The sequence below is a fragment of the Lolium rigidum genome, chromosome 3 (assembly GCF_022539505.1).
Source record: "Lolium rigidum isolate FL_2022 chromosome 3, APGP_CSIRO_Lrig_0.1, whole genome shotgun sequence".
NCBI lineage: Eukaryota > Viridiplantae > Streptophyta > Magnoliopsida > Poales > Poaceae > Lolium > Lolium rigidum.
The window spans coordinates 59,281,810-59,353,898 of NC_061510.1; the positions used below are offsets into that span (position 1 = coordinate 59,281,810).

At 43.4% G+C, this 72,089-nt stretch overlaps 2 protein-coding genes across 3 annotated transcripts; one reads left to right on the top strand and one right to left on the bottom strand.

The window, feature by feature from the left end:
* The first annotated feature begins 33,071 nt into the window (after positions 1-33,071).
* On the top strand, positions 33,072-37,908 carry LOC124701653 (transmembrane protein 131). Its single transcript, XM_047233747.1, has 4 exons — positions 33,072-33,228; positions 33,503-35,213; positions 35,827-36,911; positions 36,998-37,908. The coding sequence occupies exons 1-4, from the start codon at positions 33,092-33,094 to the stop codon at positions 37,890-37,892; spliced, it is 3,828 nt and encodes a 1,275-aa protein (XP_047089703.1). The 5' UTR covers positions 33,072-33,091; the 3' UTR covers positions 37,893-37,908.
* An 881-nt stretch (positions 37,909-38,789) lies between these two features.
* Positions 38,790-52,671, bottom strand: LOC124701654 (MADS-box transcription factor 47-like). Of its 2 annotated transcripts, none has more exons than XM_047233748.1 (9): positions 52,534-52,671; positions 52,222-52,450; positions 40,198-40,279; positions 40,052-40,110; positions 39,802-39,901; positions 39,677-39,718; positions 39,500-39,541; positions 39,277-39,425; positions 38,790-39,154 (listed from the first exon to the last, which is right to left on the bottom strand). In XM_047233748.1, the coding sequence occupies exons 2-9, from the start codon at positions 52,407-52,409 to the stop codon at positions 39,130-39,132; spliced, it is 687 nt and encodes a 228-aa protein (XP_047089704.1). In that variant the 5' UTR covers positions 52,410-52,450; positions 52,534-52,671; the 3' UTR covers positions 38,790-39,129. The 2 variants fall into 2 exon arrangements, with proteins under 2 accessions (XP_047089704.1, XP_047089705.1); XM_047233749.1 differs by having other exon boundaries at positions 39,277-39,419; positions 52,534-52,667.
* Positions 52,672-72,089: the final 19,418 nt, after the last annotated feature.

Sequence of the window (72,089 nt, forward strand, 5' to 3'; positions counted from 1 at the left end):
AGTGGGAGGAGATTTCCTTCATTGCAATGGGGATCAAGCTTTTAATGCCATAAATAAGTTGGTTGCATCACATGATTCGGCTAATAACTTTGATTCAGCCCTTATTAGCATTTATAATAGATTAAACACTCTTGAGACAAGTGCATCTCGCTTGAATGAAAATTATAGATATGTTCGTAACCGTCTTGATCAAGTTTTAGTGAACTCTGAACCTTCATTATGGGATCCTACTATTAAAATTGTTATCGGTGACCAAACTCTTCATGCCAATTGTGATATTATGTCTGAATTTTGCCTAATGCCTAAGAGTATTCATGAATCTTTGAAACTTTGGGGATTCGTTGAAGGGGAGAAGGAATAACTCTTATTGATAACTTCTGTTATAATTCCTAAAGGAATAGCTGCGGGTGTGCATACAACCATTCTTGGGAGAACAATATCCATTGATTATCTTGTTATTGAATGTGCGGGAACGGGACAAATCACACTCGGAAGATCCCTGCTTGAAACTATTGGGAGCAGTCATAGATATGGGAGAAGGCACCCTAAAATTCACCTCTACACCGGGGGGTAGACATATATTCCCTAAATCAAAGAGTAAGAAAAAGAACAAGAAAGGTAAGGGTAAAGCCCAAGGTAATGTTGATACTTCGTCTCTTGATAACACTTGATATACACTTTCTGCGCCTAGCTGAAAGGCGTTAAAGAAAAGCGCTTATGGGAGACAACCCATGTTTTTACTACAGTACTTTTATTTTATATTTGAGTATTGGAAGTTGTTACTACTGTAGCAACCTCTCCTTATCTTTATTTTATTGCATTGTTGTGCCAAGTAAAGTCGTTGATAGTAAGGTTCATACTAGCTTTGGATTACTGCGCAGAAACAGATTTCTTTGCTGTCACGAATCTGGGCCCTAATTCTCTGTAGGTAACTCAGAAAATTATGCCAATTTACGTGAGTGATCCTCAGATATGTACGCAACTTTCATTCAATTTGAGCATTTTCATCTGAGCAAGTCTGGTGCCTCAATAAAATTCGTCTTTACGAACTGTTATGTTTTGACAGATTCTGCCTTTTATTTCGCATTGCCTGTTTTGATATGCTTGATGGATTTTTCTATTCCATTAACTTTCAGTAGCTTTGTGCAATGTCCAGAAGTGTTAAGAATGATTATGTCACCTCTGAACATGTAAATTTTAATTGTGCACTAACCCTCTAATGAGTTGTTTTGAGTTTGGTGTGGAGAAAGTTTTCAAGGATCAAGAGAGGGAGATGATACAATATGATCAAGGAGAGTGAAAGCTCTAAGCTTGGGGATGCCCCGGTGGTTCACCCCTGCATATTTTAAGAAGACTCAAGCGTCTAAGCTTGGGGATGCCCAAGGCATCCCCTTCTTCATCGACAACATTATCGAGGTTCCTCTAGTGAAACTATATTTTTATTCCATCACATCTTATGTGCTTTGCTTGGAGCGTCGGTTTGTTTTTGTTTTTGTTTTTGTTTGAATAAAATGGATCCTAGCATTCATTGTGTGGGAGAGAGACACGCTCCGCTGTTGCATATGGACAAATATGTCCTTAGGCTTTACTCATAGTATTCATGGCGAAGGTTGAATCTTCTTCGTTAAATTGTTATATGGTTGGAATCGGGAAATGCTACATGTAGTAATTCTAAAATGTCTTGAATAATTTGATACTTGGAAATTTTTGTGCTCATGTTTAAGCTCTTGCATCATATACTTTTCACCCATTAATGAAGAAATACATATAGCTTGCTAAAATTTGGTTTGCATAATTGGTCTCTCTAAAGTCTAGATAATTTCTAGTATTGAGTTTGAACAACAAGGAAGACGGTGTAGAGTCTTATAATGTTTACAATATGTCTTTTATGTGAGTTTTGCTGCACCGGTTCATCCTTGTGTTTGTTTCAAATAACATTGCTAGCCTAAAACTTGTATCGAGAGGGAATACTTCTCATGCATCCAAAATCCTTGAGCCAACCACTATGCCATTTGTGTCCACCATACCTACCCACTACATGGTATTTCTCCGCCATTCCAAAGTAAATTGCTTGAGTGCTACCTTTAAAATTTCTATTCTTTACCTTTGCAATATATAGCTCATGGGACAAATAGCCTAAAAACTATTGTGGTATTGAATATGTACTTATGCACTTTATCTCTTATTAAGTTGCTTGTTGTGCGATAACCATGTTCACTGGGGACGCCATCAACTACTCTTTGTTGAATATCATGTGAGTTGTTATGCATGTCCGTCTTGTACTGAAGTAAGGGAGATTTACCACTCGTTTAATGGTTAGAGCATGCATAATGTTAGAGAAGAACATTGGGCCGCTAACTAAAGCCATGATCCATGGTGGAAGTTTCAGTTTTGGACATATATCCTCAATCTCATATGAGAACATTAATTGTTGCTACATGCTTATGCATTAAAGAGGAGTCCATTATCATGTTGTCTATGTTGTCCCGGTATGGATGTCTAAGTTGAGAATAATCAAAAGCGAGAAATCCAAATGCGAGCTTTCTCCTTAGACCTTTGTACGGGCGGCATAGAGGTACCCCTTTGTGACACTTGGTTAAAACATGTGTATTGCGATGACAATCCCGGTAATCCGAGCTAATTAGGACAAGGTGCGGGCACTATTAGTATACTATGCATGAGACTTGCAACTTGTAAGATATAATTTACATGACACATATGCTTTATTACTACCGTTGACAAAATTGTTTCTTGTTTTAAAAACCAAAGCTCTAGCACAAATATAGCAATCAATGCTTCCCTCTGCGAATGGCCTTTCTTTTACTTTTATGTTGAGTCAGTTCACCTATTTCTCTCCACCTCAAGAAGCAAACACTTGTGTGAGCTGTGCATTGATTCCTACATACTTGCATATTGCACTTGTTATATTACTTTACATTGACAATATCCATGAGATATACATGTTATAAGTTGAAAGCAACCGCTGAAACTTCAATCTTCCTTTGTGTTGCTTCAATACCTTTACTTTGATTTATTGCTTTATGAGTTAACTCTTATGCAAGACTTATTGATGCTTGTCTTGAAAGTACTATTCATGAAAAGTCTTTGCTTTATGATTCATTTGTTTACTCATATCATTACCATTGTTTTGATCGCTGCATTCATTACATATGCTTACAATAGTATGATCAAGGTTATGATGACATGTCACTCCAGAAATTATCTTTGTTATCGTTTACCTGCTCGGGACGAGCAGGAACTAAGCTTGGGGATGTTGATATGTCTCCGACGTATCGATAATTTCTTATGTTCCATGCCACATTATTGATGATATCTACATGTTTTATGCATACTTTATGTCGTATTTATGCATTTTCCGGCACTAACCTATTAACGAGATGCCGAAGAGCCGGTTCTTTGTTTTACTGCTGTTTTTGGTTTCAGAAATCCTAGTAAGGAAATATTCTCGGAATTGGACGAAATCAACGCCCAGGGGCCTATTTTTCCACGAAGCTTCCAGAAGACCGGAGGACTTACGAAGTGGGGCCACGAGGTGGCGCCACACTAGGGCGGCGCGGCCTGGGCCTTGGCCGCGCCGACCTGTTGTGTGGGGCCCTCGTGTGGCCCCCTGACTTGCCCTTCCGCCTACATATAGTCTTCGTCGCGAAACCCCCGATGCCGAGAGCCACGATACGGAAAACCTTCCGGAGACGCCACCGCCGCCAATCCCATCTCGGGGGATTCGGGAGATCGCCTCCGGCACCTGCCGGAGAGGGGAATCATCTCCCGGAGGACTCTTCACCGCCATGGTCGCCTCCGGAGTGATGAGTGAGTAGTTCACCCCTGGACTATGGGTCCATAGCAGTAGCTAGATGGTCGTCTTCTCCTTATGTGCTTCATTGTCGGATCTTGTGAGCTGCCTAACATGATCAAGATCATCTATACGTAATGCTATATGTTGTGTTTGTTGGGATCCGATGGATAGAGAATATTATGTTATGTTGATTATCAATCTATTACCTATGTCTTGTTTATGATCTTGCATGCTCTCCGTTATTAGTAGAGGCTGCGGCCAAGTTTTTACTCTTAACTCCAAGAGGGAGTATTTATGCTCGATAGTGGGTTCATGCCTCCATTAAATGCAGGACGGTGACGGAAAGTTCTAAGGTTGTGGATGTCTTGTTGCCACTAGGGATAAAACATTGATGCTATGTCCGAGGATGTAGTTATTGATTACATTACGCACCATACTTAGTGCAATTGTACATTGTTTGCAACTTAATACTGGAAGGGGTTCGTATGATAACCTGAAGGTGGACTTTTTAGGCATAGATGCATGCTGGATAGCGGTCTATGTACTTTGACGTAATGCCCAATTAAATCTCACTATACTCATCATATCATGTATGTGCATGGTCATGCCCTCTCTATTTGTCAATTGCCCAAGCTGTAATTTGTTCACCCAACATGCTATTTATCTTATGGGAGAGACACCTCTAGTGAGCTGTGGACCCCGGTCCTATTCTTTACATCGAATACAATCTACTGCAATACTTGTTCTACTTGTTTTACGCAAACAATCATCATCCACACTATACATCTAATCCTTTGTTACGGCAAGCCGGTGAGATTGACAACCTCACTCGTTACGTTGGGGCAAAGTACTTTGGTTGTGTTGTGCGGGTTCCACGTTGGCGCCGGAATCCCTGGCGTTGCGCCGCACTACATCCCGCCGCCATCAACCTTCGACGTGCTTCTTGGCTCCTCCTGGTTCGATAAACCTTGGTTTCTTTCTGAGGGAAAACTTGCTACTGTACGCATCACACCTTTCTCTTGGGGTTCCCAATGGACGTGTCGACTGCACGCATCATGGCGCGCTACATCAGCGCCCAGGTGTAGTGGAAAATGAGCAATGGTCTACGCATTTGACTCGAAGAGTGCGAAGGGTAAGGAAGCTAGCCGAGCCTAGGAGGTTTCGCTTAGGTAGCTGGAATGTAGGGTCCTTGACAGGTAAGCCTTGGGAGCTAGTTGATACAACGGTGATGAGAGGTGTTGATATCCTTTGCGTCCAGGAGACCAAGTGGAGGGGACATAAGGAGAAGGAAGTAGAGGATACCGGCTTCAAGATATGGTATACGGGAACAACTCCAAACAGAAATGCAGTAGGCATGTTGATCAACAAGAGCCTCAAATCTGGAGTGGTAGACGTCTAGAGATGAGGGGGGACTGATGTCTACGCACGCTTCTATTCCTGTAGACAGTGTTGGGCCTCCAAGAGCAGAGGTTTGTAGAACAGCAGCAAGTTTCCCTTAAGTGAATCACCCAAGGTTTATCGAACTCGGGGAGGAAGAGGTCAAAGATATCCCTCTCAAGCAACCCTGCAATCACGATACAAGAAGTCTCTTGTGTCCCCAACACACCTAATACACTTGTCGGATGTATAGGTGCACTAGTTCGGCGAAGAGATAGTGAAATACAAGTGGTATGAATGAATATGAGCAGTAGTAATGGCGCCGAGAAAATAGCTTGCTGGTGTGCGATTGATGGTAGTAATATTGCAGGAAGTAAAGATGCGAGTAAAACAGTAAATAAGCGATGATTGCGGTATTTGGAAACAAGGCCTAGGGATCATACTTTCACTAGTGGACACTCTCAACATTGATCACATAATAAAACCACTCTACACTCTCTTGTTGGATGATGAACACCATTAATTGTGTAGGGCTACAAGAGCACCTCAATGCCGGAGTTAACAAGCTCCACAACATTCGATGTTCATATTTAAATAACCTTAGAGTGCATGATAGACCATTGCAATTATACCGAGTACTAACATAGCATGCACACTGTCACCTTCAAGCTATGAAAGGGGGAATAGATCACATCTTACTACCATAGTAATAGTTAACTTCATAATCTACAAGAGATCACAATCATAAACTACGCCAAGTACTACATGATGCACACACTATCACCATTACATCATGGAGGAGGAATAGACTACTTTAATAACATCACTAGAGTAGCACATAGATTAATAGTGATATAAAGCTCATCATATGAATCTCAATCATGTAAGGCAGCTCATGAGATCATTGTATTGAAGTACATGAAAGAGAGATTAACCACATAGCTACCGGTACAGCCCTTAGCCTCGAGGGAGAACTACTCCCTCCTCATGGGAGACATCAGCGGTGATGAAGATGGCGGTGGTGTCGATGGAGAGGCCTTCCGGGGGCACTTCCCCGTCCCGGCGGCGTGCCGGAACAGAGACTTCTGTCCCCCGAATCTTGGCTTCGCGATGGCGGCGGCTCTAGAAGGTTTCTCGTACCGTGGCTTTTTCGTATCGAAGATTTAGGTCAGGGAGGCTTAAATAGGCGAAGAGGCGGAGTCGGAAGGGTTACGGAGCCGCCACACAACAGGGGGCGCGCCCCACCCCTTGGGCCGCGCCGGCCACCTGTGTGGGCCCCCCAGGGCTCCCCTCTGGTGCCTCTACGGTGTTCTGGAAGCTTCGTGGAATTATAAGATGTTGGGCGTTGATTTCGTCCAATTCCGAGAATATTTCCTTACTAGGATTTCTGAAACCAAAAACAGCATAAAACAGGAACTGGCACTTCGGCATCTCATCAATAGGTTAGTTTCGGAAAATGCATAAAATCATCATAAAGTGTGAACAAAACATGTAGGTATTATCATAAAACAAGCATGGAACATAAGAAATTATAGATACATTTGAGACGTATCAAGCATCCCCAAGCTTAGTTCCTACTCGCCCTCGAGTAGGTAAACGATAACAAGGATAATTTCTTAAGTGACATGCTATCATAATCTTGATCAATACTATTGTAAAGCATATGAGATGAATGCAGCGATTCGAAGCAATGGTGAAGATAATGAGTAAACAAATGAATCATATAGCAAAGACTTTTCATGAATAGTACTTTCAAGACAAGCATCAATAAGACTTGCATAAGAGTTACTCATAAAGCAATAAATTCTTAGTAGAAAGCTTTGAAGCAACACAAAGGAGGATATAAGTTTCAGCGGTTGCTTTCAACTTCAACATATTTATCTCACGGATAATTGTCAACACAAAGTAATATAACAAGTGCAATAGGTAAACATGTAAGAATCAATGCACACAATTGATACAAGTGTTTGCTTCTAAGATAGAAGGAAGTAGGTAAACTGACTCAACAATAAAGTAGAAGATTGGCCCTTCGTGAGGGGAAGCATTGATTACTATTTTTGTGCTAGAGCTTTTCATTTTGAAAACATAGAAACAATTTTGTCAACGGTAGTAATAAAGCATATGTGTTATGTATACGATATCTTATAAGTTGCAAGCCTCATGCAAAGATTACCAATAGTGCTCGCACATTGTCCTAATTATCTTGGATTAACATGGATTATCATTGCATAGCATATGTTTTAACCAAGTGTCACAAAGGGGTACATCTATGCCGCCTGTACAAAGGTCTAAGGAGAAAGCTCGCATTGGATTTTTCGCTTTTGATTATTCTCAACTTAGACATCCATACCGGGACAACATAGACAACAGATAATGGACTCCTCTTTAATGCATAAGCATTCAACAACAGATAATATTCTCATAAGAGATTGAGGATTAGTTGTCCAAACTGAAACTTCCACCATGATTCATGGCTTTAGTTAGCGGCCCAATGTTCTTCTCTAACAATATGCATACTCAAACCATTTGATCATGAAAATCGCCCTTACTTCAAACAAGACGAACATGCATAGCAACTCACATGATATTCAACAAAAGTATAGTAGTTGATGGCATCCCCAGAAACATGGTTACCGCTCAACAAGCAACTTATAAGAAATAAGATACATAGCTACATATTCTTCACCACAATAGTTTTTAAGGCTATTTTCCCATGAGCTATGTATTGCAAAGACAAAGAATGAAGTTTTAAAGGTAGAACTCAAGTAATTTACTTTGGAATGGCAGAGAAATACCATGTAGCAGGTAGGTATGGTGGACACAAATGGCATAGTTTTTGGCTCAAGGATTTGGATGCACGAGAAGAATTCCTCTCAATACAAGGCTAGGCTAGCAAGGTTGTTTGAAGCAAACTCAAGTATAAAACGGTGCAGCAAAGCTCGTATATGAACATATTGTAAGTATTATAAGACTTTACATTGTCTCCTTGTTGTTCAAACACCTTAACCAGAAAATATCTAGACTCTAGAGAAACTAATCATGCAAACCAAATTTTAACAAGCTCTATGTAGTTCTTCATTAATAGGTGCAAAGTACATGATGCAAGAGCTTAAACATGATCTATATGAGCACATAAATTGCCAAGTATCAAATTATTCAAAACATTATACCAATTACCACATGCAGCATTTTCTGTTTCCAACCAAATAGCGATGAACGAAGCAGTTTCAACCTTCGCCATGAACATTAAAAGTAAAGCGAAGAACACAAGTGTTCAAATGAAAAAGCGGAGCGTGTCTCTCTCCCACACAAGCATGATGGATCAGATTTTATTCAAACAAAAACAAAAACAAAAACATACGGACGCTCCAAGTAAAGCACATAAGATGTGACGGAATAAAATTATAGTTTCACTAGAGGTGACACGATAAGTTGTCGATGAAGAAGGGATGCCTTGGGCATCCCCAAGCTTAGATGCTTGAGTCTTCTTAAAATATGTAGGGATGAACCACGGGGGCATCCCCAAGCTTAGACTTTTCACTCTTCTTGATCATATTGTATCATCCTCCTCTCTTGACCCTTGAAAACTTCCTCCACACCAAACTCAAAACAATCTCATTAGAGGTTCAATGCATAATTCATATATTCAGAGGTGACATAATCATTCTTAACACTTCTGGACATTGCACAAATCTACTGAAAGTTAATGGAACAAAGAAATCCATCAAACATAGCAAAACAGGCAATGCGAAATAAAAGGCAGAATCTGTTAAAACAGAACAGTCCGTAAAGACGAATTTTTTAGAGGCACCATACTTGCTCAGATGAAAATGCCCAAATTGAATGAAAATTGCGTACATATCTGAGGATCACGCACGTAAATTGGCAGATTTTTATAAATTTTCTACAGCAGGGGCGGCTCAATTTCGTGACAGCAAGAAATCTGTTCCTGCGCAGTAATCCAAATCTAATATTGACTTTACTATCAAAGACTTTACTTGGCACAACAATGCAATAAAATAAAGATCAGGAGAGGTTTCTACAGTAGTAACAACTTCCAAGACTCAAATATAAAACAAAAGTGCAGAAGTAAAATAATGGGTTGTCTCCCATAAGCGCTTTTCTTTAACGCCTTTCAGCTAGGCGCAGAAAGTGTGGATCAAGTATTATCGCGAGATGAAGCATCAACATCATAATTTGTTCTAATAATAGAATCATAAGGTAACTTCATTATCTTTCTAGGGAAGTGTTCCATACCTTTCTTGAGAGGAAATTGATATTTAATATTACCTTCCTTCATATCAATGGTAGCACCAACAGTTCGAAGAAAAGGTCTTCCCAATATAATGGGACAAGATGTATTGCATTCAATATCCAAGACAACAAAATCAACGGGGACAAGGTTATTGTTAACCATAATACGAACATTATCACTCCTCCCCAAAGGTTTCTTTATAGCATTATCAGCAAGATTAACATCCAAATAACAATTTCTCAACGGTGGCAAGTCAAGCATATCATAGATTTTCTTAGGCATAACAGAAATACTTGCACCAAGATCACATAAAGCATTACAATCAAAATCATTGACCCTCATCTTAATGATAGGCTCCCAACCATTGATGACCCACAAGTATAGGGGATCGCAACAGTCTTCGCGGGAAGTAAAACCCAATTTATTGATTTGACACAAGGGGAGACAAAGAATACTTGAAAGCCTTAACAGCGGAGTTGTCAATTCAGCTGCACACTGGAAACGGACTTGCTCGCAAGAGTTTATCGAGTAGTAGCAGTTTTATAGCGAGTAGCAGTAGTGAAATAACAGAGCAGAAGTAACAAAGACAGCAGTAGTGATTATAGTAAACAGCAGGATTAAAATACTGTAGGCACAAGGATGGATGAACAGGCGTTGCATGGATGAGAGAAACTCATGTAAAAATCAAAGCAGGGCATTTGCAGATAATAATAAAACGGTATCCAAGTACTAATCAATCAATATGCATGTGTTCCATATATAGTCGTACGTGCTCGCAATGAGAAACTTGCACAACATCTTTTGTCCTGCCAGCCGGTGGCAGCCGGGCCTCTAGGGAATCTACTGGAAATTAAGGCACTCCTTTTAATAGAGCACCGGAGCAAAGCATTAACACTTCGTAAACACATGTGATCCTCATATCACCGCCATCCCCTTCGGTTGTCCCAATTTCTGTCACTTTGGGGCCTCGGGTTCCGGACAGCAATACGTGTATACAACTTGCAGGTAAGATCATAAAACAATGAATATCATCATGAAACAATAACATGTTCAGATCTGAGATCATGGCACTCGGGCCCTAGTGACAAGCATTAAGCATAACAAGTTGCAACAATATCATAAAAGTACCAATTACGGACACTAGGCACTATGCCCTAACAATCTTATGCTATTACATGACCAATCTCATCCAATCCCTACCATCCCCTTCAGCCTACAGCGGGGGAATTACTCACACATGGATGGGGGAAACATGGCTGGTCGATGGAGAGGCGGAGTGCCAGAACGGAGTTTCGCGACGGTGGCGGCGTACTGGATGGTTTTTGGCGATTTCTTCTAACCCCCCGTGCGTTTTTAGGTCGAAGGCGTTAAGTAGTCCAGAGGAGGGCGTCGGACGGCCGAGGGGGCCACACGCTAGGGCCGCGCGCCCCCCTCCTGGGCCGCGCCGGCCTAGTGTGTGGGGCCTCGGGCCTCCACTTGGCTTGCCCTTCTGGCTCCGTCAATCTTCTGGAAAAATAAGACCTTTCGCATAAATTCCGAGGATTTTCCTGAAAGTTGGATTTCTGCACAAAAACGAGACACCAGAGCAATTCTGCTGAAAACAGCGTTAGTCCGTGTTAGTTGCATCCAAAATACACAAATTAGAGGCAAAACAATAGCAAAAGTGTTCGGGAAAGTATATACGCTTTGGACGTATGAACCATCTTCCAACTTTCTAGGAATAGAGGTTTCAAGTTTTAGTTTCTCTTCTCTAGCTTTTATGAGAGCATTTGTAATATGTTTTGTAAAGGCCAAATTTATAGCACTAGCATTGGGACTTTTAGCAAGTTTTTGTAAGAAATTTATAACTTCAGAGATGTGACAATCATCAAAATCTAAATCATTATGACCTACAGCAATGGAATCATTGTCCCCAATATTTTGAAAAATTTCAGCAGTTTTATCACAGACAGTTTCAGCAGTTTTAGCAGTTTCAGGCAATTTTGCACGCTTTGCACTAGGAGTAGAAACATTGCCAACACCAATTATTTTACCATTGATAGTAGGGGGTGTAGCAACATGTGAAGCATTATCATTACTAGTGGTGGTAATAGTCCAAACTTTACCTACATTATTCTCTTTAGCTAGTTTTTCATTTTCTTCTCTTTCCCACCTAGCATGCAATTCAGCCATCAATCTAATATTCTCATTAATTCGAACTTGGATGGCATTTGTTGTAGTAACAATTTTATTATCAATATCCTTATTAGGCATAACTTTCAATTTTAAAAGATCAACATCAGAGGCAAGTCTATCAACCTTAGAAGCAAGAATATCAATTTTATCAAGCTTTTTCTCAACGGATTTGTTAAAAGCAGTTTGTGTACTAATAAATTCTTTAAGCATGGCTTCAAGACCAGGGGGTACACTCCTATTATTGTTGTAAGAATTCCCATAAGAATTACCATAACCATTACCATTAGCAGAAGGATATGGCCTATAGTTGTTACCAGAATTATTCCTATATGCATTGTTGTTGAAATTATTACTTTTAATGAAATTCACATCAACATGTTCTTCTTGGGCAACCAATGAAGCTAAAGGAACATTATTAGGATCAACATTAGATCTACCATTCACAAGCATAGACATAATAGCATCAATCTTATCACTCAAGGAGGAGGTTTCTTCAACATAATTTACCTTCTTACCTTGTGGAGCTCTTTCCGTGTGCCATTCAGAGTAATGGACATAAAGGTACCTCCAGCAGCTGAATCCATTAGGTTCCGCGAAGAAAAATTCAGTCCTGCATAAAAGATTTGGATGATCATCCAAGTATTTAGTCCATGGGTTGGGCAATTCTTTACCAAAGATTTCATTCCCTCCCATGCTTGAGCAACATGTTCATTATCTAATTGCTTAAAATTCATTATGCTACTTCTCAAAGATATAATTTTAGCGGGAGGATAATATCTACCAATAAAATCATCCTTACATTTAGTCCATGAATCAATACTATTTCTAGGCAAAGATAGCAACCAATCTTTAGCTCTTCCTCTTAAGGAGAAAGGAAACAATTTCAATTTTATAATGTCACCATCTACATCCTTATACTTTTGCATTTCACATAGTTCAACAAAATTATTAAGATGGGCCGTAGCATCATCAGAACTAACACCAGAAAATTGCTCTCTCATAACAAGATTCAGTAAAGCAGGTTTAATTTCAAAGAATTCTGCTGTAGTAGCAGGTGGAGCAATAGGTGTGCATAAGAAATCATTATTATTTGTGCTAGTGAAATCACACAACTTAGTATTCTCAACAGTACCCATTTTAGCAGTAGTAAATAAAGCAAACTAAATAAAGTAAATGCAAGTAACTAATTTTTTTGTGTTTTTGATATAGAGAACAAGACAGTAAATAAAGTAAAACTAGCAACTATTTTTTTGTGTGTTTTTGATATAAGGAGCAAACAAAGCAGTAAATAAAATAAAGTAAAGCAAGACAAAAACAAAGTAAAGAGATTGGATGTGGGAGACTCCCCTTGCAGCGTGTCTTGATCTCCCCGGCAACGGCGCCAGAAATTTATTTGCTGGCGTACAGTTGACGTGGGAGTTAGAAATCTCTATGGTGTAATTTTTCTTCACGTCCCCGGCAACGGCGCCAGAAAATAGCTTGATGTCTACGCACGCTTCTATTCCTGTAGACAGTGTTGGGCCTCCAAGAGCAGAGGTTTGTAGAACAGCAGCAAGTTTCCCTTAAGTGAATCACCCAAGGTTTATCGAACTCGGGGAGGAAGAGGTCAAAGATATCCCTCTCAAGCAACCCTGCAATCACGATACAAGAAGTCTCTTGTGTCCCCAACACACCTAATACACTTGTCGGATGTATAGGTGCACTAGTTCGGCGAAGAGATAGTGAAATACAAGTGGTATGAATGAATATGAGCAAGTAGTAATGGCGCCGGAAAATAGCTTGCTGGCGTGCAGTTGATGGTAGTAATATTGCAGGAAGTAAAGATGCGAGTAAAACAAGTAAATAAGCGATGATTGCGGTATTTGGAAACAAGGCCTAGGGATCATACTTTCACTAGTGGACACTCTCAACATTGATCACATAATAAAACCACTCTACACTCTCTTGTTGGATGATGAACACCATTAATTGTGTAGGGCTACAAGAGCACCTCAATGCCGGAGTTAACAAGCTCCACAACATTCGATGTTCATATTTAAATAACCTTAGAGTGCATGATAGACCATTGCAACTATACCGAGTACTAACATAGCATGCACACTGTCACCTTCAAGCTATGAAAGGGGGAATAGATCATATTGCAGTAGATTGTATTTCATATGTAAAGAATTGGACCGGGATCCACAGTTCACTAGTGGTGTCTCTCCCATAAGATAAACAGATGTTGGGTGAACAAATTATAGTTGGGCAATTGACAAATAAAGAAGGCATAACAATGCACATACATATATCATGATGAGTACTATGAGATTTAATCGGGGCATTACGACAAAGTACATAGACCGCTATCCAGCATGCATCTATGCCTAAAAAGTCCACCTTCAGGTTATCATCCGAACCCCCTCCAGTATTAAGTTGCAAACAACAGACAATTGCATTATAAGTATGGTGCGTAATGTAATCAACACAAATATCCTTAGACAAATCATCGATGTTTTATCCCTAGTGGCAACAGCACATCCACAATCTTAGAACTTTCTGTCACTGGAGGCATGAACCCACTATCGAGCATAAATACTCCCTCTTGGAGTGATACGTCCAATTTGCATCACTATTTTATATCATAATTTGCTGTTGTTCATTGATATATTTCATATTGGGACACAATACTTATGTTATTTCATCTATTTTGCATGTTTCATGATTATTTGGAGATCGAGCGCCGGAGCCAGGATTCTGCTGGAAAAAGCACCGTCAGGATGCGATATTTCGGAAGATCAACTGTGGAAGGAAGTTTTACCAAAAATCCTATTTTTCCGGATGACGGAGGAAGCCAGAAGGGGAGCCAGCTGGACCCAGGGTGGGCCCACACCATAGGGTGGCGCGGCCCATGGCCTGGCCGCGCCACCATGTGGTGTGGGGCCCCCTCGGCCTCTTTCGCCTCCTTTTCTTCGCGAAACCCTTCGTCCCGAAGACCTAAGCCACGAGAGGAATCCTCACGAAGGGTTACGGCCGCCTGCGGGGCGGAGAACACCGGAGAGAAAAGAGCTCTCCGGCGGGCAGGAATCCGCCGGGAAATTCCCTCCGGGAGGGGAAATCGACGCCATCGTCACCGCCATCGAGCTGGACATCATCTCCATCACCATCATCATCATCTCCACCATCATCACCGCCATCTCCACCGCTGGACATCGTCACCGCTGTAGCAATTTGGGTTTGATCTTGATTGTTTGATAGGGGAAACTCTCCCGATACTCGATTTCTACTTGTTGTTAATGCTATTGAGTGAAACCATTGAACCAAGGTCTATGTTCAGATTGTTATTCATCATCATATCACCTCTGATCATGTTCCATATGATGTCTCGTGAGTAGTTCGTTTAGTTCTTGAGGACATGGATGAAGTCTAATTGTTAGTAGTGAACTATGGTTGAGTAATATTCAATGTTATGATATTTAAGTTGTGGTGTTATTCTTCTAGTGGTGTCGTGTGAACGTCGACTACACGACACTTCACCATTTATGGGCCTAGGGGAGTGCATCTTGTACTCGTTTGCCAATTGCGGGGTTGCCGGAGTGACGAAACCTAAACCCCCGTTGGTATATCGATGCGGGAGGGATCGCGGGATCTCGAGTTTAAGGCTGTGGTTAGATTTATCTTAATTACTTTCTTGTAGTTGTGGATGCTTGCAAGGGGTATAATCACAAGTATGTATTAGTCCTAGGAAGGGCGGTACATTAGCATAGGTTCACCCACACAAAACTTATCAAAACAATGAAGATTAATCAGCTGTATGTAGCGAAAGCACTAGACTAAAATCCCGTGTGTCCTCGAGAACGTTTGGTCATTATAAGTAAACAAACCGGCTTGTCCTTTGTGCTAAAAAGGATTGGGCCACTCGCTGCAATTATTTCTCTCGCATTTTACTTACTTTTACTTTATTCATCCGTTACATCAAAACCCCCGAATACTTGTACGTGAGCATTTACGGTGAATCCTTCATCAAAACTGCATGTCAATACCTTCGCTCCTCGTTGGGATCGACATTCTTACTTATCGAAGATACTACGATACACCCCCTATACTTGTGGGTCATCAAGACTATTTTACGGCGCCGTTGCCGGGAGTGAAGCGCTATTGGTAAGCGGAATTGGTAAGGAAAACCTATACTGTTTGTGCTGATTTTATTTCTGCCTGCTGCTATAAGTCATTATGGAGAGATCTTCTTTTCAATTTCTATTTGGGAAATCTACTACTACTGCAACGGTAGTGAATGAGGCGCCAGGTGAGGAAGTGATACCATATAAAATACCTACGAAAATTATTGAACATGTTATGGATAACCGCTATGAAGGGGATGGAACTGTCCATCCTGGTGATCATTTACTGTTTTTGCATGAATTATGCGGATTATTCAAATGTGCAGGTATTGCTATGAATGAAGTTAGGAAGAAGCTATTCTCTATATCGCTGTCTGGTAAAGCGGCGCATTGGTATAAATTGCTGAAGAATGGTGATTCTCTTGATCGGGAGGACATTGTGCCTTTATTCTATTCAAAATTTTATCCTCCAAGTGAAATTCACAAAGATCGGAACCGCATATATAATTTCCGGCCTCATGATGGAGAGAGTATTGCCCAAGCTTGGGGAGATTGAAGTCTTTAATGCTCAAATGCCCCATTCATGAGCTTCCCGGTAATGTTATTATTGATAATTTCTATGCAAGACTTTCTTTTCAAGACAAGACCTTGCTGGATACTTCTTGTTCTGGATCATTTACACGCAACAAAGAAGAGTTTAAAAGGGACCTTCTTGATCGGATCCAAGAAAACACTGAAGGTTGGGAGAACGACAAGGATAGAGAATCAGGTATAATTTATGATTATAAATGCATTGAAGCTTTTATGGATACTGATACATTTCGTAATATGAGTGCTACATATGGTCTTGATTCTCAAGTTGATGCAAACCTTTATAAAGCTTTTGCCTCTCATTATGAATTGCCTAAGAAGAATTTTGATAAGTATCATGAACCGTATAAAGATAAAATTGATTCATCTATTAATAAGTGTGTTGTAGTTGAAGCTGCTGATCGTGTTATTCCTGAAGCTTATATTGAAAAAACTCCTTTTCCTGCTAAAATGAGGGAGTACTCGTTATAAATAGTGCGGTTCATAAAAGTGAAAAGAAACCTATAGAACCTGAAGAACAAATAAAAGTTGAACTTCTTTGTTGCCATAGTTAAAGATCTTGTGACTCGAAAATGTAGAGGATGGTCATATTATTTTACGTGAAGATGCTTCTAATATTGTTTCACATCCTAATAAACCCAAACAAGCTAGTGTTCCTATGCTATCTCGTTAGAATTGGTGATCATTGCTATTATGGTTTATGTGATATTGGTGCAAGTGTTAGTGCTATACCTTATGAGCTTTACACGGAGATTATGCACGAAATTGATTCTTGTGAACTTGAAGATATTGATGTGGTTATTCAGCTGGCTAATAGAGAAACTATTTCTCCAATTGGTATTGTCCGAGATGTGGAAGTTCTATGTGGTAAGATTAAATATCCTGCTGACTTTTTGGTACTTGGTTCTGCTGCTAGTGATTATTGTCCTATCATTTTTGGTAGACCTTTTCTAAATACTTGTGGAGCTATTATAGATTGCAAGAAAGAGAAAATTTTGACTAAATTTGCTGGTGAATCTTATGAGTTTAACTTCTCTAAATTTACTAAAACTCCTTATAAAGCTGATTTGCCTAGTAATGATTTTAAAATGGAGCAGTGTGCATCTATTGTTCTTGTTCCTAATAATCCCTTGCAGCAACATTTGGAGGATAGCGAGAGTGAAGTTTTTAGGAAAGAAAGAGATGAGCTTGAGGAGATTTTTCTTCGCCAACCTATTCTCAAGCATGATTTACCGGTGGAAGACTTGGGTACAACACAGCCACCAAAGGAAGATCCTGTTTTTGATTTAAAGCATTTGCCTGATAATCTTAAATATGCTCATATTGATGATAAGAAAATATATCCTGTTATTATTAGTTCTAAGCTTACAGAGTTTGAAGAAGAAAGATTATTGCAAATATTGAAGAAACACCGGGGTGCTATTGGCTATACTCTTGATGACTTGAAGGGGATTTCTCCCTCTATTTGCCAACATGCCATTAATATGGAAGATGATGCGAAGCCTGTTGTTGAACCTCAGCGTCGTCTAATTCCTAAGATGAAGGATGTGGTAAGAAATGAGGTATTACGACTTCTTGAAGCTGGTATTATATATCCTATTGCTGATAGTAGATGGGTTAGTCCTGTGCATTGCGTTCCTAAGAAAGGAGGAATGACTGTTGTGCCTAATGATAATGATGAGCTCATACCTCAAAGAGTAGTTGTAGGGTATAGAATGTGCATTGATTATCGAAAATTTAGTAAAGTTACTAAGAAAGATCATTACCCTTTACCATTTATTGATCAAATGCTAGAAAGGTTATCTAAAAATACTCATTTTTGCTTTCTTGATGGTTATTACGGGTTTTCACAAATTGCTTGTTAAAGCTAAAGATCAAGAGAAAACCACTTTTACTTGTCCCTATGGAACTTATGCTTATAGGCGTATGCCTTTTGGTTTATGTAATGCTCCTGCTACCTTTCAAAGATGCATGTCTGCTATTTTTCATGGTTTTTGTGAGAGTATTGTGGAAGTATTCATGGATGATTTTTCTGTCTACGGGAATTCTTTTGATAGTTCCTTGCGAAACCTTGATAAAGTTTTGCAGAGATGTGAAGAAACTAACCTTGTTCTTAATTGGGAGAAATGCCACTTTATGGTTAATGAAGGAATTGTATTGGGACATAAAATTTCCGAGAGAGGTATCAAAGTTGATAGAGCTAAAGTTGAAGCTATTGAGAAGATGCCCTATCCGAGGGATGTTAAAGGTATTCGTAGTGTTCTTGGACATGCTGGGTTTTATAGGAGATTTATTAAAGATTTCTCCAAGATTTCAAAGCCTCTTACTAATCTTCTTCAAAAAGATGTACCTTTTGTTTTTGATGATGATTGTAAGGAAGCTTTTGAAACTCTAAAGAAAGCCTTAACAACTGCTCCTATAGTTGAACCCCCTGATTGGAATTTACCTTTTGAAATTATGTGTGATGCTAGTGATTTTGCTGTAGGCGATGTTCTTGGACAGCGAGTAGATAAAAAATTAAATGTTATTCATTATGCTAGCAAGACTCTTGACGCTGCTCAAAGAAATTATGCTACTACTGAAAAAGAATTGTTAGTCTGTAGTCTTTGCTTGTGATAAATTTAGATCTTATATTGTTGATTCAAAAGTTACAATTCATACCGATCATGCTTGCAATTAGATACCTTATGACAAAGAAAGATGCTAAGCCGAGGCTTATTAGATGGGTACTTCTTTTGCAAGAATTTGATTTACATATTGTAGATAGGAAAGGTGTCGATAATCCTGTTGTCGATAATTTGTCTAGATTGGAAAATATTGCTTATGATCTTGTTCCCGTTAATGATAGTTTTCCAAATGAACAATTGGCTGTAATAAAGGTGAGCTCGCGAGACAGTCCTTGGTATGCTTGATTATGCTAATTTTATTGTTTCCAAGTACTTGCCTCCAACCTTTTCGGTTCAACAGAGGAGGAAATTCTTTTATGACTTGAGGCATTATTTCGGGATGACCCACACTTATATAAAGAAGGAGTGGATGGTATTATGCGAAGGTGTGTTCCCGAATATGAACAACAAGAGATATTGAGTAAATGTCATGGTAGTGCTTATGGAGGACATCACGCCGGAGATAGAACCGCGCAAAAGGTTCTACAATCAGGTTTTTATTGGCCAACTCTCTTCAAAGATGCAAGGAAGTTTATTTTATCTTGTGATGAATGTCAAAGAGTTGGTAATATCTCCAGACGCAATGAAATGACTATGAATTATACTCTTGTTATTGAACCGTTTGATTGTTGGGGATTTGACTTCATGGGACCTTTTCCCTCTTCAAAAGGTAACACTCATATACTTGTTGATGTTGATTATGTTACTAAATGGGTGGAAGCCATACCTACAAAAAGTGTTGATGGTGAGACCTCTTTAAAAATGCTTTTAGATATTATTTTTCCTAGATTTGGAGTACCTAGATATATTATGACTGATGGAGGTTCTCATTTTATTCATGGAGGTTTTAGAAAAACTCTTGCTAAGTATGGTATTAATCATAGAATTGCTTCCGCTTATCACCCTCAAAGTAGTGGTCAAGTAGAACTATCAAATAGAGAAATTAAATCTATCTTGCAGAAAACCGTTAATAAATCTAGAAAGAATTGGGCTAGTAAATTGAAAGACGCACTATGGGCTTATAGAACTACTTATAAAAACCCCATGGGAATGTCACCTTATAAAATGGTTTACGAAAAAGCTTGTCATTTACCTTTAGAACTAGAACACAAAGCTTATCGGACTGTTAGAGAATTAAATAAAGATCCTAAACTTGCCGGTGATAAGAGGTTGCTACAATTAAGTTCTCTAGATGAATGGAGAAGTGAAGCTTATGAAAATGCTAAACTCTTTAAAGAAAAAGTTAAAAAATGGCATGATAGAAGGATCATCAAAAGAGAGTTTAATATTGGGGATAAAGTCCTATTGTATCGGTCTCGTCTCGGATTCTTTGCGGGGAAATTACTCTCGAAATGGGAAGGACCATATGTTGTTGAGGAGGTGTATCGTTCAGGAGCAATTAAAATTAGCTCTCTCCAAGGCAATGCTACGCAAGTGGTGAATGGACAAAGACTCAAGCATTATATCTCGGGTGATTCTTATAATGTTGATGTTGATATTATTCAAGTGGAAACACCGGAGGCTTTCATCAAAGGACAAATTGACGGTCCGCGGAACTCGACTTTGAATAGGTAACGATGATCGGTAATGAAAAGTTCGCGATTTACTTTCCGAACATTATTTTTGCTGTTTTTGGAAAATATGAAAAATTACGAGATCGAAACGGAGTGGAAAAGACGCACGAGGGGGTGCCACCACAGGCCGGCGCGGCCTGACCTGGGCCCGCGCCGACCTATGGTCTGGCCGCCTCATCGCCCCTTTCCGACTCTAGTTCGATCTGGTACTTTCCGTTTGTTCCGAAAATTTTTAATATAAAATCCCCCGGACCCCTGGAGGTCCGTATATCGTTTTCTCGACGTGTTTTGTTTCGAGCTGTTTCTGCCAGGATCTGTTTTCAGTTTAGGAGCACCATGGCCTCCGACAACAAGGGCAAAGGGCCTTCGAAGGAAGAAGTGAAAAGGGGGTCGTCAAAACAAGAGCAACAAGCTGTGGGGAGTAAGCAAGTCTTGGTGGGATCTGTTGATACTCGACGTTCTTTCTCTCATAACTTGCAGGGACCTTTACCCCCTGCTCCTGGCCTCGACTCTTTCCCTGTGCTGGAAGAAGCTCTACGGACTACCGATGAGTTTTGTGGTCAATACCGGGCTCTAAGAAGAGAAGTGGAGATACTCAGGGAGGAGAATTACCGACTCCGTAGAATGCTTGGGATATTACTTGATGCCCGTCACGGGTTCGCCATCGCCGACTTCGGATAACAATGAATCTCTTCGAGACTTAGTGCGGATTTGCCAAGCTGAGAAGTCGAAGCTGAAGGAGATCTGTAAGAAGCGCATGAGGGATTCATCACCACCATCACCAAAGGAGTAATCCATCATCGGTATTGGCATCCCCTTGGTTTGTTCCAAGCTTGGGGGAGTGCCGCGGTATCACATTATCACTACCTTTAACTTTTTTTTTACTATCAAGTAGTGCCATATCATGAGTAGGGAAGTTATCGTATGAGATGGGTTGCAGTGTGGAAGTATCTCTCCTTTAGTTTGTCTATGTATCCCTTGGTGTGAGTTATCGTTATGGAATATTAATGAGAAGTCTTATCATTTACATATTGCACACCTTATTTTAGTTTGCAATTTCTACTATATGATTGATCTTGATTTTAGTATTGGTACCACTTTGGGAGCATTGAGTTAATCTATTTGGTTTTGGCAAACTTAGCAATGGTCAATAGCAACAACACTTTGAGTTTAAGAAGAATAGAGGAAACAAATGTAGAAGATGTTATTATCTTTCTTATCGGTTCTTAGCTTAGTATTCTAAAGTTAAAACTGTTTGTGCTTACAAGTAAGATGCATGATTGTTTCTATCACATGTATATTTGGTTGTTTCCCTCAACTCCTATGCTTGCTATTTAACCTTGCTAGCCAAAGACTCGTATCGAGAGGGAATACTTCTCGTGCATCCAAACTTGAACCCAAACCTATGCCATTTGTGTCCACCATATCTACCTACTTGCATGGTATTGTATGCCATTCCAAGTAAATACTTCATGTGCTACCTTTAAACAATTCAAAACTTATTACTTCTTATTTGTGTCAATGTTTTATAGCTCATGAGGAAGTATGTGGTGTTTTATCTTTCAGTCTTGTTAGGCAGCCTCCACTAAAGGACTAGTGGCTTCATCCACTTATCCTATAATTTTGCAATAAGAGCCGGCAACGGGGTTCCCAGCCCCAATTAATCAACTTTCATTAATGATTCTCTTCACATGTTTTGCCCTGATTCATCAGTAAGCAACTTAATTTTGCAATAGACACTCCTCCATGGTATGAGATTGTTGGAAGGCACCCGAGGATTCGGTTAGCCATGGCTTGTGTAAGCAAAGGTTGGGGGAGTGTCATCCTTAAAATAAACTAAAGTACATGTGTAAACAAAAGGGAAGAGGGATGATCTACCTTGCTGGTAGAGGTAACGTCCTTCATGGGAGCCGCTCTTTGGGGGTTTGTTTGGCAAGGGGGTTAGAGTACCCGCTACCAGTCGTTGACAACAACAAACACCTCTCAAAACTTTAGTTTTATTCTCTTTATATGATTTCAAAACTGAAAAAAGCTCTAGCACATGATTTAATCTCTGCTTCCCTCTGCGAAGGGCCTCGTCTTTTACTTTATGTTGAGTCGGTAAACCTATTTCCCTCCATCTCAAGCAAGCATTTGAGTTGTTGTGATCAAACTATTATATTGTGATTTGCTTCATCATGTTTTTATTCTTTCTTGTTTAGTACAAGTTTTACTCGAATGAATATAGCCTTGAAAGTCATCAATGATTAATATGATTGAGTATGCAAGTTTACCATAAGCTTTAATATGAGAGCGCTGCTCAATAGATAAGTATAATCACGTTAACTGTTCTCTGACCAAGAACAAAGTTTGCCATCACCAATTATGATTTCTTATGCACCTTTATTTGTGATTACCTTATACTTGTTTCAAGATTGAGTTATATGAGGAAGTTGTTTACTATAATGTCTTGTGTGAATGAATATGATGCTTCTTGCCCGTATTTTATTTATCGACTCTTCACTCCATAAACATGTGGACCTGTTTATAGAGTTCAGTTTTGCTTGGGGACAAGCGAAGTCTAAGCTTGGGGGGAGTTGATACGTCCAATTTGCATCACTATTTTATATCATAATTTGCTGTTATTCATTGATATATTTCATATTGGGACACAATACTTATGTTATTTCATCTATTTTGCATGTTTCATGATTATTTGGAGATCGAGCGCCGGAGCCAGGATTCTGCTGGAAAAAGCACCGTCAGGATGCGATATTTCGGAAGATCAACTGTGGAAGGAAGTTTTACCAAAAATCCTATTTTTCCAGATGACGGAGGAAGCCAGAAGGGGGAGCCAGCTGGACCCAGGGTGGGCCCACACCATAGGGTGGCGCGGCCCATGGCTTGGCCGCGCCACCATGTGGTGTGGGGCCCCCTCGGCCTCTTTCGCCTCCTTTTCTTCGCGAAACCCTTCGTCCGGAAGACCTAAGCCACAGAGGAATCCTCACGAAGGGTTACAGCCGCCTCGCGGGGCGGAGAACACCGGAGAGAAAAGAGCTCTCCGGCGGGCGGGAATCCGCGGGGAAATTCCCTCCCGGGGGGGAAATCGACGCCATCGTCACCGCCATCGAGCTAGACATCATCTCCATCACCATCATCATCATCTCCACCATCATCACCGCCATCTCCACCGCTGGACATCGTCACCGCTGTAGCAATTTGGGTTTGATCTTGATTGTTTGATAGGGGAAACTCTCCCGATACTGATTTCTACTTGTTGTTAATGCTATTGAGTGAAACCATTGAACCAAGGTCTATGTTCAGATTGTTATTCATCATCATATCACCTCTGATCATGTTCCATATGATGTCTCGTGAGTAGTTCGTTTAGTTCTTGAGGACATGGGTGAAGTCTAATTGTTAGTAGTGAACTATGGTTGAGTAATATTCAATGTTATGATATTTAAGTTGTGGTGTTATTCTTCTAGTGGTGTCGTGTGAACGTCGACTACACGACACTTCACCATTTATGGGCCTAGGGGAGTGCATCTTGTACTCGTTTGCCAATTGCGGGGTTGCCGGAGTGACGAAACCTAAACCCCCGTTGGTATATCGATGCGGGAGGGATCGCGAGGATCTCGAGTTTAAGGTCTGTGGTTAGATTTATCTTAATTACTTTCTTGTAGTTGCGGATGCTTGCAAGGGGTATAATCACAAGTATGTATTAGTCCTAGGAAGGGCGGTACATTAGCATAGGTTCACCCACACAACACTTATCAAAACAATGAAGATTAATCAGTTCGTATGTAGCGAAAGCACTAGACTAAAATCCCGTGTGTCCTCGAGAACGTTTGGTCATTATAAGTAAACAAACCGGCTTGTCCTTTGTGCTAAAAAGGATTGGGCCACTCGCTGCAATTATTTCTCTCGCATTTTACTTACTTGTACTTTATTCATCCGTTACATCAAAACCCCCGAATACTTGTCTGTGAGCATTTACAGTGAATCCTTCATCAAAACTGCCTGTCAACACCTTCTGCTCCTCGTTGGGATCGACATTCTTACTTATCGAAGATACTACGATACACCCCCTATACTTGTGGGTCATCATGGAGTCACAAGTATCAACTTGGCCAGAGCCTCTACTAGCAACGGAGAGCATGCAAAAACATAAACAACATATATGATAGATTGATAATCAACTTGACATAGTATTCAATATTCACCGGATCCCAACAAACACAACATGTAGCATTACAAATAGATGATCTTGATCATGATAGGAAGCTCACAAGATCTAACATGATAGCACAATGAGGAGAAGACAACCATCTAGCTACTGCTATGGACCCATAGTCTAGGGGTGGACTACTCACACATCGATCCGGAGGCGATCATGGCGATGAAGAGACCTCCGGGAGATGATTCCCCTCTCCGGCAGGGTGCCGGAGGCGATCTCCTGAATCCCCCGAGATGGGATTGGCGGCGGCGGCGTCTCTGGAAGGTTTATCGTACCGTGGCTTTTTCGTATCGAAGATTTAGGTCAGGGAGGCTTAAATAGGCGAAGAGGCGGAGTCGGAAGGGTTACAGAGCCGCCACACAACAGGGGGGCGCGCCCCCCCTTGGGCCGCGCCGGCCACCTGTGTGGGCCCCCCAGGGCTCCCCTCTGGTGCCTCTCCGGTGTTCTGGAAGCTTCGTGGAATTATAAGTGTTGGGCGTTGATTTCGTCCAATTCCGAGAATATTTCCTTACTAGGATTTCTGAAACCAAAAACAACAGAAAACAGGAACTGGCACTTCGGCATCTCGTCAATAGGTTAGTTTCGGAAAATGCATAAAATCATCATAAAGAGTGAACAAAACATGTAGGTATTATCATAAAACAAGCATGGAACATAAGAAATTATAGATACGTTTGAGACGTATCAGGGACCGGATTATCCTGGTCAAGCTGGTAATTGGGGACTTAGTTCTCAATGTTATTAGTGCTTATGCCCCACAAATAGGCCACAATGAGAACACCAAGAGACAGTTTCGGGAAGGCCTAGAGGACTTGGTTAGGGGTGTACCCAGTGGCGAAAAGCTCTTCATAGGAGGATACCTTAATGACCACGTGGGTACATCTAACATAGGTTTTGAAGGGGTGTATGGGGGCTTTGGCTATGGCATCAGGAATCAAGAAGGGGAAGATGTCCTAAGATTTGCTTTAGCGTATGACATGATCGTAGCTAACACCCTCTTTAAAAAGAGAGAATCACATCTAGTGACTTTTAGTAGTGTCCACCACAGTAGCCAGATTGACTTCATCCTCTCAAGGAGAGAAGACTGGAGTGCGTGGCTGTGTGCCTAGATTGTAAGGTGATACCTAGAGAGAGTGTTTTCCATCAGCATAAGCTTGTTGTGGCTGACTTCCTCTTTCGACTTCGTGTCCAGCGGGATAAGCGTGCAAAAGTCTCTAGAACGAAGTGGTGGAAGCTCAAGGGGGAGGTAGCTCAGACGTTCAAGGAGAGGGTCATTAAGGAGGGCCCTTGGGAGGAAGGAGGTGATGCGGACAACATGTGGATGAAGATGGCGACCTGTATCCGTAAGGTGGCCTCAGAGGAGTTTGGAGTGTCCAGGGGAAGTAGAAGCGAAGTTAGGGATAGCTGGTGGTGGAACACTGATGTCTAGAAGGCGATTAAGGAGAAGAAATATTGTTTCAGACGCCTGTACCTGGATAGGAGTGCAGACAACATGGCGAAGAACAAGATGGCAAATAAGGCCGCAAGGCGAGCTGTGAGTGAAGCAAGGGGTCAGGCGTATGAGGACCTCTACCAGCGGTTAGGCACGAAGGAAGGAGAAAAGGATATCTATAGGATGGCTAAGATCCGAGAGAGGAAGACAAGGGATGTTGACCAAGTCAAATGCATCAAGGACGGAGTAGACCATCTCCTGGTGAAGGACAAGGAGATTAAGCATAGATGGTGGGCGTAGTTCGACAGGTTGTTCAATGGGGAGACTAAGAGCTCTACCATTGAACTGGACAACTCCTTTGATGATACTAGTAGGCGTTTTGTGCGGCGAATCCAGGAGTTTGAGGTCAAGGAGGCATTAAGAAGGATGAAGGGAGGCAATGCAATGGGCCGTGGTTGTATACCCGTTGAGGTGTGGAGAGGCCTTGGAGACATAGCGATAGTATGCTAACTAAGCTCTTCAACTCCATTTTTTGGACAAACAAGATGCCAGAAGAATGGAGACGCGGTATATTAGTATCAATCTTCAAGAATAAAGGGGATGTTCAGAGTTGTACTAACTACCCTGGAATTAAGCTGATGAGCCATACAATGAAGCTATGGGAGGGAGTTATTGAGCACCGTTTAAGACGAATGACAAGCGTGACCAAAAATCAGTTTGGTTTCATGACTGGGAGGTCAACCATGGAAGCCATCTTCTTGGTATGATAACTCATGGAGAGATACAATGAGCAAAAGAAGGACCTGCATATGGTGTTCATAGACTTGGAGAAGGCCTACGATGAGATACCGCGACACGTCATGTGGTGGGCCTTGGAGAAACACAAACTCCCAGCAAAGTACATTACCCTCATCAAGGACATGTACGATAATGTTGTGACAAGTTTTCGAACAAGAGATGGCAATATTGATGACTTCCCTATTAAAATAGGACTACACCAAGGGTCAACTTTGATACCTTATCTATTTGATTTGGTGATTGATGAGGTCCCAAGGGATATACAAGGAGATATCCCATGGTGTATACTCTTTACGGATGATGTGGTTCTAGTTGATGATAGTTGAACGGGGGTCAATAGGAAGTTAGAACTATGGAGACAAACCTTGGAATCGAAAGGTTTTAGACTTAGTAGAACTAAAACTGAGTACATGATGTGCGGTTTTAGTACTACTAGGCACGAGGAGGAGGAGGTTAGCCTGGATGGGCAGGTGGTGCCTCAGAAGGGCACCTTTCGATACTTGGGGTCAATCCTGCACAAGGATGGGGATATTGATGAAGATGTGAACCACCGGATCAAAGTCAGATGGATGACGTGGCGCCAAGCTTTTGGCATTCTTTATGATAAGAGAGTGCCACAAAAACTAAAAGGCAAGTTCTATAGGACGGAGGTTCGACCCGCAATGTTGTATGGCACTGAGTGTTGGCCGACTAAAAGGCGGCATGTTCAACAGTTAGGTGTGGCGGAGATGCGCATGTTGAGATGGATGTGTGGCCATACGAGGAAGGACTGAGTCCGGAATGATGAAATACGAGATAGAGTTGGGGTAGCACTGATTGCAGAGAAGCTTGTCCAACATCATCTAAGATGGTTTGGGCACATTCACCACAGGCCTCCAGAAGCTCCGGTGCATAGTGGATGGCTAAAGCGTGCTGATAATGTCACGAGAGGACGGGGTAGACCAAACTTGACATGGGAGGAGTCCGTAAAGAGAGATCTGAAGGACTGGAGTATCACCAAAGAACTAGCCATGGAAAGAGCCGCGTGGAAGGTTGCTATCCATGTGCCAGAACCATGAGTTGGTTACGAGATCTTATGGGTTTCACCTCTAGCCTACCCCAACTTGTTTGGGAATAAAGGCTTTGTTGTTGTTGTTGTTGTTGTTGTTGTTGTTGTTCCAATGATCCCCTTTATTTTAGTTATAACTCTGCAGGATAGGAAAACCTTGTTTTGTGTATTTTTAGCTTCTAGAGACCTAAATGAAGTCAAATGGAGCTAAGACTTTGGAGATGTCAATATTTCATCAACAGAAGTGTCTCGAGAACTTAACCAGCCAAGATTGGAGGGGAAAACTCCGCTGGAGCCGCCACCGGAGGGATCTTCACCTTCTCCAACGTCTCCACCATCACCAGCATGATGAAGAGGGAGTAGTCCACCTATGGATTATGGGTTTATGGAAATAGCTTGATCTATTTCTCTCTTGTTCTTCATAGATCTAGTACCATATGAGTTGTCCAACATGATTATGGTAATCTATGTAATTCCTATGCGGTGGATCTTTATTCAATGATATTGATATATGAGATTGGAACTTATTATGTGTAAAATATATTGATAGATATATATCATGTACGACGTTCTTAAGTACTTGTTTTGATTCCAACTTGTATGCAAGAGCATGTGTGGGGAGAAGTGTGTATTAGATGGAGTAGCATAGTTGTATTGATTGAATAGTGACAACAAATTTAAGATCTACTATGGAATTTACCTTTCTATTGTTGCCTCACTAGGGATAAAGTGAATCCATGTGCTATAGTTATCATGTGACAGCTTGATAATCTTGTTTGTTCAAGGTAGCATATTTGAGATTCAAACATTATGTCAAATTACTTAAGGCTATACTATGTTGATTCTTAATTCAAGATTGCTTAGAGTTTTCCCTTTCTTGAGGAGTATAAGAGAGATGTGCTGCATCATCTTTATGTTAGGACGTAATGCCCATATGAATCCTTATCACACACATGTTGAAGTTCCACCAATAGTATGTCTTTTATGAATTATTTTGTGTCCACTACAACCTAAAAAGAGAGTAGAAAAGTGAACACATGAACCCCAGTCCATTTTAAATCATTAGAAACACATTTACAACACAATTACCACACTTTACATTTACTACAATTCATTAATCCGAAAATACCAAAAATATTTTCTCCAATCGCAAACACACACAACCCAAAGACCATTATCCGTTTACTGTTTTTATTTTGCTTGCCTAGTTTTTTTTACTTTATTTTACTTTAAGTTATATTTATATTTCCTATTACTAATATGAAAGCTTGTGCTTGACAACCACACGATGGAGTTAGGAACATAAGGCAAAACTTTACTTTGTAGGTTGCTAGAAGAGGAGAAGGAGAAATGACTTCTTTGCCAATTCCCCGAGAGTTCGATATAAACCCTCGAGTCACCCTTGTGGGGAAAAGACGCTTGCTACAACACATTGCACTTGGAGTCCCAATGAGTTGGTACACACAGAGTTGTTGCCATCACCGTCTCACTTCCCTTTCCATGAGGGGTATCCTTAGTGTCGTTCTATACTAGTGTCGACTCCTCATATGGGACATCAAAAGTTGGAAGTTGATTGTAGGATTTCTATTCCTCACTCTCGTATAGGTGAACTTTATTCGTTCAATGAAAAGGGATAAGAAGGATCAACTGGGAATGAATGGGAAGACTGGGGTAGTATCTTTATTATCCAGAAGGATGCTAATTTATCTTGGACTTATCGGGAAGGGATCATCCTAGATGATATATGTTTGAGCTCTAAAACTAGATAGAAAGCACACGCTCTTCTTGATGCTATACAACTAAGGTCCACAAAAGACGTAAAAAATAGACATAGTCTGATAGCAAAGTGAGGAAGATCAGGAGAACGATGTGCCTTGGATGGAAGAGAAAAGGAGGGTGGCCTGAAGCAAATAACTCTTCGTTGATGATGACATGAAAGCTTTAATGCATATTGAAGTATGCAAAAGAAGAATCTAACAACTGCTTCCTTAAATTGAACAAGGTTCCCATGAATTCACAATCAAAGAATAAACATGAAAAAATAGTAGTAAATCAAATGAATTTATTAGCCTAATCATCTACATGGCATCGAGATATGTGGCTTGATGGCATTAAATCTTAGTGAAGGATTTTAAGAAAAAGAAAGAGCTTACATGGCTCTCCCATCAGAGAGATTTGTGAATGAGTCCATCTCTGCAATCTTTCCTTTTCTTATCATATTTCCATATGCAACAAAATCTACTGAATGCATATGTTGGATAAGAGAACGAAAAGAAGAAGAAAGCAGACACAAGACATAGATGAGAACAATACCTTTTTCATTGCGAGCAGAGCTATGGACGGATGACAACAAGGGTGCTCTCTTTTTCAGTACATGAAGGATATTCCCTGCGGCGCTCAAGGTATCCTAGCTCGTGATGATGTTCATTTGCCTCCTCATCTGCAGATATGCTCGATTAATAGAGATATGTAGCTTTTGTTTGAAACACCAAAATCAACATGCGAAAAGAGAAAACGGAAAAGGTAGAAAGCGAGCTAGCTCGGCTGGATTGAACTACCATAGTACAGTTAAATAATCTAAATATCAGGAGGAAATCAACCCTTTTACAGGTTGTGAAACTCTCACAACTTGGTCCATATCCTCCTCTCCAACATGAACTGACGCACAACCTTTGTTGTATTATGAGTCACTGTCACTCCATCCCTACAAATTGATGTACACAAAATGGATTATAGGATTGAGAAAAAGGAGCTATGATGAATAACTCTCATGCAAAATGTAGATCCAAGCTTGACCTACTCCAATCAAACAAAACATTTGGAAGAGGATTGAGTGAACATAGCTAGAGAGCGAGGGAAGATGTTACCGCGGTTCAGTTCAAAAACTTCCATGATAGGCTTTAGATCAAGGTTCACAATGGGCTTCTGCTACACGCACAAAAATACGAGCTTTATACGGGGAGCACAGAAGGAAGAAGAAAGCCAAAAACTGGGGAAAAGAAACAGAGAAAGACCTTCAATGGCGCCCGCCTCAAAACATAGAGAAACAATTTAGAGCAAGCCTCTAATGGCGCAAGAGCTAGAGGTAGAAGATCCCGAAGTGCAGGAGTACAGCCGACCACCTGGACTCACCGCCACTGAAATGAGGACCCGAGCTCCATGTCCATCAGCTCGCACCCAAGCGAGGCCGACCTGCAATGCCGAGGTCTAGGTCACGTAATCCCTCCTTTGACCTCTTGGTGCCGGCAGCTGAGAAAGAGTGTACGAGAGAGAGGTGGTGGAGGAAATACTTGTGCTCCTCTGACGGCAACTCTGTTCCCTACTCTCCCTCGGTCAAAGCATCAAAGCACCGCCGGCACTACCATGGTCTTCCCGCCGCTTGCGTCACTGTTGAGCACACGGTCATGTCATGCCATCCTCCGCTGCCGCTTGTCATAGAATCCGGACATGCTGGCAGCCACTGCAGTTGTCGTTCCTCGTGAAGAAGTAATCGCGTCGACCGCGAGGGCGCCGAGGAGGCGCCAACCGTCGCGAAGCCAAGTAGGATCTAGCCGCCGCAGAGCCGAAGAGGCGCCGAACACCGTGCATAATAGGATGCACCGACCGTCACCGCCGCTCCGTGTGCGTGCCGTCGTAACCTCGCCACCGGACGCTGAGTAGGTGGGATGCGAGACAAAGAGATATAGATGGATTAGCACGGATGAAAGATCACACGCACTGGCGAACATACTAAAATCTAGTCAAAGCGGTGCAACAGACTGTCCAAGCTAGAGCCACCCGTCCAATAAATAAATACATCCAAAAGATAGAACGAAAGAAAGGAGGATAGGAAGTAGACAACCAAACAAATCTCACGGGGCACCGAAATCGTACACTAGAAAAAGTCAGCGGTATGCAGATCACGAAATGGTGCAGGTGTCATCAGGAGGTTAATTGGCAGAAGGCCTCAAAATTCTCACAAAATATAAGTTAGTTCCCTTTTAGCATAGTAAATATATAAATATATATAATTACTTATACTACTAATAACAACATTCCCAAAAAAGAATGTGTTCTCTCTCTAGTTTTCTCTTTGGTGCGCGGTTCCTCGAAGATTTACACACGCGGGGCTTGACTCCATCCGAGTACGCCATCGTGTTGCTGGTATTCTGATCCAGAAGATCTACTTCTGCATTCTCGGCTGGATTAGAGAACCAGGAGTAGTCGATGTGCATCGCATGTGTGCGAAACCATGGAGATGCTGCCTTTTGTGGAGCCAATTGATGTACGAGGATCGTCAGGACCCTGAGATCAACGACGAAGTATGACTACATCATCTACGTTCTAGCGAAACTTTAACCACTTTCGATCTATGAGGGTACGTCACCGAAATCTTCGTGTTACATCATTACTCTTAGATAGATCTAGGCATTTGGAATACGCTAGTTAGAAAAATTATTTTTCGTGATGTGATCCCAATAGCTAAGTGGGCCCCATGGCATGGCTGGCATGGTGGGCCATGCCGTGGGACTCTTCTGGTGGCCTAAGCTCCTCCTAGTGTCCTACTTTTTTTTTGTCATTTTCTAATATTTTCCAAAACAAACTTCTCCAAAAAAATCCAACTCAATCTGATATCCGAAGTTCCCTTAAACTCAAAGAGACAAGCAAACAAGAGTTTCATGTACTGCAACACTAGAAACCAATGAAAGGGGACTTGGTTGCTAACCCCCATAATTCATTGTTTTAAGAAACCAATGAAAGGGGACTTGGTTGCTAACCCCCATAATTCAATGTAAAACAACTGAAAAATCTCACGTATCATTCATATATCATATACTACCTTCGTCTATAAATAAACCGTATACGTATGAAATTTGTCCAAAACATCTCTCACTTATTGTAAGAACACCTCTCCCATTCCTAAAAAAACACTCTCTCTCAAAAAACACCCCTCGCATTTTAATCCTTTTCCCACTTATTTTTATTTCCTGTCCCTCTCATCTCCCCTCTCCCCCCACCCCTCCTTTTTATTTCTTTTTTCTTTTCATTTTCCGTCGATTCCCATGGTCACCACAGCAGTAAAGCCTCCCCCGCTGCGTTCCCTCTTCGCCATGACCAGCCGCCGCCGCCGCCGCAGCTCTTCACCGGTGGCGACATCCATTCTCTTCAGCCCCCTGCGCTCCGTCTCCTCCCCTACCCGGTGAGTTCCCTGTTAACTCCCCTGCTCCCCCTCTTTGCTTTCTTGCCTTCGGTCATAAGGAACTGCTGCTGGCCCTTCTCTCTCTGATGTTCTCGAGTTCCAGAGCGATTCATGCTTATGCCGCTGAAGATTGCCAAGTTTTTTTTGGGTTCTTGTGACTATTTTCGTTGGGTTTTATTTCGACGCTTTAGTGTTCGGTAGCACTTTGCCTTTTTGACGAACAACCGCGGCCAGTTCTTGATTTTTGTGTGTGCTGTTTTTCGGTTTCTTGCAGGAGTTCCTTGTCTGCTCTGTGCTGCTTGTTCCTGGCCCTTGCGCTGTCCGTCTCGGCGGCGGCGGCGGGGGATTCCGCGGAGGACAACGATGAGGACGGTCGCTGCCTCTGCTTTCGGGATGTGTGCGCGGATGGGAGTTCTTTCTGCTTCGCGTCCTCGGCCGTTCAGACGCTGCTTGCCAGCGATGGTGGCATCATGGAGCCCGATTTGGGGTTTCCTAGGGACCGGGGACCGTCCCGGCCAATGTGCTTCCCGATGTCCGGCGGTAGCATGGTAACCTGCTCCTCTGTAGATTCGACGATCACTGGGGCGCTTGATGCCTTGGGGCAAGAGGGCAAGGATGTTGCGCGATACGATGCGGCGTCGTGCCAGGCGCCGCTTGTGCCGGACAATTGGATGCAGGCGTCGCATGGGGTGCCACTGGAATTGGATGGCACGACCACAGATGTCAACTCAAATGGCCTTTACAGTTCCTCGTCCATGGATGTAGAGATAAATCCACCGGTGTTAGATTGGGGCAGGAGCAACCTGTATGCAGCCTCCATGGCCTCCTTGACCGTGGTGAATCGGAACAATGACAGCGTCTTGCGTGTCTATGAGCCATTCAGCACTGATCCCCAGTTCTATGTGTATGGTTATGAGGATCTGGTACTGCAGCCCGGGGAAAATGCATCAGTCACCTTCGTCTTCCTGCCCAAGTTGTTGGGCTCTTCGTCAGCACATTTGGTTTTGCAGACTAATTTTGGTGGATTTATCATACAAGCTAAGGGCATGGCTGTCAGGTCACCCTATCAGATACTGCCATTAACCAGGATGGATGTTGTATTAGGTGGACACCTGGAGAAGAATTTGTCGATATACAACCCTTTTGGTGATTCTCTTTATGTCGAAGAAGTGGCTGTATGGATGTCTTCATTTGAAAGCACAAAACAGTCTTCTCATGTAGTTTGTCAGTTAGGCCCTGTAGATGAGGCAGTGGAGGTAACTTCCTTGAGCAGCAACTGGCATACTGCAAGCAGTACTGAATTTGGACGGCCAGTGTTCCATATTAGGCCTAGTGAGCAATGGGAGGTGCTTCCTTCGAGAACCAGCACTGTCGTGGAGTTGAAATTGCAACCTATTTCAGAAGGCAAAGTATTTGGTGCTATCTACATGAAACTGCGCAATTGCACAACTGATACAATGGATATTGTTGTTATACCTATTGAGCTAGAGGTGCACACACGGACCTACTATGATTCCACCAGCTTAGTTTCTGTCACGTTTGAGCACATATCATCTTGTGCTGGAAATGGGTCAATATATTCCCTTTCTTTGCGGAATGATGCAGCAGAGTTACTAAGGATTGTAAGTGTAACTGCGGATAACAAGGATGACCTGACGATCTTTCAGGTGAAGTACCTGAATGGATTGATACTCTTCCCTGATACCGTAACTGATATAGCTTTGATAAGATATGATGCTTCAGTTCCAAAGGATATTTCATTTGACAACTGCAATATAGTGATCAAGACAAACAGCTCTCTTGGTAGTTCAGTTGTGATACCCTGCCAAGATATAAAGCGTGCATCTATTTCTTCTACACCTAACGCTGCTGTTGCTGAATCTGATGAGCAAGCTGGTGTATCATTTTCTGAAGAAATCTCTGCTAGCTCAAGGACAGGATCTTTGGGCAGCATAACAGAAACAGAACGCTGGCATAACATGAAGGTAATTTAGAAGCTTGTGTTGTTTCAGTTGGTCTTAAGTTTCGTTCTCTTACCCAGACTAGGAATTGCTTTTAAGCACTCAAAGCTTACAAAATGGCCTATGAACCCAGTAAGAATAATGAGATTACCTTGTCATGCGTCACCCTGTTCATTAGTTTCATTCAGTCCAGTATATCGTTGTCTCTTGGAAAAGTTTATCTCATACTGGGTGTAAATTCACATGGTATGTTAACCTTACTATTTAATTATTTATTGTAGCATGGTGTTATTTCATTAAAGAACTTCTTGAAGGCCCTTGTCGTGGTTATCATTAGTCTTAACTCTTAACCATCTATTTGTAAGAATGAACGGGCAACATAGAGCAAAGCAGGCACATGGTGTAGTCTTGCTCCCGTTATATATATTTTCCGTTGATGTAGATATCAGTGTAGTTCTTATCAAAGAGTTGCAACTCTTCCTAGTACCATTATTCCACCTCTCGTTTCTCAGTTTTTTTGTTTTGCGTCTATATTATAACAGCTGAACGCCTGAACTGTTCGCCTCAAGTGTCTTCCATCTGTTTTTTTTTTTGTTCTTTTTCATATTCTCATGTAATTTTGTAATATGATTTGCAGCCGGCAATCAGGAGAGCAGACAGAGCTGATGATATGGTGCTTAGGAATTGGAGATCGCATGGCACAATGACTGGGATTTCTGTTCTCACAAATCATGCGCTGTTGTTTCCTGTTGTGCAAATTGGATCACAGTTTACTGAATGGATAACTGTCCATAACCCAAGCCAGCAGCATGTGTCCATGCAGCTGGTGTTGAACTCCGAGGAAATAATTGATCAGTGCAAAACAGTAAAAGATGCACGCGAACACACTTTCTCAAGCAGATCTCCGGAAATTGACTCGACAGAGACTAGATATGGTTTCTCATTAGGCAGTTCAGCAATTACTGAGGCCTCTCTTGGTCCTTTGGCAAGCGCTTTACTTGGCCCCATTGTTTTTCGTCCTTCGAATCGGTGCATGTGGTCAAGCATGGCTTTGATTAGAAACAATCTGTCAGGCTTGGAGTGGCTGCCTCTTCGAGCACACGGTGGCTGGCAATCTATTGCTCTGCTAGAAGGACCTGAACCTGTTTGGAAGCTGGAGTTTAACCTTGGGTCCAATCTTCAAGATAACTCAACACTGTCCAAATCCGAGATCACCAGCCCTTTGTGCAGTCAACAGTTTTCTAAGGAAATAGATGTCAAAAATAGTGGTGACCTTCCTCTTCGAGTCACAAAGGTAAAAGTTTCTGGAGTTGACTGTGGTCTTGATGGATTTACCGTGAACAACTGCCAGGGATTTAGCTTAGCACCAAGTGAATCAATGAAGATGCTCATTTCTTTTAAAGGTGACTTCTCTTCAGTTAAGGTTCAGCGAGATCTTGAGCTGGCTATGACTACTGGCATCTTTGTAATCCCTATGACTGCAAATGTTCCTCTCTGCATGCTTAAGCAGTGCAGAAAGTCTTACTTCAGATCCATCCGTTGGAAAGCATTGATACTCTTTTTCGGAACTGTGTCCGTGTTTGTTCTGGTCTTTGTTCGCAGTTCCCCGTTTTCTTTGTCAGTGAGCTCTCAAGATTACTATGTCAAGATTGATGACGGGAAAGATAACATTACTAAGACTGTCAAGCCCTCATTTCTTCAGGGTAGCAACAAAACTTCCAGGTAAATATTTGATCAGTATCGTCATGTATCTTATTTTTCCAATTTCACATGATTTAAGTTTGACTCCTATTATGCTTTGTGCACAGGTCGATAAGGGAACACAAAAAAACTGAAGAAGCTCTTCCTGAGAAATGCCTTCCTAGTACTCATGATGGGCCCCAAAAGAAAGATGACAAGAGGAAGCCAGATAAACAACAAAATACAGCTACAACTATATCTGTGTCCCCTGCTAATCGTGTGGAAGATAAGGTAACAAGCGAAGCTACACAAACTAGTGGAAACCTTACTATCAGAGTTGCTCGAGACAAAGGGAGGCGAAGAAAGCGAAAAGTTGGTGGTACAGGACTGGCAGCAAAATTTGAGGTTTCTAGCAGCCACAGCGGAAATTCAACACCATCCTCACCGTTATCACCAAGTTTAACCCCAAAACAAGGCTGGCCCTTTTCTGGAGCACCATCAGAACTGAAGCACAAAACTAAACTCGAGAATAGACTCGATGTTGAGACAAGGGCACCATCAACTGGGAACAACAAAGAGAAGAATGACTGGTCGCGAACTGCCAAGCAGCAGCCACCTGCACCTTCAGCAGCGACATCTCTAAACCCGTTGGCTTCATCCACTGCACTGACCACAGCATGGAGCTCACCATTACTGGCTGCATCTTCCCAAATTGCTCCGCATGCTCGTGCTCCTGGCTCCAACCTGGTGAAAGATAAGGCTGTGAAGAGAGATGAGGGTGTCACTGCACTGAAGAAAGAGTTCACTTATGACATATGGGGCGATCATTTCTCTGGGCATCTGCTGGGGAAAGCAAGGGAGGTCGAGCCATATAAGTTGTTTGGTGCTTCTGAAGGGGCCTCCAACAGTTTCTTTGCAAGGGAGCCCCAGGCCCTCATGATGAAGCAACCATCTGCACCACCCGTGTCTCGTGGTCGCAGGTCGCAGCCATCTGATGTAGCTCCTGGTTATGGAATAAATTAAGAAGTTGAAAGTTGAACCATCCTGGCCCTTGTGTTTCTTCTCTGAATCTTGCATTCCTATGCTCTGCCTTTCAACTAACCATCTTAACCATATCAATACCTCCAGAAGCTTAAACTAATTAGGACAAGAAAGGGGAGAGCGGACCAAAAACTCTTTCACCATTTGACAATTTTTTTTTGTATTCAGCTAAGGAAACTAATACAGTAACAGAAACTAAGCCTTTTGTCCAAGCAAGGTGTAGGTTAGCTAACTAAATAAATACAACAGAAATCTGCAACCTCTAAGCTTTTAAAAGTGAAATTACCCATTGCTCTTTTATTATGTTTTATGGGATGTAATTCAAGATCTGGCTACAGTTTTCCTTGGTTGGGAATGTAATTCAGAGAAAAATCAGGAATCATCCCGGTGCACTGAACAAACTTGATCTGCCATTGTAACATTCATATGCTAGTTGATTCTGATCTAAAGCTGAAGATACTAAAGGTGATGTCTCACTTTACTGCCGTCAAATAGAAGACATGAGGGACTGGACAGATTTGCCTGTCTAAAGCAGGAGAGGTGATTGCTGTTAAATAATGCTTACTTTGTGCAGGTTAGGCAGAAAGTTCAAAGGACAAATTTTCTTCTCATGCAAATTCTTCTAACCCTGTTTTATTTGTTCCCACTACTCACTAGCACAGAAGTTTTCCTCAAAGAAGGATATTGCTTCGTGAAGAACATCCTAACAGATCCTTTTTATGTTGAAATCAATAGCTCATGTGGCTGAAACAACTCTGAGTTCTGATAGATCACCAGGGGCAAAGGACAAATTTTCTTCTCATGCAAATTCTTCTAACCCTGTTTTATTTGTTCACACTACTCACTAGCACGGAAGTTTTCCTCAAAGAAGGATATTGCTTCGTGAAGAACATCCTAACAGACCCTTTTTATGTTGAAATCAATAATTCATGTGGCTGAAACAACTCTTGAGTTCTGATAGATCACCAGGGGGCTACTAAAACCTTATGGCAGATAACAGGACAAGGATGAAAAAAAAAGTAGCAGGTAACATCAAAAGAACCTGTTCTCTTATTATGCTGCACTATACTACATGTAACAAAAGCCAGTCATCTCTTAGATTACACACATCATCCAAGCATGCTTAAACGGTTTATTCGATGCGGCGCGCTGATCACTGATCTGTTCAGGAGTTGTCGTAACCAGCAGCATCACTTTGCTTGAGATAATTTCCAGACAATCACTTTGAGTTGAAAAGTGGTAATCTGCAGCACACAAAAATCATACCATGAATGCCATTTCTATAAATCATATGCCATTTCATACAGGACTTGGCTTGTGAGTTGAATGCTTGAAGGTATGGATGGTACTTGTGGCATGAACTCACCCGAGCCTGAGAGATGTGTCAGAGCTGTCCTCGGTGTCGAGGGGAGGGCGTGGATACGAAGTGTTGGTGACAGATTCAGACGACTGCCCTTCCTCATACACCACTGGCGAATCAGCAGCGACTTGCATCTCCATCTTGGACGCCTGCAACTTCAGATCATCATCCAATCAAATGGGAGTAGAACAACACAGAGAATACGGAAAAAAATAATGGAGGGACTCACTTGCTCCTTTAGCCTTGAATTTTCCTCTATCAGTTGCACTCTCTGTTCAAGAACACAAGTGGAGCTATTACATGTTGGCAAAACAAAATTTGATTTCTGAAAAATTCAACTACTCCTACGTTTTTTTCTGAAGTTTCCATGCAAACATTATCAGGCCGGGGGAAACGGGCCACTTGCCTTTCTCTCTAGCTCGCTGATCTCGTCCATGATTTTTTTGCTCTGCATTATGGAGATTGTTAAGGTGTGCAACTCACCAAGAACATCACTCCATCCAACAGATAGCTTCATGTTGTCACGCGTACCTTGGTTTTCAGCACTGAACCGAGCCCAGACTCGAGGCTCTTCTCGAGAGCCTGAAGCTGCTGGACGTTCAGGCTCTGCAGCTCCTCTCCTCTCATCTGCCTAAAGAAGATTGCAAATGTGAAACCATTACAACAGTCAAACAAGTTGTCAAAGTGGCATTCTGCACTTTTCTTCGTGATTTGAGTGAACTTGTTGGTCTAATGAAATTCGTTACTAAATGTTTTAGACAAAGAACCAGTACAATCTTACCGGAGCCAAAGACTTGCTTCTGCAAGTTCCTCCCTTAGTTTTGTACAATTGCCGTCCTCCTACCATATGACAGAAATTAAATCACTTACATGCATATGCAAATCTATCTGCAGGTACTGGTGGTGCATATGTTTTTTTTAGCTTACACGCAAGTCCAACTGAGATGGCTCATCTGATCTCTGAAGTGTCTTGGAATGGGAGTTATACCGATCAATAATCTGGTTCATGCTTCAGTGATGTAGAAAACATAAATTAATCAGTGTACAGTGTTTTATTTCGGCATTATTTTAGTGCTTGATAAGCTACCCAAACAAACAATCAATAGTTTAATTAATTTACTCCTAGATTTGTTTTGAAGGGATCCTGTGGATTAAGGAGGCCAGACTACTACAGCAAAGGAAGACACGTTGCACACATCTCCACGTGAAAGCTCTCATCATATTCTCCATGTGATGGGTACACCTCATGAAACTATAACGCCTAAAAGGACTAGATGAATGATGCCCTTGCTATACTAAATAAAGAAAGAAAGTTAAATGAATTCCTTAAAAAAGATAAACGAAGGCTTATTAGGTGTTTATAAGAGGAGGCATCAGTTAAGAAGACGAAATCATTGAGCATTCAAAAGCAGAGCGCTAGAGCCTGGCCTTAATCTCTTAGGCATGTTTGTTTGCTTCTAAAATTTTGCTTCAAATTGTTGCATGCAGAAAACTTCCCTTGGAAACAATGGTTGCTTCAACACTCAGAATTCTCACATCATACATCCTCCCCATCATACTTAGGTGCCCTCATTAATAAACACATCACTATACTCTCGCAGCTCACACAATGCGAGCTTGGCAATAGACATGCAATTTTCTTCTGGCATGATAGATGGCTACTCTCTGAACCACTAGCTACAGAACCCCCTGCATCTACCCCCACCACACCCAACAAAACGCATTTCTACATGAGGTTCTGCACAATGGAATTGCCAATGGCCTACGTAATCGACTGACTAATGCAGCAGCAGATCAGCTTGCTCTCTTGATTCCTCCTCTGCAGGGTGTTGCTGTCTGGAAACTGGAATGAGCCGGATCGGCGTCTTCTTCTGGACGGTGCTTGCTTCTCCGCCAAGGGGCCCTACAAACTGGTCCAACGCGATCTGCAGGACCCTAACACTGCTCACATTTGGACATCGCGCCTGCCCAACAAGGAAGGACTTCGAGTGGCTGACGCACCTAAACAGACTAAATACTAGGGCCAACCTTAAGCACAAAAACATTATCGTCTCTGAGGAATGCCCCACGTGTCGGAGCCAGGAAGACCTGCACCCTCTGTTCTTTTGATGTCCTGCTGCTGTTGCAGTTTGGCAAAGGATCGTCATAAGCCCCGATTCAGAACCCTTCTGCCGTCTACCGAAATCAATGCTATCTGCCAACCTCCCATGCTCCATATGGAACTCCGTCGCTCAGATCATACTTTGAAAGATTTTAGGACGCAAGAAATGCAAAAGTATTCAGAGGCATCGACCAACACTAGCACTGTAATGAAACATAACCTCTGATCTCACTCTATGGTCCTATCGTTTCAAGAAAACGGATAAAAGGCTCGCCGCCGATCTGTGGGGAGACCACCTCTCTCTGTAATGTGTAACACACCTCTGTTTTTGAAATTTTAATGGGTGAGATAAGAAATTTAGAAAAGAAACTGTACTACAGGGTTATGGACTTTCATACAGGGGCTGCGTGGAGTTGATCTGCGCGGTTGGCGGATGGTAGCGTGGGCCTTGCTTGTCAGCATCAGAGAATAAAGGTGGTCTGGCCCTCCTCTTCTTCGAGCACCAAGGCATTGATCTGCTGCTTGTCGGTCTACTCGTTCTGACAGCCGACGTGTTTTGGTCTTCCTCTTGGAGATTGGCGTTACTGGATATCTAGAGCGAAATTGATGCAGTCATGCGCGCCATTTATCTTTAACCAGAGTGGCTTTATTTGGGCAAGGTGTGAAGCTTCGCTATTTGTTGGTTGCGTGGGACATGTCTTAATATAAATTTTCATGAAATTAAAAGGGGTAAAGAACGTCACATGATGGGAGATCGAAGGTTGGTAATGGTGGAGAGGGTACAGGTTGCGACGAGGATAATGTGGCACACGTTCTGCCTGTGTGTCGGGTGTGGGCAACTTGCGGCAGCAGCCTTGGCAAGCGGGAGTGGCAGCACATGTGGACTGCATTCTTCGTGGTGCTTCTCTAGTACCGAGACACAATTTTTAGGATGAAACTATAAGATCTAGCCTTCATTGGTTGTACCTGACAATGGCTTTATTGAAGGCATTAATTATTTTGAAAACTCGGACTTTTTGTAGGGTGAAAATTCAAGATCTGCAATCAGACGATGACAATATTTATGCATTATTTTTTCTTGGAGACGTTGCTTTTGGAGAATCTCGCTTGTAGTTCAGGTGTAGTCACTAGTAGGAAAAACTTATAGGGAGACGCTCATTGGCAACACACCAATCTAAACGCACACGACCGGTAGCATAGCGGAGAGTAGCGCACGCGACTAGTAGGTGGATCGATAACACCTTTTCAGGTCTAAATTTTTTTAAAAAAATGATAGAAAATTCAAAAAAAGAAAATCCTTCGAGATGGCCAAGTGTTATGTCATCTAGTTTTAAGGAAAATTAAGAAACATAAATTTTGATATATTATGCAAAATGACATCATGTTTCAGTAAAGTGGCTTTTCTAGTTGCATACAATCTCCGATGAAAAAAGTTATATGAAAATGTATTTGCGAATTTTTTTACATCCGATTTCAACAAACCTTCGGCCGTTTAGCAAACTTTTAGATTCCAAAAAATCAAAAAGTAAAATAGAGGTTTTTCAGGTTTTAGATTTCGGCACAAAAAATTAAATCTAAAAAATTCTAGAAACAAAATTCCCTCTCTTTCATTTCAAAATTTTCCCTCCTCATCTACCACTTCTCCACCTTATCCCCTCCTCCACTTCCTCCTCTTCACCTTCTCCCCTCCTACTCTTCCCACTTCTCCACCTTATTCTCTTCTCCTCTTTCACTTCTCCACCTTTTCCTTTCCTCCTCTTCCACCTTCTTCTCTCCTTCTCTTCCACTTCTCCTCCTTCTCCCCAAAGATGATCACCACTCCGGCGACCAGCTCCTCTCCGGCGACGGTGACCGCCTCCTCTCCAATGATGGTGAGCACCTCCGACGCCCTGCTACTTCGCCCACATCCGACACCCTGCTCCTCCGCCCACCTCTTGGTCCTGCTCCGCCTCCGCCAACAACCTACTCCGATGCCGTGCTCCGCCACAGCTGACACCTTCTCCGACAACCTCCTACTGGTCATCTCCTCTTGTCAACTCCACAAGAGGCGACATGGACTCGATTGCTTTCTGTTATTTTTAGGGTGTTTTGTGTAAAATCATGTGGACAGTTGAGCAATGGTCCCTACTTTTTTTAAAATTGCGAAAAAATCACACTAGCAGCGGACCTAACCGGCGCACGCGACTAATACTTTATTGGCAGCGTGTCAGGCCCACACGTGACTAGTACCTACCATATTAGTTATGTGTCGAGTACACACGTGACTAGTAAGACCTTACCATTGTCTAGGTACCAGTGGCGGGTCAGGGCCCAAGACTGGTAGGCAAAAATGACACACGACTGGTAGGCTATTTTGTAGTAGTGAGTCTTTGGTGGTGGTTAGAGTTCTACTGTGTGCACCTTCTAGTAGCATGGTCTTTTGTTTTATTTTCTCTCTTTATCTTAAAAAGCAATACTTGGTTGTGTGCACCGTGATGTCTTTGGACATTTTTTTGGTGCAGATACTAAGTATAATGGGAATCTTAGCGATATTAATATATTACCTTCATGAAAAAGAATCTATTGGTAGAAAAATGTGCAACCTTTGTGTCTGCGTCTATGTGTGTATGTGTGTGTGCGGGAGGGGGGCGGCGAAAAGATGCAGACAACCTTCTTTATTAATTTATCCAACAAAGGTGGGATAAAGAGCATACATCAAAAAAACTAAAGCCTCCACACGACACCTACAAACTCGACAATGGGTGAAGATCATGTCAACACAGCCTTATGCGTGGAAAACAACGAAATCCCTCCATCGGCTAGGAATCGGGATCATATCGTACACCCTGAGACGCCCTACAAGCGAAATGAGAGCGCTCGTCCGGTGTAACGGACTCTTAACGAGCACCTCATGTACACGCTGCCGCCAGACAATTTTCATGCTTAAGATCATCATAAACTTCAAGGATACTACCAATGATGCCACCATGGCATCATATGAAGCCTCCTCCTTACGCTTGCACCTCAGCGCGCGTCCTCCGTTGTGACTCCGTGGCACCGCTCCGCTGAGACCCACAGTCATCAATGTGGTAAGAACCTTGCAAATCCACCTCAGAGCGCCTCCAGTCAGCATCTGCTCCAAAAACGATGACCCTAGGGGGGAACGGCGCCGTGCGTCACCATCGTCCGATCCGGTAGACCAAAATCTGCAGTTTCCTCCGGAGCAGCCCAGGCGAGGAGACGAAGGCTAGAGCAACAATGCATTCAACAAGGTCGCAACACGAAGGCGCCATCATCGTCCACCACGACTGAAGTTGGGCTCAATTTTCACCGGCAGCCATGCCTCCCCCAAACCTGCAGCCAGCTCGATTATCACCAACTCCGATGTCGGTGCCACCACCACCATCTGGGGCCGCTGCCCCAGCTTCCATGGTCCCCGCCAAGACCGCCATCGACAACACACCATCAATCGGCCACCCCTGCTAGGAAGAGGAGCATGGGAAGACGGAGGCACTGCCGAGCGACGCCCCCAGCGGCGGAGACCAAGCTTCAATCCTGGTGGCTTCCCTCCCCGCCACCGTGCGAGGGCTATCCAAGCACATCCCCGCCGCCCTCATCATCGGTGTTGCGGCGCTTAGGCCGATAACAACCTTAGGGAGTGGCCGAGGGAGGAAGAATGGGAGGGGGTGCTTGCGGCAAGGAAGATTTATGGTTCCCCCCTCGGTCGTCTGGAGGAGAGGACGTTTTAGAAAATAACTTACAATGACACATCCAACTTTCCAGGGCATGCATCAAAGGAAACGCCATAAATGTGGCACTATAGAGTTTATCACGAAACGTAAATACAATGGGATAGGTGGAAAGTAAGAGGCAACAATTGTAAATGTCGTGCTAGGAGAACGACAACATATATGAATGCTTCACACCGGTTTTGGTGATTCAAGTGAATAAGGGGCAGGAAGATACCTTCAACCATCTTGTAGTGCGTGACACGACCGCTCATCGCACCTCAGCTCAGTGCTCAATGACCAAGCGGGACTGGTCGTGCTGATTCCTACCGACAAGTGTATCCCACCACCAAAGTCAACCCACTAGACCCACTATGGGACATTGCGCAACAACACCGCATAATGTTGTGCCACACTTGCTCAAAGAACCATATAACAAACTCTAACCTCCACTCTCACAGCACATTTCTAGAGAACCCTCATACAAATCCACATTGCTCCCCACTCCTCCCCTGTAAACACTAGCCATACTCCCACCTTATCGGCCAACTCCTCACACCGCCAATTATAAACCCTATATGGCCCCACTCCCCTTCCCTTAGACTTGCCTCATATAGAGATTGTATACAAGTTCAATACATGCGAAAATGTTCACGGTGGGTTAATATCATGTCTCTTCCCCCGCGGAAGTCTAGCCCGAGTCCTCCGATGTTCCCTACCTGCCATTATGTTCTCTCTCCAATCTCCAAATTAGTTCTTTACTTATCTTTTTTTATCTTCTCTAATTGTGTGCATCTCTCTCCTCAAATCTACTGTGGTGATGATGGTGTGCCGATCCACACCGAGGAAGATGGAGTACAGATTTGCCTCCGGTGTGAGGAGGGTTGCATGTAGAATGATGACTTGCTCAAGGATTTTGGTAAGACGAAGGAAGAAGTCTCTAAACATTGAAGGTTTGTTCTTTAACCACGGATAATTGAACCCTCCATTTTAGTTTGTTTGATGGATCTAGGATTTCAACAACGAGGGATCAACCCCCAACGAATGAAATGAATTTTTGATTTGAACGGATGAAATTTTAGGCCTTAATTGAAATTAAACAAATGAAGATAGTGATACTCACCATGTCCAAATGTGTCATTATTTTATATATCATGTTGCAATAAGTGTTCGTAAAACAAATTCATGAAGATAGTGATACCTTTTCGAGATACCTTTTACCATGGTGGTCATTAAGCATTGTGCAAACAATTTCTATGGTGCTTAGCCATCTAGCTTGAGGGATATAAACGCCTTGTATGTCCTACCATGTTGTAGTGTTTCTTCCATTCCATATTAACACGCTTGAATTGTACTGTAAACTTGATTATATATTTCCATGGGTTGGATACTTGGATGTGGAAGATTTGGTATTTATATACGTGTTCTTGAGATGGATGTGGATGAACTGGTGTTGTGTTGTCAACAATAATTCAAAGAGATTATGGTTTGAAAGAGTAATTTTGTTCTCCCAATTTTTTGCATGACATCCAAGCAGGCCCATGTTCGAAAGCCTCTATAGAAGCTGAATATTTCATGGCAGGCATGCGCCAAAACTATGTCTTGAGAAGCATATTTGTGAGGCGGATTACAACCAGGACCACTACAAACAATCTCCATTTCCTTAAATTCATGAAGATATTGAACCACCAAGCTAGACAAAGTGCAATGGAAATTATTTTTGTGATACCTTTTACCGTGGTGGTCATTAAGCATTGTGCAAACTATTTCTATGGTGCTTAGCCATCTTGCTTGGGGGATATAAACGCCTTGTATGTCCTACCATGTTGTAGTGTTTCTTCCATTCCATATTAACATGTTTGAGTTGTACTATAAACTTGATTATATATTTCCATGGGTTGGATACTTGGATTGGAAGATTTGGTATTTATATATGGGTGCTTGAGATGGATGTGAATGAATTGGTGTTGTGTGTCAACAATAATTCGAAGAGATTACGGTTTGAAAGACTAGGTTTGTTCTCCCAATTTTTTGCATAACATCCAAGCAGGCCCATGTTCGAAAGTCTCTATGGAAACTGAATATTTCATGAAAGGCATGCGCCAAAAATATGTTTTGAGAAGCATCTTTGTGAGACGGATTACTAACCAGGACCGCTATAGACAATCTCCATTTCCTTTGTGGGCCAAGACGTACATAGTTTTAAATAGCGGGCTATAGGCTATATCCGCAACCTGCATGAAAATCTATAGCCACCTTTTAGCGGGTAGTGTCCTTAGCCACACTTTCTAAAAAGCTATAGAGGGGTTATATCCGGCTAAGAGTCCTTGCCCTAACACAAAATCCAGGTACCAATCCATGACCGTCGGAAAAAAAATTAGAATTTGAGACGATGTAATTGGTTTGTTCACGATGATATTAATATATTTCCTTTATCGAAATAATAGTAATACCTGTTGGACATGGCTAGTGCTAGACATCTCTTAGTCTTTTGGACAAGGCAACGGGCTCATATAAATGAGCTAGTATCTCTCAAAAAGAATTAAGAAAAAAAATGTGCTAGCTACAACCGTCCCTAGCTTATGTACCGTCCCTATCAAATTAGTGTATGAACCACAATTAAGCTACAAATTATTATTTTTCGGAATGGGGGAAATCACCCCAGTTTCTGCATCCAAGGGATGCACACGGTTTTTTATTAGATTATTCACAACATCTTACAAGAGCAATTAAAAAGATCAATCTCGAAACCACCTTGCTAAACCTACAGAGGGATGAGGGGGTGACAAAACACCAACTCATATCATCCAAACAATCAAATGCCTTCCCAAGCCACCCAATAGCAGGTGAGAAGCACATCCAGTCAAGCAGACTCTCAACGCACGCCAGCACACATGCCACAGAAATAGCTATCGCCGTCTTCCTCACAACCATCTTCAAGAGGGATCATCGCATTGACCTTGCCAGACCTTCCGTCGATGTCACCATGACGCCAGACAGCTCCACCATCCTGCACGCGTCCAGCAGCCCGCGCCCGTCTTCGATACCCTGCAGCTCCACGCCGCCGAGAATCATCAACGTCAATGTGGTAGATGAACACCACTCCACCAAAGATCCACCTCCATCCAGCCGTTGCTCCAAAAATAATGCCCCAAGAGGAAGAACGACACAGGAAGCGCCGTCATCATCCGATCCGGGAGACCCAGATCTAGGGTTTCCCCTGGAGCAGCACGAGTGAGTAGCCGCAGACTGTGACGACGATGCCTTCAAGAAGGAAGCGACGCTTAACGCCGCCATCGCCCACCAATTGTGGCATGGTTTTCACCGACAGCCGCTAGTCCCCAACTCGGCAAGAACCAGCGGAGAGGCCAGCAAAGATGATGTCTTCGCAAGGGAACGACGCCAATAGCCGCCGCCATCATCCGTCAAGAGCGATGTCAAGGCGCGGTTTTCACCGGTGGCCCCTCACTGCTAGCTCGTCGTCGACTAGATCTTCATCGCCGAAGTAGACGGATCTCGTGATCCGCCACCCTAGCAACCATCCGACCACCTCCGGCAAAGGAGGAGGCTGCCACCACCATTCCCAGGACAGTCGCCCATGGCGTCCTCGTACCTCGGAATGAACCCAGAAACCTGCACGAAGCCGGCATCGTTGTCAACGCAGCAGGATGATCGCAGCCCACCCGAGCCCGTCAGGACCCAGCTCGGACCCGAACCACCGTCGCTGCCCGCCAAACGATGGAGATCCTCTCCCTCCTCTGGTCGATGCCGCTCCATGGCACCGCCGTCGATAGGCCGATGCGGATCGCCGCCACCGGAGACGCGAACCCGCGCCCCCACGCCTATCGTGGTCGAGGAAGTCCGCCGCCGCCGCCACACCTCCAGGGCTTTGCCCGGCGGCGCCTCAGGCGGCGGGAGGAGGGGAGCCGCCGGGGATGGGGAGGAGGGGAGTCGCTGAGGGCCGCCCAATTGTTTTTTATGGGAAGCTAAAAGATGAATCCAATTAATGTACATACCACAAAGAGAATTGCATGCATGGATCATATGATTTGATAAAAATATTACTCATGATAGCGTCAGGAAGAAATTAGAACTAGATGCATAACAGCCATTGCCCATGCAAACTCGACATTTCTACTTTTTATCCCTTTTCTCGATTAGACGTTTCTCAGAGCATCTCCACCGGCGCTCCCGATAGCGTTTTAGGGGCCGGTAATGAAAATAGGCTCACACCGGTGCATCCCAAACGGCACCGGCGCTTTTTCGAGCCCAATAAAAGTGCCGACAACCCCGTGCCGGCCCGTTGGCCAAGAGCGCGCGCCGGCACCTTGCGAAACGACGGTTTTCGCGGATGGAGACGCCTTGTGGAACGACGGTATGAATATCGTTTTAGCAATTTGATTTTAAATTTTCAAAATCTATCGAGACTGGCATATGGGGAACGCCGGTATCGGAGCAGCATCCCCAAATAGAGGATCCTCTGCCAACGCCCCCATATGGCAGTGCCCGCGACTATTTGGAAGCCGCCGGTGAAGATGCTCTCAAGCGAACAATGTGCGTGTCACTGCGCAGAATGGTACATATTTCTCCTGTTCTCCTGTGAGTTAACCGCACTGGAATCTGTATCTTTACCCTAGAGTGAAAAAGGCAATCTGATGTAGTTATTTTTCGCAGCAGGTCCTCCACCCTCTGATATTTGCCTTACTCAAGTTTGGTATATATTATTGCATAAACATTTGCCCAACCTGAAAAGAAGGTACACGTTTGGACTGGTACTGGGATGAATCCGATGTGCAATGCTGCTACGAGCTTGGACTAGTGGTACGAAGTTTTAAGGGGTCATATATGATTGGACTGGTCAAACTTTTTTAACCATTTTTGTCCAAGAGTCCTGACCATTAGTTCTACACGGGTACAAATGTAGCTTTACCAAGCCATGCATCTTGATAAATCATGTCATGCATGCGCAACCAACTCGTGTCAGTGATATACAGAGTCCACTGCTTGCCATGAAAAGACTAGACTTTTTTTTTTTTTGAAAAGACTAGACTTGATGCAGCATCTCTTAAGCATTTCTGTGGAAAACACACACGCACACACACAAAATCTTCCACTTCCCACGGTAGCAGTCTGCACAAGCATTTTGGTGGAACTATAATAACGATATCATTCCTTAAGAATGCAGCTTAGTCCCTAATTTATACTTGTATGTTCCATATTTTTGCACGACGTTATAATGATTGTCATATTTTGTATCTTCTAATTAATTTTTGCAGAAACGCGTCCAACATGTTCATCACAGCGAAGTATTCATCATATTTGTACTAGTCTGGACTATATGCATTTTGCATATGTTGATATTGCATGCATGGGATTAATTTACAAACAGTAAAGATATTTATAGCTTACAGCATTTATGCAATAATAGGTTTTAAAAATAGAAAAGGTTTGCAGATAGAGTCAACATGAACGGGCACATTTATTTAGATAACAGTATTTCCATATATCCTCTGTCAACTACCTATACTAACTGAACTTGTCACAATGGCATGAGTCCAACCTCTTCTGCATTGTATGAAAAGGTATTTAACATTGTTTATGCGCCCAATATTATATATCATGGTCAAACTGCTCTGTTTCGTAAAAAGTTTGCAGAAGTTGTATTAGTTCACATTTTTATATCACTGTAAGGGCACTTCCTTAAAAAAACACATTTTTATAATTCTAAAATGCATACCTACACCTCTTTTTGGTCCAATGTAAATTATGATATAAACATTGAATAATCATCAAAATTGGAATCATATCAGTGATATTAATTTGCTAATTACATATGCTCCCTCAATTCACAGTTATAAAATATTGTTTATTGTGGACTTCAGTTTTATTTTTAACATTTGTGTTGGATATTTGAGAAGGTTTTGTGTCGCATGTCCTTTATTTGTACTTTACTTACTGGCACCATAACTTTACTTATTTCGTGAGATATACCCGCTTCACCAAAATATGTTGCATCTATATATTTTTTTGTCAAAGTTAAAATTTGACCAGTTATATAAAAAATTATATCAATTTCTATGAGACCAAGTGCATAGTCTGAAAACATATTCAGAAGAGTTCTATGATTTATATTGTATGTGTTCATATTTTTCTATATATGGTCGAACTTACAAACTTTTACTTTAAACAAACTTATATACAACATATTTTAGAAGGAGGATATTGCATAACAAAAACTAGTAGCAACAGTAAGGTCAGGTACACATCCTTTTAGAACGGTAGAGTATTAATAGTCTACATGGTCAAGTTCAAGGTTAAGAGCCACTTCGATTTAGAGGATTTTTAGAGAAATTTGGAGGATTTTGACTCCTTTAGGATTTTTTTTCCTATGGCAGTTATTTAATTTGTAAGATGGAGTTCCAAAGGATTTTCCTATAAAAAAATCATATGCACCATAACTTTACTTGGTATCGGTTGGGACATTCAGCTCTGATGCGTTTTTAGGACACAATTCATTTTAGTGGACGGCAACGCTGCCGAAAGAAAACTCTCCCTCTCTATAGTTCTCTTCCACATGTCATAACAGAAGAACGATACAAAATATTAATATAAAATGGAATCAAAGAAAATGATTAACTAAGCCTTAAAGAATCTACACATAGTTTGACTGTTTGACTCGTCCTTGATTAATAGACGGAGAGAAGAATAGCTGAGCATGAAACAAAAGAAGGTACAAACATATGGCATGTTCCATCCAAAATCCAAATCAAGCACATGCGTTCTAACTATTTGAAGAGGAAAGGAAGAGTACTCAGTGAACAGCACATCAAATATCACTCGATCAGTGAGCAGCACATGAAGACAGACTTTTGGAATAAGCTGGATAACAAGAACTCTCGATCTCAAGAACTCACGAATCAAAACATAAATTGGTGGAATCGATTAATTAGCACGCCGAATCAAAACAAGAAACAGTGACAAATCGATCAGAGCGTGCATTCAGAAAACGAAGAAAGTAGGTCCAACCTCGACCGACCCGGATCAATCTCAAGCCTGGAAGGGCGGAAGAACTACAACCCGCAAACTATGTGATCGAGGGTAGATCAATTCTCAGACGGCAGACACGTATGTGTGTAGACATACCTGGAGCTAGCGAAGTTGAAGAGCTTGCCGGTGGCGGAGAAGACGGCGAGGCCGACCTCGGCGTCGCAGAGGATGGAGAGCTCCTCGGCCTTCTTGAAGAGGCCCCTCCGGCGCTTGGAGAAGGTCACCTGCCTCGCAGCCAGGTTTTCGATCTTCCGTATCGATATCCTCTCCCTCTTCCCCGCCATCCCCTCTCCTTTCTTCTCCCCCGCACCACCACCAACGCAAACTGCGACGAGAGAAGGAGTAGAGAAAACCCTAGCTGCGAGCGAGAGAAACAGGAAGCTTGGGGAGGGAGGCGGAGACGCTTACAGGTGTAGCAGTAGATCTGCGGGCGGACGGGGGACGACGAGCTTTTCTTTTTTCCTCTTTGCGCAAAGGACCAGGGACGGGGGCGAGCAGCCGGGCTGCTAGCCTACTACTTATGGAAGAAATGCAGGGATCGAAACCAGTGCACGGGACGGTACAGAGAGTGAGGGAGGTGGTACAAGCTAGGTAGCTGTCGCTGGCAGCAGTGAGCTGCGGCAGCCATAGGAGCATAGAGCGCAGTGACTTTTAGCGTGGCCAAGCTGGTGGTGGGGGATGGAGCCAGATGTCTGCCACGAGCTGGTCAGGAAGTGACCGGCCCCCACCCCCACCACTGGTCACCTCCATCAGGTCTCCTCGATTCGCACCTCACCTCACTGTCTGGCTCTCGCTTTGAACGGGTGAAAGGCCATTCTACTGTCGCTACGAGCCGATCCGGTAGCCCGCCTGCCTTTGTATCCCTTTTTAACTCACGCCTAGGAATACTGTTTTGGGGTGTTTTCCTCGGTAGGGAGGAGGCAACAGGAGCGCAGGACGGCCGGATGGATGGATAAATGTTGAGGAGGAGGGCGGCCAGAACGATCAAGTGTACAACGTACCTCCGCCTACAGCTGGGAGCCCTGTAATCAAGGGCATGATTGGTAGGCTCCACCGTTTTTTTTTTTACGCTCGCTCTAGGTGTTAAAAGAGCATTTCCAGCCGCGTTCTTAAAACGATCTCTAAAGGTTTTTGAGGCGCGCCAGATAGTTTTTAGTTTCTAGCCGCGTGCCCCAAAAACTCTTTTCGTTCGACGCGGTTCAATACGGTGTCCCACGTCCCGAGCCGTCTCGATCCATAGGGCACGCTTCGGGCACGCCGAGCACAGCGAGAAGCGAGGCGGGGAGTGGTGTGCCCGACGTGTCATTGACACGGAAGTCTAAACCCCGTAGCCTACCTTTGGTTAAACGACGTTAATGGCGCCCAACTTTCCCAGGCGACGGAGTGAATCGTCTCATCGTGCATGGCCGCGTGGCCATCCGCGCCGGCGTTTATTGCGGCCAACGTCCCGCTTCCGCCTCGCCTGCCGCCACTATACAATAAAGAGCGCCCCCTCCTCCCTCTCGCCACGTTCCTCATTCCAATCTCGCCGCTTCCAATCTCGTCGCAGCTCCTTCCTCTCGACTCAGCGTCAATGTTGTCCTCGCGCAAGAGCATCCTCGCGGCGAACGGCTTTGGGTGCGGAAGCCTCACGGTGGTGGAGGCGTGGGCGTTCTACCGTATGTGGTATCCTATCCCGTCGGACATGCGCCTGCCAAGCAGCGGCGGCTGGAGGATGGCTGTCAACGGGATCGGCGTCCCGCCGCCGCCGGGAACCGATCGCTGGAGGGATGCGATCAGGACCTAGCGCGCTCGCCTCAGCGCTGAGGCGCCGCCGATCCAATCTGGGCCCCCACCGGTAATGACGACTGGTGAGCGGACTTCTTCCAGGCGTAGTAAGACGCCGACATGAACAACACCGACTGCCTTGTCGGCCGGAGGAACACATGGAACAAGGAGGGGCACGTCCTATTCTGGGGCATTTTCGGGCGCACCCTCTCGGCTGTCATCGACGGCATCCACAGGGGCGCCGCAAGGTTGGAGATGCCAGCTTCTCCGCCGCCATCTCCTTCGGCCACAACACGCTGGCAACCGAGGAGGACGTACTCGTCCTTCTCGAACTCTTCTTCTTCGGGGCCGGCGCGATCGACGTCTTCCTCGCACCGCACCGCGCAACGCCGTACAGCGTGCCGAAGCGCGAGGTGAAGGGAGAGCCGGAGTATGCGACGCCGCCCATGATTTGGAGGCGCGGCAACAACATCAACATCCGCGAACCAGCGCGCCAGCAGCAGAGGCGCGCCGGCGGCGCCCTCCTCATTTTGAAGCCGGAGGTGAAGGAGGAGCAGGACGATGAGGAAGCCACGAAAGCCGCGCAGATGGCGGAGTACGAGCGGCGGCAGCGACTCACCGCCAGTAGCGACGACCCCGAGGACTGCTCAGGGTTGCACGCGGCGTACATGGCGTCGTTGAACGATAAGGACGCCTGGAGGGGCGACCTCGACGCGGCGATCGCCATGTCCATCTGCGATGATGGGATGCCGCTAGACGACCTCACCAACGACGGCGAAGCTGGGCCCAACGGCGCGGTGAACGATGAGCCCATCGACGAGCCAGATGAGTGCGGCAAGCCGGACGTCGCTGTCGACGACATGTACACTTCCACCAATACTACGACCCCTCTGGCCGCTGCAAGTACTACTAGATTAGGGTTTAGGTTTAAATTTCATCGAATTTCATTCAAACATATGTAATATATAGCAAGTTTCAATGAATTTGACTGTTTTCAATTTAAAATTTAAAAATCTCAACTTCTCTTTGGGGGACGCGGCTGGGGAGCGACGTCCCCAAACGCGACACGAAGAAAAAGCGTCACCCAAACACTAAATCCGACGCTGTTTGGAGGAGACGGCTGAAGATGCTCTAAGTAGACCGTTTTAAAATGAGACATGAACTAGAATTGGCGGTTTATTTGGCATTAGGGCCAAATTCTTCCCCATAATTATTTGGTTGCACGACAACCCAAATGGTTTAAGAGACGTAACTTTAGATGTTTGGTAGCATCTAGGCTGGATTGTGATCACCCCTTCTTTCTACTGGTGACCCTACAATAGTATCACCACCATCACACAATATCCAAGATAGCAGCTCGCCAATTCATTCAGTTCGGTGCAAATACAATGGTACTGCATAAGTTTAGTCCCTAGCTGCTACGAATGGGTTTTTCAACGGAAATCAGAAGGGAAGTTCACGAAAAGGGGATCAAAGGGGAATTCTTCTTCTTAGATGATGGTGTTACCTATGTCCGCCCATATTATGTTTGCCCACTTCAGCCTCTTATTTTTACAAGCCTCATTGTTGCCTTGCTCCACGCCATGGTGGGTCTCTACTTCATCCAACACCACATTTTCTGAAAAGTAGTCATATTCCTCCAAGCTAAGATCCAGTTGTGAAGAATGCAGCACGCTAGAACCATTTTGACTTGGTCCTCGTAAGTGTGGAAGGGTTTTTGGTCAAGGACCTTGAACCTATTCTTCAAAGCAATAAATGCTCTCTCGATGGTGAATGTAAGGCTAGAATGTGCGATATTGAACAATTCTCTGTCATTGTGTGGTTTGTTCCTACGGGTGTAAAACGATAGGATGATTTCCACATCGAAACCAACCCTGAATCCATTTTAAGACGTTGATATCCGATTTTAAAGACTCCAGCGGATAAGGATATCCGATTCCGAAGTGGTGCTCCGGTTATGGTATAGGATATGGTATAGCAAATAGCATTCGGATATGTATTATCCCAAATTTAAATAGGATAATCTGAAGGTTTTAAACCGGGTAATCCGATTTTGAGTTAAAAGCCAAGGGCAATCTCACAAGGTTAGTAGTTATTGAGTTATCGAATTCATTTGGCGAGCATGTTTAACTCTAAATTCTATTCATGAGTGAATTTTAAACGTAAATTATGTCTATCTTTTCTCAACTACACAAGATTAAAGTTTAAATCTCTTTCAAGATTTGCAAGAACTATAACTATTTGCGGATGAGAGCATATATCCGATTGTTTTTTTCCTGGTCCGATTCGCCCCGTTTCCAATTCGAATCCGCAATCCGGTATATCCACATTTGATGTGGGCATTACCCTTCGGGTAACCGACATTGCCCTACCTTGTACGATCTGGCTGGAGGCCCATGAAGGTACTTAATGACAAGACGGGCCACTTGGATGGCGCAGCAGAAGATTCCTTGGCGGGCAAGACAAGGAAGGAGCCGAACAAGGAAAATTTGGAGATAGAACTACCGTAAACCTAGTCGTACTCGGTTAGATCTCTCGAGACCTGGCCTCCTATATAAAGGCCAGGAGAGGGGCTGCCGAGGGACACGTACAATCTTAGCAACCAGAAGTCTAGAGCTAGGTCGCCGCAGCACTTAGCCTCTCGACGAGATCTCAGCCGAACCCTTCGGCACCCCATTGTAACCCAATATTCTCATAATCAAGATCGGACGGGCGGGACGTAAGGGTTTTACCTCATCGAGGGCCGCGAACCCGGGTAAATCGCTCTCCCCGCTTGTCCGTGAGCCGATGTCTCGTGTCGGCCTACAGGATTCCATCAACCCTAAGCCCCTATCGGAGGGCATTGCCGAGGAGCACCCTCGACAATTGGCGCCGTCTGTGGGAACCCTGTCGGCACAAGATCGGTCATCGGCAGATCCAGTCATGTCATCGACAGCTTCATCGACACCATCATCGCCAAATCTGGGAAGCCCGATTCGATTCGGCTCCTATGAATTCACTCCGCACATCGACTCGTCTCGCTCGACCTTTTCAGATCTACAAGGAAACATGGAGATGACCTTCGGCAGCGTCCACTACAACGTCAACTCGGAAGGAATCCTTCGACTGCTGGAGCCACTTGCCTCCGGATTGACAGGTCCGAGCACGTCGTCATCAATCGACCTTTCAGCTGGTTTGACGGATTCTACGAACTCGCCTGCGCCATCGACTCCTCGTTCAACGTCTTCCATGTCAGTCGGATCTGACAATCCCGCATCGTCGAAGATAACCTCATACTACTGCTTGCACTGCGATACCAGGCACGGGCTAGGATCAAGCGACACACCGTTCATCTGCAATGCCCAGTACTCATCGGGAGAGGACAGTGTCGACAGCATCGTCCAAGGTACCACACGGAGAACGGCACACCACCAGGTTTATGTCGCCAACAACACGGGAAATACAAGGCACAGGGGATATGGAGATCACACCCCTCGCTCCAGCAGACAAGCAAGTTTCGAAAACAGCGCCAGCAACAACAACAGCGATTACACCATTGCGGACGAGGAGTGGGCAGCAGCCAAGGCAGCCGTACTTAACAACACGCCGCTCCCCGCAGGAACCTCGGTTGGAACCCTCAACGCTTATCGCTCTATATTAGAAAAAAATCGGGAGCACCTGTCGAAAGAGCAAGCCGCCCTCGAGAGACGCCTAACTGCTGCAGAACAATCTAGGAGAGGTTTGCGAGGAAGCGCCTCTCGAAGCACTCAAGGGGCAGGCAAGCACCGATCAAGATTATCCAGACTCTCGGAAGATGACGCCAGGGAAATAACGTCAAACCTGACTAAGTCTTTTATGACCACGGACACCGCGGGCATGCCACGGCCAAAAACCGTCGCAGGAGCAACCGCCAATCTCGCGGCATACCTCATCAATCAGCGCCCTGAAGGGTCTATGGCCCAAGCCCATCGAGGTGCCCTAGAAAGTCTCGCGATACTGGGGGACAACCTAGTCCCGCGGAAGGAAAAGACCACGCTACAGGCCAGTGGCTCAAAGCATCATGAGAGAGATGCTCGAGATGAAATCACTCAAAGCAGAATCGACAAAGCAAGGCGACGACGCGCCGCTAGGGAGGAATATGACAGTGATTCTTCGGATGAAAGCCAGGAGAACGATGGCGAGCTAAGGGGGCCGATTGCTTAAGCTACAAAATTCGCGAGGCGATGCCACCTAGAAAGTTCAAGCCTACTCCTACTGACGCCGCCAAATACGATGGACAGCAGGAGCCGAGGTCCTGGATAGACGATTACTTGCAGACTGTGATTCTGCACAAAGGAAATCCGATAGCAGCAATGCAATGCTTGCAACTTTACCTGAAGGACTCAGCACGAGCTTGGTTAAGAGGTCTGCCGAAGGGTTCCATCAAATCAAGGGACGACCTAGTAGACGCTTTCGTTGCCAATTTCCAAGCAACATACAAAAGGCCCGTCGGGATTGAGGAATTGCGGCATTGCCAGCAAAAGCAGAAGGAATCGATGCGCGCGTACATCGGGAGATTCGCCAAGCTCTTAAACGCTGCTGAAGACGTTTCTGTCGACAGAGCAATCGATGCCTTCAACGACGGCATCCGACGTGAAAGCTACATAGAGTAACTCGGGCGCAAAAAACCAAAAACTATAACCAAGCTAATGGAAATCGCCAACAGCTGGGCTGATGGCGAGGACAACGTACGAAGGCCACAACAGCGCAGTGATGACGAAGATGACGACCAACCGAAGCACGATTCGGGTGGACGAAGGGATCGTCACAAGAAAAGGAAAAAACCGCAGTTACGACGATAGTAACCTGGTAGCCGCAGGATACTCCGATCGGCAGGACGATCGGGACGATGACAGACGAGATGATCGGCAGGATGGTAACCGGAACAACTCTGGAAATCGCGGCAACTACAAACCGCGACCACAGAGACTCCCGAGCTACCCTTCGCCGAGCAGATCAACACTCCTTGCTACTTGCACTCGTACATTGATTCCAAGGACAACAAAACAAATTCAAGCCACCTGCTCAGAGATTGTAGGCAGTTCCTTGACATGGAGAAACTCATCCGGCAGAAGCAACAACAACCACCACCTCCACCACCACCACCACCGCAGCACCAGGTCCAGCAGGCTCAGCCTCATCAACCCAATGAGGCATTTCCACCACCACGTGGGCAGATGAGCATGATCCACAGGACAGGTGTTTCAAGAAGAGAAATGAAGAAGCTCACCCGAGAAATTAATCTGGCAGAAAGCATCATGGCGAACATCCCTGAGTATGTCGAGTGGTCGTCTCAGAACATTACGTTCAGCCGAGCAGATCACCCGATGACCATACCAAAACCAGGACACGCTGTCTTAGCAGTCGAGGCACAAATCGGGGGGTTCAAGATGAGCAAAGTCTTCATGGATGGTGGAAGCGGACTAAACCTGATATTCGTCGACACAATCAAAAGTATGGGGATCACCATGAGGATGCTAGAAGAAACGGACACCTGCTTTCATGGGATTCTCCCCACTTCACTGGCGTACTCTCTTGGCAAAGTTTACCTGAACGTCGTCTTTGGAAAAACCGACAATTTCAGGAAGGAAAATATCGAGTTTGAAGTAGTGAACTGGGAATCACAGTATCACGCTATACTCGGGAGACCAGCTTATGCCAAGTTCATGGCTGTACCGCACTACGCATTCCTCAAGCTGAAAATGCCTGGGAACAACGGGACAAACATCACAGTCTATGGAAGTTTTTCACGCTCCGATAATTGTGATCGTGACTTTCAGAGGATTGCTGCGAAGTTTGGGCTAAAACAAGAAATTGCCGATCCTCCGCCCAAGTTATCGTTACGTGAAATTAAGGAGGAGAAACATGTCAGGGAAACCAAGAAGAAGCCAGCCGACCTTGCCCCAGAAGCTTCGGCAGCAAAAATTTCGGCAGATGATGGCACAGCAGTCTTAGGAGACAGCAAGACATTGGCAATCGCTGTCGAGACCCCCACTGCAATCAACGACGCTTCGAAAACCGCTAACGTGGTAGACAAGCCAGAAGATAAGAAGAACCTTTTCCTTGCTTAAAATAGACGAATAATGTTTAGCTCTTCCTTTTATTTTCAACAGGGCTCCCCCTTTCTTTTCGCCCTTTAGTCCTGTGTTTACCTTTATTAATGAGAACTTAAGTTTTGATTCCTTGATAAGCATTGCAGTAATTCGGAGCACCTAATCCGCATCATCGTAACCTTTTGATGTCTACGGGTGCTTCTATTCTTGTAGACAGTGTTGGGCCTCCAAGAGCAGAGGTTTGTAGAACAGTAGCAAGTTTCCCTTAAGTGGATCACCCAAGGTTTATCGAACTCAGGGAGGAAGAGGTCAAAGATATCCCTCTCAAGCAACCCCGCAATCACGATACAAGAAGTCTCTTGTGTCCCCAACACACCTAATACACTTGTCGGATGTATAGGTGCACTAGTTCGGCGAAGAGATAGTGAAATACAAGTAGTATGGATGTATATGAGTGGTAATAGCAATCTGAATAAAATATGGCAGCGAGTAAACATGCAATAGAACAGAAAATAAACGGAGATTCGATGTTTGGAAACAAGGCCTAGGGATCATACTTTCACTAGTGGACACTCTCAACATTGATCGCATAATAAATAACTCTTTCTCTTATGTGCTACATACACTCTTTTGTTGGATGATGAACACATTGCGTAGGATTACACGAACCCTCGATGCCGGAGTTAACAAGCTCCACAATTCAATGTTCATATTTAAATAACCTTAGAGCATAATAGATCATTGCAAAATAAACCAAGAACTAACATAGTGCACACACTGTCCACATTACACTATGAAGGAGGAATAGATCACATCAATACTATCATAATGACAATTAACTCCACAATCTACAAGAGATCGTGATCATAGCCTACGACAAGAACCACACGGTGCACACACTAGTCACCTTTACACCACGCAGGAGGAATAGACTACTTTAATAACATCACATGAGTAGCACATAAACTAGTAGCGATACAAAGCTCATCATATGGATCTCAATCATGCAAAGCAATTCACGAGATCATTGTATTGGAGTACGAGAGAGAGATTAACCACATAGCTACGGTAGAGCCCTCAGCCCTGGGGTGAATTACTCCCTCCTCATCATGGAGGCGGCGATGGCGGTGAAGATGGCGGTGGAGACGGCGGTGGAGATGGCTCCGGGCAATTCCCCGTCCGGTGCCGAACGAGAGTTGTCCCCGAATGGACTTTCGCGATGGCGGCGGCTCGGATGGTTTTCTCGTTTCGTCTTCTTTTTCGATGTTTTTAGGTCGGGACGATTATATGGCCGAGAGTCGAGTCGGAGGGGCCACGGGTGACGCCACCATAGGCGCGCCCCTTGGGCCGCGCCGCCCGTGGGGTGGGGCCCCCCTGGCACCCCTCTGACTTTTCTCCGGTGCTCCGGAAGCTTCCGGGAATTATAAGGCCCTCGGTCTTGATTTCGTCCGATTCCGAAAATATTTCTTTACTAGGATTTCGAAACCAAAAACAGCAGAAAACAGCAACTGGCCTTTCGGCATCTCGTCAATAGGTTAGTTCCAGAAAACGCATAAAAATGATATAAAGTGTGAACAAAACATGTTGGTATTGTCATAAAACAAGCATGGAACATCAGAAATTATAGATACGTTGGAGACGTATCACCTTTGCTTACACCCCTCGGTGAAAAATGGTGCAACGTAGTACGCGGCAAAAGATTGTGCTCCGAAAAAAGCCTCTACGAGTGCTAAAGGATGCAAAAATAAACAAGGACGATGATCTTTCCCGCTGCTATAGATGCCTCTACGAGCGTCGTAAATAGCAAGAGTTTGGAATTATATATAATACAACTCACGTTCGATATTTTACTTATGGAAATATCAAAGGATAACGGACCCATCGGTAGAGTTAATGCTCCCGATATGTTCGGGAGCTGCTGTCAGAACATGCATCGGTTGAAAGCAAAGTTGCGCATACAACGGGTTTAGCAAGACCTGCAACACGAGCTGATCACTCAAACAATTTGCTGACCAACAAGTACACATATGTTTAAAGGGGCAATTAAGATTTGCTCCTTAAAAAAACAAAAAATTTGCCAACGGCATCGATACGGTAAAAGTACATATACATGTATCTACCGAACTTAAAGTTTCAACTATGCAATCCAAACCCTTGGATGAAGTAGCCAAATTACCTATTTACAATAAGAACTTAACCTTTAATTACTCTTGCAGAGTTTCTCTTTCTTCAGGTACCTTCGAATCCTCTTCAAGCTTGTCAACAATTATATTGGCGGGCAGCACTACCTTCGGGTACAGCGTCTTCAAATCACCAACTGCGTTGGCGATAGACAGCAGATTCGCCGAAGGATACCGTGCAAGGACAAGGGCAAGTGTAAACCTGGCCCCTGCAAAAACCTGAGCTCTCACCAAGTCTCGAATTTTCTTGGTGTTCCCAAATTCAGACATCAGAGTCAACAGCGTAGGAGGGACCGCGTTCAAGGGGAACATTATCTTCCAAATTACCCTCAGGGCTTTGTAGCACTTGTCGAAGAAATGGTGGACCTGCTGGACCCGATCTTGGAATTGTGCGACAGCCGAAGCTTTCGAGTGCTCCCTCCAGAAAATTTGCTCGGCTGACGACAGTTGAGTCAATGCGTTCACACGCTCGTGAATCCGCTTGTTCTTCTCAGCACGGTTCAAGGCTATGACTAGCAAAGGAATCGATGAAAGATCAGGCAATATATTTTCGACAAAGAATAATAAGCACAAGGACCAGGAAACTTACAATTCAAACTTTCAGTGGCCTTATGCAGTTCAGTAAGAGCATAGCGCTCTACGTCGGCTGCAATTTCGCCCTTCTTCCTGACAATGGCGGCCAAGGCATAGGTATTGCGCAGATCTTTTTCCATCTGTGCAATCCGATCCTTCATACGCTGGATTCGATCATCTTCAGGAAGGGCACCCGAAGAATCATCAACAAACGCAGGCACTGGGAAAACCTGCAAAACACAGTGTCAAAGGCATGACGGATCGGGTGACTTCAGCATCAGAAGTAACTCCCATCGGGACAATGCAAGCATAAATATCATAACAGAGGTACATTAGCAACATTGCTAGCATGGAATTCATTACAATCACAAGTTTTGCGACTGAACAATGTTTCGCATCAATTCAAAGAGAAGTTTGTTACAATAGTCAAGGGGCTTGAGTCTGGGTCGATAAACTCGGGCCAGCCGATGTTCTCTTTGATGAAACTAGTTCGAGGATTTGACGTGCACACGTAAGAGCTGACGTTTTGAAGGTGCTTAAATCAACGAACTGCCCATCTTGATCTTTTGGAAGCTCCTTAGACATCTTCTCAATATCGGGCTTGAAGCCATGACCCATCATAAGTTGGAAGGCTAGGAGAGCACCATAAGTACGTGAAGTACGTTTGAATACCTCGATAACCTCCTTGGTGTCGACTGCTAAGGCATCGATCAGCTGCCCCAGAGTCTTGTCTTGATTGATCTTGGGAAAGATCATCGAATGCATCCGTGCCATGGCACCTTTACCCTTGTCAAGGAGCTCCCGCGTAAGCTGGTGTGCGGCAAGATTTATTGACACACTGTTTGCCGGAGAGTTGTTTGGGACTTTATCCAAAGCATCAGCAGGGATGTCAGCGGCTTCTGCAAGGGAATAAAATGAGAAAAGTTATTATCAAAGGGTTGAATTTCCAAAGTGATAATCGACATGGAAGCATAAAAAGAATTACCAAGCAAAGCTAAGGCAGATTGGCGAAGAAGTTCATCCTTTTCAGTCACCCGCGCTTCGGCGACCAGCCTAGACGCCTCTTCTTCCTTCAGCTTTTCCTTCAGCTTGCTGAGTTCCTCCTTCAGGGAGTCGACCTCGTGGCGAGCAGCAGCAGCTATTTTATTTGCACCTTCCAACTTCAAGGAAGAGGAGTTAACTTCCTTCTGTAGCCGAACTTTGTCCGCTTCCAGAGAAGTAAATTGGGAGGCAAATGCCTCCAAGGAAGATATAACGCCTCGCAGATCCTTAAGAAAAGAGGAAAATAGACGTTTGACGAAGAATCATTAATCAAGGCACGTTCAGGAAAGTTAGCGGTACGATCGAGAATGACTTACAGTTTTCCCTGAAGGAGGAGTTGCGGTGGCGACAGTCGAAGGAATATCCTTCCCCTTGGAAAGGGAGGAGGCAGTCGATACTTGAGCCGCGGGGGTTGCAGTAGGAGCCAAAGCTTCGGAAGCTGCGACGTTCGGCAGAGCGGCGTCAGATTTGGCCTTCTTAGGCGGAGGCTCGATGAGACCTTCGTCACTGCGAAAGAAAATGGTTAGTAAAAATTATGAGGAAAATACGAATGATGAAAGTAAAATACAAACTCTAGGAAAAAGGCGCTTACAGGTCGAAGAGATCGTCTTCATCGGCAAAGCCGCCGGTTGACCTCTTCACAGGCGGAGCTCTGACCTCCTCCACAGCTGCATTAATAAAGGCATCATAATCAGCGTCGTCGTCACGCATTGATCCCGCTGTGTCGCAAGTATCGTTGGCTGGGGGAGGAGGATCGGCAAAGACAACTTCAGAATTTATCGGATCATCATGTTCGGCAGTATGAAAATCGACAGGAGTTGAGGAACCTCTTCCTTCGGAAGTGTCGTTTGGTAAATCATGCAAGTTTTCAGAAACTATGGGAATCTGGCAAAGAAAGGAGTAAATGAGAACAATAGTAGTCGTGACAGCAAAGTGAAACAGGGTCATAAGAATATGAGGGAAAAGATTTACCTCTGTTAGCGGATGATCGGCATCAAGAGGAGTATAGGAAGATATCAACGGGATCGATTCTTCCTGGCTCAAGAGAGTGAGGCGACGAACTTCGTCAAGCAGTTCCTTTTCCGATAATTCAACAATGTTTATCCTGGTCTTGTCCTTTGGACCTGAATACAACCACATCGGACGAACCCTGGCCATGATTGGCTGGACTCGACGTTTCAAGAACACCGCAGCCACCTCTGTACCGATCATGGTTTGGCCATCGGTCTCTTTGATCCGAAGAAATTTGGCGAATAATTCGTCGGCTGCTGTCTTTTCGTCGGGAGAAAGAATATTCTTCCAAGAATGCTTAGGCTTGGCTTCAAGGACGTCGGCAAAGCGAGGAAGCTGGGACTCGGTTGTTGAGGAATCCTTAACATAAAACCATTTCAGTCTCCATCCTTGCACGGATTCTCTCATTGGGAAACTGAAATAGTTGACCTCTGAACGAACAACAAACCCCACTCCCCCAATGACAAAGGGTCCGTTGCTACTACTGTATCTCTTTACGAAGAATATTTTCTTCCACAACCCAAAGTGAGGCTCGATGCCCAAAAACGCTTCACAAAGGGTGATGAACACGACGACATGGAGGATTGAGTTAGGAGTGAGTTGTGATGCGTGTAATTGACACGTCCGTTGGGAACCCCAAGAGGAAGGTGTGATGCGCACAGCGGCAAGTTTCCCTCAGTTAGAAACCAAGGTTTAATCGAACCACTAGGAGCCAAGAAGCACGTTGAAGGTTGATGGCGGCGGGATGTAGTGCGGCGCAACACCAGAGATTCCGGCGCCAACGTGGAACTCGCACAACACAACCAAAGTACTTTGCCCCAACGAAACAGTGAGGTTGTCAATCTCACCGGCTTGCTCGTAACAAAGGATTAACCGTATTGTGTGGAAGATGATTGTTTGCAAGAAAACGAGTAAAAACAAGTATTGCGACAGATTTGTATTTCGAGTATAAAAGAATGGACCGGGGTCCACAGTTCACTAGAGGTGTCTCTCCCATAAGATAAAAGCATGTTGGGTGAACAAATTACAGTCGGGCAATTGACAAATAGAGAGAGCATAACAATGCACATACATGTCATGATAAGTACGAGTGAGATTTAATTGGGCATTACGACAAAGTACATAGACCGCCATCCAACCGCATCTATGCCTAAAAAGTCCACCTTCGAGGTTATCATCCGAACCCCCTCCAGTATTAAGTTGCTAACAACGAGACAATTGCATTAAGTATTGCGCGTAATGTAATCAATAACTACATCCTCGGACATAGCATCAATGTTTTATCCCTAGTGGCAACAAGACATCCATAACCTTAGGGGTTTCGTCACTCCCCGCATTCACGGAGACATGAACCCACTATCGAGCATAAATACTCCCTCTTGGAGTTACTAGCATCAACTTGGCCAAAGCCTCTACTAATAACGGAGAGCATGCAAGATCATAAACAACACATAGGTAATAACTTGATAATTAACATAACATGGTATTCTCTATCCATCGGATCCCGACAAACACAACATATAGCATTACGGATAGATGATCTTGATCATGTTAGGCAGCTCACAAGATCCAACAATGAAGCACAATGAGGAGAAGACAACCATCTAGCTACCGCTATGGACCCATAGTCCAGGGGTGAACTACTCACTCATCACTCCGGAGGCGACCATGGCGGTGAAGAGTCCTCCGGGAGATGAATCCCCTCTCCGGCAGGATGCCGGAGGAGATCTCCAGAATCCCCCGAGATGGGATTGGCGGTGGCGGCGTCTCTGGAAGGTTTTCCGTATCGTGGTTCTTCGTATCGGGGTTTTCGCGACGAAGACTATAAGTAGGCGGAAGGGCAGAGTCGGAGGGCTGACGAGGGGCCCACACCATAGGGCGGCGCGGCCCCCCTCTGGCCGCGCGGCCCTATGGTGGCGGTGCCTCGTCGCCCCACTTCGTATCCCTTTCGGTCTTCGGAAGCTTCGTGGCAAAATAGGACCCCGGGCGTTGATTTCGTCCAATTCCGAGAATATTTCGTTACTAGGATTTCCGAAACCAAAAACAGCAGAAAATAGCAAGCGACTCTTCGGCATCTTGTTAATAGGTTAGTTCCGAGAAAATGCACGAATATGACATAAAGTGTGCATAAAACATGTAGATATCATCAATAATGTGGCATGGAACATAAGAAATTATCGATACGTCGGAGACGTATCGGCATCCCCAAGCTTAGTTACGCTCGTCCCGAGCGGGTAAAACGATAACAAAGATAATTTTTGAAGTGACATGCCATCATAACCTTGATCATACTATTTGTAAACATATGTAATGAATGCAGCGATCAAAACAATGGTAATGACATGAGTAAACAAGTGAATCATAAAGCAAAGACTTTTCATGAATAGTACTTCAAGACAAGCATCAATAAGTCTTGCATAAGAGTTAACTCATAAAGCAATAAATCAAAGTAAAGGTATTGAAGCAACACAAAGGAAGATTAAGTTTCAGCGATTGCTTTCAACTTGTAACATGTATGTCTCATGGATAATTGTCAACATAGAGTAATATAACAAGTGCAATATGCAAGTATGTAGGAATCAATGCACAGTTCACACAAGTGTTTGCTTCTTGAGGTGGAGAGAGATAGGTGAACTGACTCAACATAAAAGTAAAAAGAATGGTCCTTCAAAGAGGAAAGCATCGATTGCTATATTTGTGCTAGAGCTTTTATTTTGAAAACACGAAACAATTTTGTCAACGGTAGTAATAAAGCATATGAGTTATGTAAATTATATCCTACAAGTTGCAAGCCTCATGCATAGTATACTAATAGTGCCCGCACCTTGTCCTAATTAGCTTGGACTACCGGATCATCGCAATACACATGTTTTAACCAAGTGTCACAATGGGGTACCTCCATGCCGCTCGTACAAAGGTCTAAGGAGAAAGCTCGCATTTTGGATTTCTCGCTTTTGATTATTCTCAACTTAGACATCCATACCGGGACAACATGGACAACATATAATGGACTCTTCTTTAATGCATAAGCATGTGGCAACAATTATTATTCTCATATGAGATTGAGGATATATGTCCAAAACTGAAACTTCCACCATGAATCATGGCTTTAGTTAGCGGCCCAATGTTCTTCTCTAACAATATGCATGCTCCAACCATTAAGGTGGTAGATCTCTCTTACTTCGGACAAGACGGACATGCATAGCAACTCACATGATATTCAACAAGGAATAGTTGATGGCGTCCCAGAAGCATGGTTATCGCACAACAAGCAACTTAATAAGAGATAAAGTGCATAAGTACATATTCAATACCACAATAGTTTTTAAGCTCTTTGTCCCATGAGCTATATATTGCAAAGGTGAATGATGGAATTTTTAAAGGTAGCACTCAAGCAATTTACTTTGGAATGGCGGATAAATACCATGTAGTAGGTAGGTATGGTGGACACAAATGGCATAGTGGTTGGCTCAAGTATTTTGGATGCATGAGAAGTATTCCCTCTCGATACAAGGTTTAGGCTAGCAAGGTTATTTGAAACAAACACAAGGATGAACGGTGCAGCAAAACTCACATAAAAGACATATTGTAAACATTATAAGACTCTACACCGTCTTCCTTGTTGTTCAAAACTCAATACTAGATATTATCTAGACTCTAGAGAAACCAAATATGCAAATCAAATTAGCAAGCTCTAAGTGTTTCTTCATTAATAGGTGCAAAGTATATGATGCAAGAGCTTAAACATGAGCACAACAATTGCCAAGTATCAAATTATCCAAGACATTTTAGAATTACTACATGTAGCATTTTCCAATTCCAACCATATAACAATTTAACGAAGAAGAAACTTCGCCATGAATACTATGAGTAGAGCCTAAGGACATACTTGTCCATATGCTACAGCGGAGCGTGTCTCTCTCCCACAAAGTGAATGCTAGGATCCATTTTATTCAAACAAAACAAAAACAAAAACAAACCGACGCTCCAAGCAAAGTGCATAAGATGTGACGGAATAAAAATATAGTTTCAGGGGAGGAACCTGATAATGTTGTCGATGAAGAAGGGGATGCCTTGGGCATCCCCAAGCTTAGACGCTTGAGTCTTCTTAGAATATGCAGGGGTGAACCACCGGGGCATCCCCAAGCTTAGAGCTTTCACTCTCCTTGATCATATTGCATCATACTCCTCTCTTGATCCTTGAAAACTTCCTCCACACCAAACTCGAAACAACTCATTAGAGGGTTAGTGCACAATAAAAATTAACATGTTCAGAGGTGACACAATCATTCTTAACACTTCGGACATTGCATAAAGCTACTGGACATTAATGGATCAAAGAAATTCATCCAACATAGCAAAAGAGGCAATGCGAAATAAAAGGCAGAATCTGTCAAAACAGAACAGTCCGTAAAGATGAATTTAATTAGGGCACCAGACTTGCTCAAATGAAAATGCCCAAATTGAATGAAAGTTGCGTACATATCTTAGGATCACTCACGTAAATTGGCTTAATTTTCTGAGTTACCTACAGAGAATTAGACCCAGATTCGTGACAGCAAAGAAATCTGTTTCTGCGCAGTAATCCAAATCTAGTATTTTACTTTACTATCAAAGACTTTACTTGGCACAACAAAACTCAAAATTAAGATAAGGAGAGTTTGCTACAGTAGTAAACAACTTCCAAGACTCAAATATAAAACAAAAATACTGTAGTAAAAACATGGGTTGTCTCCCATAAGCGCTTTTCTTTAACGCCTTTCAGCTAGGCGCAGAAAGTGTAACTCAAGTAACATCAAGAGACGAAGCATCAACATCATAATTTGTTCTAATAATAGAATCATAAGGTAACTTCATTCTCTTTCTAGGGAAGTGTTCCATACCTTTCTTGAGAGGAAATTGATATTTAATATTACCTTCCTTCATATCAATAGTAGCACCAACGGTTCGAAGAAAAGGTCTTCCCAATATAAGGGGCAAGATGCATTGCATTCAATATCCAAGACAACAAAATCAACGGGGACAAGGTTATTGTTAACCATAATATGAACATTATCAACTTTCCCCAAAGGTTTCTTTTTAGCATTATCAGCGAGATTAACATCCAAATAACAATTTTTCAATGGTGGCAAGTCAAGCATATCATAGACTTTTTTAGGCATAATAGAAATACTTGCACCAAGATCACATAAAGCATTACAATCAAAATCTTTGACCCTCATTTTAATGATGGGCTCCCAACCATCCTCTAGCTTTCTAGGAATAGAAGTTTCAAGTTTTAGTTTCTCTTCTCTAGCTTTTATGAGAGCATTTGTAATATGTTTTGTGAAAGCCAAGTTTACGAGCGCTAGCATTGGGACTCTTAGCAAGTTTTTGTAAGAACTTTATAACTTCAGAGATGTGGCAATCATCAAAATCTAAATCATTACAATCTAAAGCAATGGGATTATCATCCCCAAGGTTGGAAAAAATTTCAGCAGTTTTATCACAGGCGGTTTCAGCAGTTTTAGCAGTTTCAGGTAATTTTGCGCGCTTTGCACTAGGAGTAGAAACATTGCCAACACCAATTATTTTACCATTAATAGTAGGAGGTGCAGCAACATGTGAATCATTAGCATTGCTAGTGGTGGTAATAGTCCAAACTTTAGCTACATTTTTCTCTTTAGCTAGTTTTTCATTTTCTTCTCTATGCCACCTAGCACGCAGTTCAGCCATTAATCTTATATTCTCATTAATTCTAACTTGGATGGCATTTGATGTAGTAACAATTTTATTTTCAATATCCCTATTAGGCATAACTTTCGATTTCAAAAGATCAACATCAGAGGCAAGACTATCAACCTTAGAAGCAAGAATATCAATTTTATTGAGTTTTTCCTCAACAGATTTGTTAAACGAAGTTTGTGTACTAATAAATTCTTTAACCATAGCTTCAAGTCCAGGGGGTGTATTCCTATTATTGTTGTAAGAATTCCCATAAGAATTAGCATAACCGTTACCATTATTATAAGGATATGGCCTATAGTTATTACTAGAATTGTTCCGATAAGCATTGTTGTTGAAATTATTATTTTTAATGAAGTTTACATCAACATGTTCTTCTTGGGCAACCAATGAAGCTAACGGAACATTATTAGGATCAACATTAGTCCTATCATTCACAAGCATAGACATAATAGCATCAACCTTATCATTCAAGGAAGAGGATTCTTCAACAGAATTTACCTTCTTACCTTGTGGAGCTCTTTCCGTGTGCCATTCAGAGTAATTAACCATCATATTATCAAAGAGCTTTGTTGCTTCACCAAGAGTGATGGACATAAAGGTACCTCCAGCAGCTGAATCCAATAAATTCCGCGAAGAAAATTTAGTCCTGCATAGAAGGTTTGGATGATCATCCAAGTAGTCAGTCCATGAGTTGGGCAATTTTTAACCAAAGATTTCATTCTTTCCCAAGCTTGAGCAACATGTTCATTATCCAATTGTTTAAAATTCATTATGCTACTCCTCAAAGATATAAATTTAGCAGGGGGATAATATCTACCAATAAAAGCATCCTTGCATTTAGTCCAGGAATCAATACTATTCTTAGGCAGAGATAGCAACCAATCTTTAGCTCTTCCTCTTAATGAGAAAGGGAACAATTTCAATTTAATAATATCACCATCTACATCTTTATACTTTTGCATTTCACACAATTCAACAAAATTATTGAGATGGGCAAGCAGCATCATCGGAACTAACACTGGAAAATTGCTCTCGCATAACAAGATTCGATAAAGCAGGTTTAATTTCAAAGAATTCCGCTGTAGTAGCGAGGTGGAGCAATAGGTGTGCATAGGAAATCATTATTATTTGTGGTTGTGAAGTCACACAACTTAGTATTTTCAGGGGTGGCCATTTTAGCAGTAGTAAATAAAGCAAACTAGATAAAGTAAATGCAAGTAACTAATTTTTTTGTGTTTTTGGTATAGCAAACAAGATAGTAAATAAAGTAAAGCTAGCAACTAATTTTTTTTTGTGTTTTGATATAATGCAGCAAACAAAGTAGTAAATAAAATAAAGCAAGACAAAAACAAAGTAAAGAGGTTGGGAAGTGGAGACTCCCCTTGCAGCGTGTCTTGATCTCCCCGGCAACGGCGCCAGAAATTTGCTTGATGCGTGTAATTGACACGTCCGTTGGGAACCCCAAGAGGAAGGTGTGATGCGCACAGCGGCAAGTTTCCCTCTGTTAGAAACCAAGGTTTAATCGAACCGGTAGGAGTCAAGAAGCACGTTGAAGGTTGATGGCGGCGGGATGTAGTGCGGCGCAACACCGGAG

What these genes read in the sequence shown, in the direction of transcription:
- LOC124701653 (XM_047233747.1), top strand. Translation starts at nt 33,092, where the DNA reads ATGGTCACCACAGCAGTAAAGCCTCCCCCGCTGCGTTCCCTCTTCGCC. An exon ending in AACGCTGGCATAACATGAAG is followed by an intron (nt 35,214 to 35,826) that starts GTAATTTAGAAG and finishes TATGATTTGCAG; the next exon opens with CCGGCAATCAGGAGAGCAGA. An exon ending in GGTAGCAACAAAACTTCCAG is followed by an intron (nt 36,912 to 36,997) that starts GTAAATATTTGA and finishes CTTTGTGCACAG; the next exon opens with GTCGATAAGGGAACACAAAA.
- LOC124701654 (XM_047233748.1), bottom strand. Translation starts at nt 52,409, where the DNA reads ATGGCGGGGAAGAGGGAGAGGATATCGATACGGAAGATCGAAAACCTG. An exon ending in CATCTCAGTTGGACTTGCGT is followed by an intron (nt 40,111 to 40,197) that starts GTAAGCTAAAAA and finishes GTCATATGGTAG; the next exon opens with GAGGACGGCAATTGTACAAA. An exon ending in TCAGCGAGCTAGAGAGAAAG is followed by an intron (nt 39,542 to 39,676) that starts GCAAGTGGCCCG and finishes GTTCTTGAACAG; the next exon opens with AGAGTGCAACTGATAGAGGA.